Below are 72,089 nucleotides of genomic sequence, written 5' to 3'. Positions count from 1 at the left end.
GAATCTCTAGATCAAGTTAAGAAGAACTAACATCTTGAGAATATTGTCTTCCTATCCATTAATCTCAAATGTCCCTCTATTTATTTAGTTCTTGTATTTCATTCACAAAAATTCTATAGTTTTCCTCATATAGATCCTATACTTACTTTGTTAGATTTATTCCTAAGCATTTCATTTTTGGGGGGTGCTAATATAAATAAAATGTGTTTAAAATTTCAAATTTCACTTTTTCATTGCTGGTATATAGGAAAGCAGTAGACTTTTGTATATTAACCTTGTATCCTGAAGTTTTTCTATAATCACTTTTTACTTCCAGGAGATTTTTGTCAATTCTTTTGGGTTTTCTATATAGACAATCACCTGATCTGTGCATAAAGATAGTTTTATTTCCTCCTTCCCAATCTGTATACTTTTTATTTTATTTTCTTGTCCTGTTGCATAAGCTAGGACTTCCTCTCTGATGTTGAAGAGTAGTGGTGAGAGGGGACATTCTTGCCTTGTTCTCGATATTCATGGGAAAGCTTCCAGTTTCTCACCATTAAGCATAATGTTAGCTATAGGTTTGTCACGGATATTCTTTATCAAGTTAGGAAGTCTTCCTCTATTCCTCTCACTAGTAACTCTCTTATTGAGAGTTTTTATCATGAATGCATGTTTGATTTTGTCAAATGCTTTTTCTGCATCCATTGATATGATCATGTGAGTTTTCATTTTTAGCCTGTTGATGTGATGGATTACATTAATTCATTTTTGAATGATGAGCCAATCTTGCACACCTGGGATAAATCCTGCTTGGCTGTGGCTTATAAGTCTTTTTATACATTTTTGAATTCTATTTGCTAGCATTTTGTTGAGGATTTTTGCATCTACTAACATGTTCATGAGTGATAGTGACCTGTAGTTTTCTTTTCTTGTAATGTCTTTGTCTTTGTCTGGTTTGGAATGCTGCCTTCATAGAATGAGTTAGGAAGTATTCCCTCGGCTTTTATCCTCTAAAAGAGATTATAAAGAATTGATATAATTTCTTCCTTAAATATTTGGCTTAATTGTCCAGTGGACTTATCTGGGCCTGGTGCTTTCTGTTTTGGAAGGTTATTAATTACTGATTCAATTTCTTTAATAGATGTCGACCTATTCATATTTTCTATTTTTTCTTATATGAGCCAACCCTTTTTTAAATTTACAAATATCTCTTTCTAGGTTATAATTTTTGAGGTGACATGTTCTCTGATAAACATCACTTATTTATGCATATTTAGTGCTGCTTCCCACCCGAGAATTGGACACATCCATTTTTGAAGTCAGGTGTGGCCACGTGACTTACTTTGGCCAATGAAATTGGTGTCGGTGACAAGAGTCACCTCTGAGCAGAAACTTTAAGATCTAGCACATAGTCCTCCATGTTTTCTCATCCCTCTGCCTGATATGCAGGAATGTACTATGAAGAGTCTGCTCCATTAGCCTAGGCCCTAGGGAAAAGAGCATATAACAGAATAATGGACATGTAATTTGAGTAAGAAATAAACCCTTGTTGCTTCTGAGATTTGGCTTCTGAGATTTTAAGTTGTTTGTTACTGCAGCATAACCTAGCCTGTCTTCACTGATACGCCTTTCTTCACTCAATTCTAAAAAACAAGATCGACTCTCAATTAACCCTTTTTTATTATAAACATTTCCCTTTGGACTATACATTGTCTTTAAAGGTGTCAACTGCCACTATATGTACTACTGGGCACGCCCATAAAAGAAGGACAAATCTGTTTTCTGTAGCTCTAGAAAAATTCATGAAGTTCACCATGATTGAACCTGTTTAGAAAACACATGGCCATACTTAAACTAGTTCCTATGGCTGGAGTAATGTAACATCCTAGTTAGCCTGAGCCTGGGTTATGACTGATTCTTGAGTCAATTGCTGTGGATAAAGGAATAAGATACACTGAGAGCTTAAATCAACCAAAGGACCATCCCTGAATCTAGGGCTGGGTGAGGTCCATATAAATCTTAGGGTTTTATGCCCAGTTGTACCAGGCAGCCCACATGCCTGGTACCAGCACCAGAGGGAGCAGAGTAGACCCCATTCACACTGAGTGTTCATGATTTGTTTCGAGCTCTCTAGTAGCTCCTGGAAGAACAACCAAAGGGCTTGCCTTCATCTTTCCTAATTCAGAACTCTCCCAGTGCTAAAGCGGCCACTGGCATTTGTGGTTACTGCATGAGGGAACTTTTGAGCATGATGTGGAAGTTCACTTTCTTGATTGTGGTCATGGTTTCACAGGTTTCTGCATATGGTAAAATTTATCAAATTGTACATTTCAAGTATGTACAATTCAAGTTTATTTTATGTTAATTATACTTCAAAAGAGCTGTTTTTTAAAGAAAGGATGTTGGGCAGTTCACCACTGGGAGGCTCAGGCCTACACAATTAAGAGCAATCCCCGAATGAAGCCTCAGAACAGGTCCTGATAGGACACTATGCCTGTTAGTACTGCCTACATGGCTACCTCTGAGCACTGGACACAAGCAGTACCTCTCTGCCATGGCTGTTCCAGGAACTCAATCTGGCTGCTGCCGCCATCGTAAACAGAGAAAGCACTGCATTACCCTCCTTGCTCTGCAACACCAGCTCCCCTTTCAGTCTAGGTGAATGGGTCTGATAGTGTAGCTTAGGACATGGGTTCATGCCCTTGCTTTGGCAAGTGAGGCTTGGGAAAGCAACTGTTCGACATTTTTCTGCTACTATCATGTGAAGTACGCTCTGCCTCTAGAGCACTTGTGGGTATGTGGTGGGAAATGGGTATTCAGATGCTGAAAATGACAACTGAAAGGCATGCATGATAAGAGTTTTCAGACAGGAATAGAGTTGCTCGGGGTGCATATGGAGAAGACAGGGAGGAGGAGCCTTGAAGGATAGTGGGATGTAAGTATGGAAGGCAAGCAGTTCCGATGGTGCTGGGGAAGAGCTGTGCGTCTAAGAAGGGGGTTGAGAAAGGTAATAAAGTTTCTAGCCTGTGTGAGTGGAGGTCTGGCTGGACTCAGGAGTCATGGTGGGAAGCTAAGTTGGACCAGTAGTCCGGCCAGGTATGAAGGATCTTGGAAGCCAAACAGGAGCTTGAACTTAGGTGGCACAGGCAATGTGGAGACTCAGTCAGACCTTCTTGAGCAGCAATGTATCTCTAGTGTTTGAGTGATTCAGTCATTTATTCATCAAATCTTGAGTGTGTAAGGTAGTGGGAATAGAATAATGAATAAGGGAAGTACAGTCTCTGTCTCAAGCAATTCCAGTTTAGTGGAAAAACAAACAGCAGACAAGCAAATACAATATAGTGTGGAGATAGAATAAGAAAGCCCTAGGGACTTTAGGAGCTGCAGGGATGGGGACATTCAACATCCACTATGGGTGATAGGGAAGGCTTCCTCAGGGAAGTGAGATTTCAGTTGAGACCTGAAACATTCCAGTGAAAGGAAACAAACTGCTTGGATTCCCACCCTCAAAACTCACCCCAAGGTTTCATAAATGGGATATAGATTATTAGTTTTGTGTTTAAGAGCATGGGCCTTGGAGTGGCACTGTTGGGCCCCAAGCCCTACTCTGTCATTCATGAGCTATGTGAACTTGGACATTTGACTTCATTCGAGCTGTAATTTCTGCAGATACAGAAGCAGAATGATAACAGGCCTGGCCTCATAGGATGTAGCATCTCTGGCACTTTATATCAAACGTCACACACAGTAAGTTCTTTCATCAGCCAGGGCCCCACCAGGAAAACAGAAACCAAGAATTGCAAAGGCATGGAATTTAATGCAGGGATGTGGTTACCTACGTGATGGAAGAGCTGAAAGCCAAACAGGAGATGGTGAAGCAATCAGAGATTAGCAACAGAGAGCTGCTGCCACCCCACGCTGGAGGAACAAAGGGAAAAAAAGGTTTTCTGGAGCCCAGGGTCCAGGACTGCCTGCTGCAGTTAGAATTAGGGCAGGACCACCTGGGAAGAACTGGAGCCAATCTTCTGCTCCGAGGGCCTGTTTCCACCGCCCTGGGAAAAGGGATGGGAGTCTATTGTCAATCTGGCTGAGCTGGACAACTTGACATTGCAGAAAATTGACATTTGTTAGGTTATCTCATGGAGAAAGACAGCACTTGACATCTCCCCTGCTCCTTTTAAAAGCAAACAATTTTCTGATGAGTTATCCAGAGTCCTGGGGGTAAAATGGACACAAGACGAAACTGAGGAAAATAACCTGTCAGTCTTTGCCTGCTCCAAACTCTCATTTTGGAGAGACTTTCCTCCTGCAGAGCAGAGACCACCTCCCTCCCTCAAACCAGCATCTACTCCCCTGACTTCTCCGGTGTGGGGGACGTCCAGCGGCCACTGACAATGCCGCGGCTGGGCAGGCTTCCCAGGGAGGAGTGCCCGGTTCATCTGGTTCGTGCTGGTGTCTTCCTCCCCTCTTCCCTGACAAAAGCGACTGTCAGCTCACAGCCTCTTTCTCTGACCAGAAAGCCCTGAGGAAATGGAAAGGGGAGCCTTCTCTGAGTCCTCCGACGCTGTGGCCTCCTTTTAAAGATCTACGGTATAAGGAGCCTAGACACTGTAACTTGGCCTTGGCCATGGGTTGCCCCGGGGGCGCCTTGCAGCCTCCTTACCAGCGACTGCTCAGCCAGGCAGGGCAGCTAACACCACTGCCCTGATTCCTCCACTCTCCACTCCCGCCAGCTCAATGTAGACCCTCCGCTCCCTCCGCCCCTTCCAGATTATTGGCAGAGTACAATTTCGTTCGCAGGTAAAGCCAGTTAAGGGTAGTTCTCTTCGGAATATCCAGCCTTCATATCCGCTTCCACCAAAGACAGAGATAGACATCCCAGGAGCAGTGGGAAAATTATGACTAAGAATAAAAGCCGCATGTTTCTGTTAGGGGAAAGGCTACATTGAAAATGAAATAGTTAAATTGTTTATAAATAGGCAGGGAAGTTAGCAAACACTTGAGTGAAGAAATAGCTGGTCCTGTAGACAAAATAAAAGACGAGCAGTAGTCACATAGTGATTTCTAACATGAACACCGAATTAGAACCTGTTCATCCATTCATGACACAAGCGTTCATTCAACACCTACTGTGTGCCAGGCACCATGCTAGGCTCTGGGGATACAAAATGGAGAAGCTCGTGACCCAGTAACTAACCCTTATAGCAGTAGTGGACCAAGTGGTGTGAGAAAGGCTTGATAAGGTCCTATGGGAGCCCAGAGGAAGGGGCCAACAGGAACCGTTCAGTTTGGATTCCATATACTATGCCACGGCTGTCCAAGTCATCTCAAGTAGGAGGTCATATGAAAAAATCTCAGAGAGTTGTAAGAAGACTCCTGGATCCCACAGAATGTGGTTAGCTGCAGTAACAGAACACCTGACTGACACTGTTTTGAACAGCGGTGCTCCTCACCACTAGGGAGGTCTGGCAGTGGGTGGTCCTGAGCTCAGTCCAGCAGTTTATTGATGTGATTGAGGGCTCAGGCTGTCTGGACCTTTTTGGCTTTCACATTTTCAGGCTGTAGGGACTGTCTTCCTTCTGGCACCAAGACGGCTGCTACTACCCTGGTGGGCAAGTCATCTACATTTTTTTGGATGTCCATCTCCTATAAAATGAGGGATGTGATTAAATCATGAGTAAGTGCCAGGTACGGTGGCTCATGCCTGTAATCCCAGCACTTGGGGAGGCCAAAGCGGGCAGATCACTTGAGGCCAGGGGTTTGAGATCAGCCTGGCCAACATGGTGAAACCCCATCTCTGCTAAAAATACAAAAATTAGCAGGGCGTGCTGGCATACACCTGTAATCCCATCTACTCAGGAGGCCAAGGCAGGAGAATGGCTTGAACTTGGGTTAAAAGGTTGCAAAACACAGCAGACACAATTATTTTCCTCATACTTAATAACAGCCTCAATACTTTACATTTTAATTTTCTGTAAATCTGTCACTGGGCTGGGCACAGTGACTCACGCCTATAATCCCAGCATTTTGGGAGGCTGAGGTGGGTGGATCACCTGAGGTCAGAAGTTCGAGACCAGCCTGACCAATGTGGTGAAACCCCGTCTCTACTAAAAATACAAAAATTAGCTGGGCATGGTGGCAGGTGCCTGTAATCCCAACTACTTTGGAGCCTGAGGCAGGAGAATTGCTTGAACCCGGGACTGAGGTTGCAGTGAGCCAAGATCGTGCCATTGCACTCTAGCCTGGGCGACAGAGTGAGACTCTGTCTCAAAAAATAATAATAAATAATAGATACATCCATCATTAACTTTTTCCAGATGCTTCAACAAATTTGTCAAACAACTGGTGAATTAATTTCTCCACATTTTGAAACATCACATTAGTGTTTTGATACAGAGCCCTCCCTCCTGGAGCCTCCATCCTCCTCTGGCTCCACCTGGAACTGGGAGCAGCTCTCTGCCACACAGGTATCCTCCTGATGGTGTCTTTTTTTGCCTTGTAGTGAGCCCTCTTTTTCCAGAATCCCATGTCTATGTGTTTTTTATTCTTTCTGGAATTCTGTTACACAGATATTAGACCTTCTGGACTGATCTTCTGTATATGTGCTGTCCAACATGGTAGCCCCTTGCCACTTGTGGGTATTGAACATTTGAAACACATATTATCCAACTTGAGGTATGTTGTAAGACACAGTTTGACAAAAAGATTGTAAATATTTCGTTAATAATTTTATGTTGATTACATGTCAAAATGATATGGTCTTGGGTTTATTGGGTTAAATAGAATATATTATAAAAATTAATCCTGACTGTTTATTCTTACCTTTTTAATGTGGCTAATAGAAAAATTAAATTACAAATGCAGCTTGTAGTGTATTCCTATTGCATAGCACTGCAATACATATTTGATTGTATTATCTTTTCTATTTTTCCATCTCTTTGTTTATTCTGTTTTCTGGGAAATTTCACTAATTTCACCTTCCAAGCCTTCTACTAAACTTTTTATTTCATCTCAGTGATCATCTTTTTAATTTCCAAGAGTATTTTTGTTGATCTCTCATCCTTCCTTTTATGTATCATTTTACACTTAGTTTATGAATGCAGTATTTTCTCATCTCTCGGATTTTGTAATTCTAGTTCTCTTGACATTTTATTCTGCAATCTGCACTATTCTAGTATGTTACAGCCTGCTTCATTCTCTTGATTTGGTCTCTATCTTTCACCTTGGAGGCTTTCCTCAACCATTTAAAGCTTCTTGTTCATATTCATGAAGCACCAAAAAGCTTCCTGGAATGCTGTGTGCACTGGCTTGTTCTCTGGTGGTCTTTATTATGGGTTGCTGAGGTGGAAAACTAAACTTTCTTTGAGAGACACCACCACCACTCCCCAAGTGTCAGTTATGGAGTCTTTTTCTCTGGCTGTGTACTTTTTTGTTTCTCTAGAGAAGAATCCTCCAGGCTGCTGTCTTGGTAAGTAGTTGGGGAAGGAGACTGGCATTTTAGGAATGGGAAAGACAGATTGGGAGCTAAGTGTCCATTTTTCACTTAATTCCACTATTTTTCAGTGCCTACTCATCCCTGGCCTCTCTGATAGTTTCCAAATTCAGATTGCCTCTGGTTCAAGTTATCTAGAGAATAAACTTTCTACTTCTTGGCAAGGTTGAGGTAGTCACCTGAGTGGGTGCCAGCATTGAAAAGGGGATGTGTCTTATTCCAGCTGTGAGGTCCTCTATCATGCTGTAGGACGAAGGGTTTCACTTCTCCTTTTTGGCACTAAGAAGTACTTACCCCTGTAAATACTTGGGTTGTAACTTTCTCTATTCTGCTAAGTCAGTTACCACTGCTCTTTCTGTTTTATCATTGTTAAAAAACCGTGTTTCAGTCTTTCATCTACTGTTGCCTCTTGTCCTGTTGTTGTCCTTGTGAGTCATTTAAAATTATTTAGTATTTTCTTAGTAGGCTTTTAGTAAAGAGAGGAGATCAATGCATGTGGTCAATTTCCTTATCTGTACCTAGAAGCCCTGTTTCTATCCTGAGCTCTAGTTATTCACGTTTTTATTTTCTCCTCTAGGATATAGCAGCTTCCTTGGGGGCAGGATCAAGGACTGCTTTATCTTGGAGTCCACCCACCACTTCCTTCCTAGCATCTACCTTTAAGTTTGTACATACTAACTGCTCAACATTGAAGGAAATCATTCATGCAAATTATCTCTACTTTTGAATCTTATTAGTTCCCTGTGTACCTTGGGATAAGTCACTTCTCCTTCCCGGGTCCCAAGAGGAGAAACAGAGTCTGTTCTCAGGATGATTCCTAAGGCCCCATTCAGTTTTAACATTCTAAGAATCCATGTGCCCAGTTTCTTTATTACTTTTGCCTGTTTGCTAGTGTAAATTATATCATCACTAGGCATCCTACATTGTAGAGACTTGAGATTTTTTGCAAAAGACAAAATTTTAATTCATCAAGAGAAGCAATAATTATTCCCAGTTAAGGGGCATATAATCCTTGCTCAACAGCGGTGACCAAGTGCAGTACCGAGGATAGAACAAGAATAGCAAGTGCAAAAAAAGCAGTAGCTCTTCCTGGCCTAGCTGCATGGGTCTTAACATGTGGAATGACAGTATGAGAGAGGTAGGTTGGGTAAAGCCGTTGGAAGTGGTCTTAAAATTTTTGTTTCATTTAGGTTTGGGAATGCCTACAGATCAGGAGGCTATTGGCATTGAAAAGATGGTTTGTTACTTACAGTTCCCAAGAGGGTCATGCCAAACCAGGCGGGACCATGTGGAAAAGCACCAGGGTTGGTCAAGAGGAAGAAGGATCAAGAGGACAGAGTAGGCAAAATCCTTTACTGTGGTTCCATGATGAGGCAGGGTGAGCAGTTGAGCAGGGTTAGGACTGGATACTTTGAAGGATTTTGGCAGGCTCTGGGACAGAGGGGTGGTTGCTGAGTTGTCCAGTATCTGAGCCCAGGATGATTCAAAGAATATTGCCTCCTGGAATATAAAAGCTACGTAGAGAAGGTGGTTTAGACTAAAGGCTCTGGACTGGTTAGTTCACATATGAAAGGCACACTTCCCAGAGGGTTGCTTGCTGTCTCTAAGAAATGGCTAGCCCTAGGAGAGGCAGTCTTTCCCCATTCAGTGAGGCCGCAAATGCCAGAGCATCAAGAAGTCAGAAAATGAGAAAACATAGTTAATATAAAAGTGGTCGAAGCCTAAGATAGAGAGGTAGAGAGTCATGAAGAAACAGGCAATGAGGCAGGAGTGAGGTGGCCCTTGGAAGAAAGAGTGAAGTCAGAGCTTATAAAAGCAAAGGCCAGGAATGCCCATGTTTGGGGAAACACCCATCATTGTGCCATCATGAATGGCATGTAGTCAAGGTAGAGTATCTTAGTAGGAGGTTTGTCTTTCTCATATAACCAGAAGTCTGGAGGTGCAGTGTAGGGCTGACGCCTCCACTCAAGGAAGTCAACAAGGATGCAGACTCCATATCACTTCCCACTCACTGGGTTTTAGTCCATGTTGTAGCAAGAAGGCCAATTCACCTGCCAGCAGGCAGTGCATCCTAATACCAGGCAGGAATTAAGAGAAGGTGAAAAGTCAATTTCTAGCTAAGATTTCCCCTTTTTTAATCCAGGAAACAATAGCTTTCTTACAAATCCTACCCAGTAGACTTCTGCTTACATCTCATTAGCCAGAACTGAGCCCATTGGTTTACCCCGAGAAGCAAGGAAGGGTATCTGGGGGAGGTAATTGTTCCTAACATTTACATTGCTACCCCAAACAAAATTGAGGTTCTATTAATAAGGATGAAGGTGCAAATGGATTATATTTAGTAGTGTTTGCCACAGAGGGAAAAAGGAAATATGAGCTTGTCTCCTTCAATTAAATGAGACAAACCATCTGAAGCATTTAGCACAATGTCTAGCTTATAGTGTGTGCTCAGAAAAAAAAAAAAAATGTTTACTACTGCTGCTGCTACCACAAGTACTAGTACTGTTAATAAAATATATTATTGGCGGCCAGGCGCGGTAGCTCATGCCTGTAATCCCAGCACTTTGGGAGGCCCAGGCGGGCGGATCACGAGGTCAGGAGTTCGAGACCAGCCTGGCCAATATAGGGAAACCCCGTCTCTACTGAAAATACAAAAATTAGCTGAGCATGGTGGCAGGCACCTGTAGTCCCAGCTACTCAGGAGGCTGAGGCAGGAGAATCGCTTGAACCTGGGAGGTGGAGGTTGCGGGGAGCCGAGATGGCACCATTGCACTTCAGCCTGGGCAACAAGAGTGAAACTCCATCTCAAAAATAAATAAATAAAATAAAATATATTATTGGCCAGGCGCAGTTGCTCACACCTGTAATCCCAAAACTTTGGGAGGCCAAGGAGGGCTGATTACTTGAGATCGGGAGTTTGAGACCAGCCTGGCCCACATAGTGAAACCCCATCTCTACTAAAAATACAAAAATGAGCTGGGTGTGGTGGTGCACACCTATAGTTCCAGCTACTTGGGAGGCTGAGGCACAAGAATTGCTTGAACCTGGGAGGCAGAGGTTGCAGTGAGCTGAGATCATGCCAGTGTACTCCAGCCTGGACAACAGAGTGAGACTGTCTCAAAATAAATAAATAAATAAATAAATAAATAAATAAATAAATAAATAAATAAATATTTAAAAATAAATAAAATAGGTTGGGTGCAGTGGCTCATGCCTGTAATCCCAGCACTTTGGGAGGCCGAGGTGGATCACCTGAGTTCAGGAATTCGAGACCAGCCTGACCAACATGGTGAAACCCCATCTCTATTAAGTACAAAAAATTAGCCTAGTTCGTGGCACATGCCTGTAATCCCAGCTACTTGGGAGGCTGAGGCAGGAGAATCGCTTGAACCAGGGAGGCAGAGGTTGCAGTGAGCCGAGATCATGTTACTGCACTCCAGCCTGGGCAACAAGAGCGAAACTCCGTCTCAAAATAAATAAATAAATAGATAAAATGTATTACTGATTTTTCACAGTCTCATTAATTCAACCAATATTATGCACTTTTACAATATTCAGTATTTAGGTGTTGGGGATCAATGAAATCCTTGCCAGATCAATGAAATCCTTTCTGATCCTTGCCTTCTAAGAGTTTACCATCTACGTAGACAAATACTCAATGAATTGAATGTGGTAAAAGCTTTGGCAGAGCAGCCGTGTACATTATTAGAAGTGGAAGGAACTTGAGAGAGCATGAGAAATGAATCCCTCATTTCACAGATGAGGAAAGAAGGAGCCACCAGGGAAGAGAAAGGACTGGCAGAGTTACCCAGCTCTTTGCAGACAGAACCAGGCCTCAAGCCAAAATCTCTTGATGCCCAAGTGGGTGCATTTCTGACTACACTGTCCTGTTTGGTACAACTTGAAAAGATGAAGCTAGAGGAAGAGACTGGAATAATACACCCCTACTCTTTGGGCAGGTCATCTTGCAGAAGCATAACCCTTGGCCCCAGAGGAAATGCCACCCACGATAGATTCCCTGAACTCCCAGGATTGTGGTGATGTGCGTGTGCCAGCATAAAAATGAGAGCATCTGAGCGACAGACAGGAGAATTCCTCTGGGTCAAGACTTTTATTCACTCTGTGATTTATAATTAGCAATTTTGATTTTTCCAAGGATTGCATTAAATCAGCAAATGCTTCTTGCATAACTCCCCACCCACTGATTCACTGTTGGATGACATGGGTCACTAAAATGTGGAAAAAGAATGAAAATTTGGAATCCTGGTGCATGACGCAAGATCAGAGGAGGAAAAGAGCTATAAAATGTCATTCAGAAATATTTTAGAGATATTAAATGTAGTCTGTTCACTACAGTGACCACTATATTTTTTAAGTTAAAGAACACTGTATTCTGCTTGGCATCAAGCATAGCACAAGCTTTTTTGAAAAAATGATGAAGTTAATGAAAATCAGACTGTCTGGCTGGCAGAAAAAAATAAAGTCACATCTGGAAACAGCTGCACTAGCAATTAAATGGCATTTAATGTGACTAATATCAAAAGGGTGGGTTGTTTTCCCCCTAGCATTAAGGATGCAAAATTTCAGCTTCCAAGCTACTCTATTATTTTTTGAGTCAGTGGGTGTTTAGAAGTCATTCTGATATTTATCAAGAAAAACCCCCAGTGAGTCATAGAAGGGGATTTGAGTCAGAGAAAAAAAAAAAATGAACAAGAGCTGCACAGTTTGAATTTTGAGAAACGGCATAAATTTTACAGTTTTTTCCCCCTAAGCATTAACTGTTCAGTGTTTCAGTTCAATGAAATAAAGGCCTCTTGTTTCCCATACCAATCAAGTGACCTCCTGCCTCACCGTAATTAGTGGCAAACTTCAATATGCAAGCTAAAAGACCACCTAATTAAAAAGCGTAATTAATTTACATAGATCATTCAAAATGGCTAGATTAGATAGCTTATGGAGATAATGTAAAACTCTTTGAGCTGCTTTTATTGGCTTCTTTCCCTGCTGTTCCTCAGGTTCTGAATATTTTCATGGGAATGATTTTATCAAAGTGGGAAGGGCTTGGAGGGTGATGGTTTTAGCTAATGACTGCTAAACATTTAAAGCTTTGCAATTATTTTTATCAATTACCCAAGTATAAAACAACAAAAAATGGCCTTATCTTCCTGCTTGGTGCTGAGTGGCCTAATGTTATTAGTGAATATTTATTAAGTGCCTGTTGAGTGCAAGATGCCACTCAAAACACACAGTTATTTTTTAGTTTGCTGGTTAGAAATGACTCCTCTGGGCTAGACAGCAATTTGATTCTTCTGATCACAATGAGATGGCTGCAGAGCCCAAGAAAGATAGTGACCAAAGTTTTTTTTTTCCCCTTTATTCATCACACTGCCAAGAAATGTCCTATGTTATGTACTCTGCCTTCAGCATAAACAGGATTTGACTCTGGAGTTTGGCCAAGCTCCTGTGTGACAACCAAGTGAACTTTCCAATGGTGAGGGAGGAGACACACAAAGACTGAAAATAAAGGGATGGAAAAAGATATTCCAGGCAAATGGAAGCCAAAAAAGAACAGAAGTAGCTATACATATATCAGACCAAATAGATTTCAAGATAAAAACTATAAAAAGAGACAATGAAGGTAATTATATGATAAAGAGGTCAATTCAGCAAGATATAACAATTGTAAATATATATGCACTCAACACAGGAGAGCCCAGATCTACAAAGTAAATATTAGAGTTAAAGAAAGAGATAGACCTCAATACAATAATAGCTGAAGATTTCAACACCCCACTTTCAGCATTGAACAGACCATCCAGACAGAAAATGAGCAAAGAAACATCACACTTAACTTACACTATAGACCAAATGGACCTTAATGTATTTACAGAAAATTTAACCCAACGGCTGCAGAATACACAGTCTTTTCTCCTCAGCACATAGATGATTCTCAAGGATAGACCATATGTTAGGCCACAAAACAAGTCTTAAAACATTTAAAAAAATTGAAATTATATCAAATATCTTCTCTGACCACAATGGAAAAAACTAAAAGTCCTTAACAAGAGGAATTTTGGAAATTATACAAACACATAGAAATTAAATAATATGCACCTTAATGACCAGTAGATCAATAAGGAAATTAAGGGGGAAATTTTTAAATTTCTTAAAACCTACGGGATAAAGTAAAAGCAGTACTAAGAGGAAAGTTTATAGCTATAAGCACTTTCATCAAAAAAGTAGAAAGACTCCAAATAAACAACCTAACGATGCATTGAAAGAACTAGAAAAGCAGGAGCAAACCAAAAATTAGTAGAGGAAAAGAAATAAAAATCAGAACAGAAATAAATGAAATTGAAATGAAGAAAACAATACAAAAGCTCAAATGAAACAAAATGTTGGTTTTTTAAAAAGATAAACAAAATCAACAAACTTTTAGCCAGACCAACTAAGGAAAACAGAAGACCTAAATAACTAAAACCAGAGATGAAGAAGGAAACATTACAACTGATACTGCAGAAATTCAAATGATCACTAGAGGCTACTATGAGCAACTATCTGCCAATACATTGAAAAATGTAGAAGAAATGAATAAATTATTGGTCACATACAACCTACCAAGATTGAAGCATGGAGAAATCCAAAATCTGTACAGACCAATAACAAGTATCCAGATCAAAGCCATGATTTTAAAAAGTCTGGCAAAGGAAAGCCTGGGATCTGATGGCTTCACTGCTGAATTTTACCAAACATTTAAAGAAGAGGTAAATACCAATCCTACTCAAAGTATTGTGAAAAATAGAGGAGGGAATACTTACAAACTCATACTATGAGGCCGGTATTGCCTTGATACCAAAACCAGACAAAGATACATCCAAAAAAGAAAACTCTAGGCTAATATGCCTGATGAACATTGATGCAAAAATCCTCAGTAAAATACTAGCAAACCAAATTCAACAACACATTAAAAAGATCATTCACCAGGAGTGGTGGCTCATGCCTATAATCCCAGCACTCTGAGAACCCGAGGCAGGCAGATCACTTGAGGCCAGGAGTTTGAAACCAGCCTGGCCAGCATGGTGAAACCCTGTTTCTACTAAAAATAAAACTAAAAAATTGGCTGGGCATGGTGGTGTGCACCTGGATTCCCAGCTACTCAGGAGGCTTAAACCTGAGAATTGCTTAAACCCAGGAGGCAGAGGTTGCAGTGAGCTGAGATTGCACCACTGCACCCCAGCCTGGGTGACACAGTGAGACTCTGTCTCAAAATAAATAAATTAAATAAATTAGTAAATAAATAGAAAAGATAATTAATCACAACCAAATGGGATTTATCCTAGGTATGCAAGGATGGTTCAACATATGCAAATCAATCAGTGGGATACATCATATCAACATTATGAAGAACAAAAACCATATACTCATTTTAATTGATGCTGAAAAAGTATTTGATAAAATTCAACATCCCTTCATGATAAACACCTTCAAAAAACTGGGTATAGAAGGAACATACCTTAACACAGTAAAAGCCACATACAACAGACCCACAGCTAATATCATACTGAAAGAGGAAAACTGAAAGCCTTTCTTGTAAGATCTGGAACATGCCAAGGATGCCTACTTTTACAACTGTTATTCGACATAGCACTGGAAGTCCTAGGTGGAACAATCAGACAAGACAAAGAAATAAGAGCATCTGAACTGGAAAGGAAGAAGTCAGATAATATGATTTTATATTTGGAGAAGCCGAAAGACTCCACCAAAAACTTTTAGAACTGATAAACAAATTCAGTAAAGTTGCAGATACAAAATCAACATACAAAAATCAGCAGCATTTCTATATTTCTGCAGTGAACAATCTAATAATGAAACCAAGAAAGTAATTCCATTTACAATAGGTACAAAAGAAGTGAAAGATCTCTACAGTGAAAATTATAAAACATTGATGAAAGAAATTAAAGTGAACCTAATCCATGTTCATGGATTGGAAGAATTAATATTGTTTAAATGTCCATACTACCCAAGCAATCTACAAATTCAATGCAATCCCTTTCAAATTACCAATAACATTCTTCACAGATACAGAAAAAACAATCCTAAAATGTATATGGGACCACAAAAGACCAAGAATAGCCAAAGCTATCCTGAGCCAAAGGAACAAAACTGGAAGAATCACATCACCTGACTTCAAATTATACTAGAGAGTTATATTAACCAAAACAGTATGGTACTGGCATAAAAACAGGCACACAGACCAATGTATCAGAATAGAGAACTCAGAAACAAATCCACACACCTATGGTGAACTCATTTTCAAGAAAGGTGCCAAGAGCATACACTGGGGAAAGAATAGTCTCTTCAATAAATGGATATCCATTCGCAGAAAAATTAAACTAGACCCCTATGTCTCACCACATACAAAAATGAAATAAAAATGGATTAAAGACTTAAATCTGGCCAGGCGCTGTGGCTCATGCTTGTAATCCCAGTACTTTGGGAGGCTGAGGTGGGCGGATCACCTGAGGTCAGGAGTTCGAGATCAGCCTGACCAACATGGAGAAACCCCGTCTCTACTAAAAATACAAAATTAGCCAAGTGTGGTGGCGCATGCCTGTAATCCTAGCTACTCGGGAGGCTGAGGCAGGAGAATTGCTTGAACCCGGGAGGCGGAGGTTGTGGTTAGCGAGATTGAACCATTGCACTCCAGCCTGGGCAACGAGAGCAAAACTCTGTCTCAAAACAAACAAACAAACAAAGACTTAAATCTAAGACCTCAAACTATGAAACTACTACAAGAAAACACTGGGGAAAACCTCCAGGACATGGCACAGAGCAAAGATTTCTTGAGTAATATACCACAAGCACCGGCAACTAAAGCAAAAATGGACAAATGAGATCATATCAAGTTAAAAAGCTTCTGCACAGCAAAGGATACAACCAACAAAGGCAGGGGACAGCCCATAGAATGGGAGAAAACATTTGGAAACTACCCATCTGACAAGGGATTAATAAGCAGAACATGTGGAACTCAAACAACTCTATAGGGAAAAGTCTAATAATCTGATTTTAAAAATGGGCAAAAGATTCAAATAGACATTTCTCAAAAGAAGACAAACAAATGACAAACAGGCATATGAAAAGCTGATCGACATTACTGATCATCAGAGAGATGCAAATCAAAACCGTAATGAAGTATCATCTCACCCTAGTTAATATGGCTTTTATCCAAAAGACAGGCAATAACAAATGCTGGCTAGGATGTGGAGAAATAGGAATCCTTGTATGTTGGTGGCAATGTAAATTAGTGTGGGGAACAGTTTGGAGGTTCCTCAAAAAACTAAAAATAGAACTATGATATGATCCAGCAATCCCACTGCTAGGTATATATCCCAAAGAAAGAAAATCAGTATTATCGAAGAGATATCTGCATGCCCATGTTTATTGCAGCACCGTTTACAATAGCCAAGATTTGGAAGCCACCTAAGTGTGCGTCAACAGATGAATGAATAAAGAAAATATGATACACGTACACAATAGAGTATTATTCAGTCACACACACACAAAAAAGGGATCCTGTTATTTGCAACAACATGGATGGAAAATGGAGGTCATTATGTTAAGTCAAATAAGCTAGGCACAGAAAGACAAATTTTGCATGTTTTCATTTATTTGTGGGAGCTAACAAAACCACTGAACTCAAGGAGAGTAGAAGACTGGTTACCAGAGGCTGGGAAGTATAGTGGGGGATGGGGGCAAGTGGGGATGTTAATAGTACAAAAATATAGTTAGATAGAATGAATAAGATCTAGTATTTTATAGCACCATAGGCTGACTACAGTCAATAATAATTTATTGTATACTTAAAAATAACTAAAAGAGTATAATTGGATTGTTTGTAACACAAAGAAAGGATAAATGCTTGTGGTGATGGGATACCCCATTTATCCTGATATGATTATTATGTTTTGTTGGCCTGTATCAAAATATCTCACGTACCCCATAAATGTATACACCTACCATGTACTCACAATTTTTTTTTTAATAATCATAAAGTAAAAGAGCTGTGGAAACAAATGATTTCATAGCAATGTGAGATGAAGAAAAACAAAGTTGGATTCATACCCCATATTTAGGATAACTTCCAAATCGATTAAAGGTTTCAATTTTAAAAATGAGGAAACCGGCCGGGCGCGGTGGCTCAAGCCTGTAATCCCAGCACTTTGGGAGGCCGAGACAGGCGGATCACGAGGTCAGGAGATCGAGACCATCCTGGCTAACCCGGTGAAACCCCGTCTCTACTAAAAAATACAAAAAACTAGCCGGGCGTGGTGGCGGGCGCCTATAGTCCCAGCTACTCGGGAGGCTGAGGCAGGAGAATGGTGTAAACCCGGGAGGCGGAGCTTGCAGTGAGCCGAGATCCAGCCACTGCACTCCAGGCTGGGCGACAGAGCGAGACTCCGTCTCAAAAAAAAAAAAAAAAAAGAGGAAACCGGCCAGGTGCGGTGGCTCACGCCTGTAATCCCAGCCCTTTGGGAGGCCGAGGCAGGCGGATGACAGACCATCCTGGCTAACACGGTGAAACCCCATCTGTACTAAAAATACAAAAAATTAGCCGGGCGTGGTGTCGGGCACCTGTAGTCCCAGCTACTAGGGAGGCTGAGGCAGGAGAATGGCGTGAACCCGGGAGGCCGAGTTTGCAGTGAGCCGAGATCGCGCCACTGCACCTCCAGCCTGGGCGGGGCAGAGCGAGACTCCATCTCAAAAAAAAAAAAAAAAAAAAAAAATGAGGAAACCACAGACGATCTGGAAGAAACTATTGATAAACCATGCTACATAATACCATAAGAAAAATCAAAAGAAAGATCAAACTGAGGGAAAAAATATTTGTAACTCATTTGTACTTTTTCTATGGTTTATGGATTTCAGCAAATCAATAAGGATAAGATCAAGCACCAAGTAGAAAAATGATCAGGTAGTTTACAAAAAAGGAAATACTAGTGGTTCTTAAATGCCAGTGAGAAATTTAGTCTGGGAGGTGGCCAGAGGTTTGGTTGTGTGGGCCTTGTACATGGAGGTGAGGGGTTAGAGATGATCAAGTGTGATGGGAAGACAGGAGAAGTTTTGCCCAGGGGAGTGACGTAATTGGACTTCCATTCCAACTGCTGTGCTGGGAGTAGCATGGAGAGGCACAAGGACAGAGGTGGGGACAAGAGGAGGAGGCTATTCAGCTGTTGCAGTAATCCAGGTACCCAATATAGTGGCTTGAACCTGTGACCGTGAAGGTAGGGAGATCTCGGGATATATTTTGAAAATAAAGCCAAGAAGGTTTGCGTTGAATTGTATGTCTGGGTGGTAACAAGGGATGATTTGAGGGTGACTTTAATCCTTTTGAGTGGAGCAGCTGGGTTTACGCTTGAGAATCTATTGTATTCTGAGCAGAAAACAGATATGGTCCTTCCCTTAGAGAAATCATTATGAAATGGGAGAGACAAACATAAGCAAACAGACACTTAACTCAATAATAACCCTGGGAGAGGGCTGTGGGGGTAATAGCGGGGTCCTGGGATGGAAGGGAACCCCAGAGAGGAAAGGGCCTGGTGGGAGAAAGATGAGAAAGGCCTTGCCTGGAAGGCGAGATTTAAACTGAGGTCTGAAAGCCCAGAAGAAGCCTGCTATGTGAAGAATAGGGGAAGAGTGTTGACGGGAAAGGGAACAGCATGTGTAAGGGCCTTGAATCAGAGGAAAAATTATTTTATGAATTTTCAGGAGGCTAAGGTGGCTGATGTATATCCTACCAATCAGAAGTAGAGGTAGAGAGTTAAACAGGGGTCAGGTGATGCCAGTGCTTGTGAGCTTTGAGTAGTATTTGTGTGTCTGTGTGTGTGTGTGCATGCGCACACACATGTTTATTTTCTAACAGCAATAAGATTTAAAGCTTTATGGTGCTATGTCACCTGGCCTTGAAATTCTGGAAGCAAAGAGGGCAGGCATAGTATTCTGCCAAGATGTGGCCTGAACAGATTTGATGCTGCCTACTTCTTTATTCCACCACTACCCCCTTTTTCTTTTTCTAAAGTTGAGTCCTCGATCTTTTCCTGAGATGAACACACTTCCCTTTCTCCAGATCCTGTGGCTCCACAGAAAGACAGAGAACTTGGATTTCTTTGACAGTCCCGATCTACAAGTGTTGGCGGGACGCCCTTTCCCAGCAGCTTATGCCTGTTTCTCAGACTTGAAGGTCTGCCCCGTTTGCACCATCCTCTCATGTGAGGAGGTGATGTTTGATGGCTGTGGATAGATGAGAATGAATGACAACAAAAATATTATGGTGTGGTAACCTGGAAGTGGCTTGAGAGCCTGTGTGCAGTCGCTATGTGGGACAGCCATTCCTCCCTTTACCACAGCCATGCACCAAATTTCAGAAGGGGGAAAAAGAACATCTTAATTGTGAGCTGATGAGCTGATCAATATTCTCAATTTATCTCTTTAGTTCCAGGCCCCAAATTGAAAACGGCCTCCCAGGTTCGTTCTCACAGTCGAGAATCTCAAAGGGCTGCAGCCGTGGCACGTCCCTGCCCCGCAAGGAGCAGTCGCTTCGTGCCAAGTGGCACCTCCCAGGTTTCCGGGCACCTGCCCAGGATAGTAGGGTGCTTGTGCTGCTTGGCCACTTACAGACTTGTGAGAGCTGCTTGTAGGGCCATTGGCATCAGGCCTGGTTGGAACTTTACGCTCTGTGGACCTCCCCATATGTCTATTCTGGTTTAGAACAGGGTTCCAGGGGCCAATCCTCTTGTTTCCATAAGAACTGTAGTCAAATACAAATTGTCAGCAAGGATATGGGAAATGTGTCCATGAATGGGTGGGAATGGGAAGGGTTAGTAAGACACACAGCAGCAGCTCTCATTGACACAGCACTGCAAGTGCTCCACAGGAAGACTCACCTCAACCTCAGGAGGCAGGTACTATGATTATCCCCATTTCACCGATCATTTAGGGAAGCTCTGCAAGTAGGGATTCTTCTAATAAGTGTCACTGCATTTAGTGTTTGATAGAAATTTCATACTAATCCTGGCAGTTTTTATGACACTAATCAGGTTAATCCAGGAGAGTGAAAACAGATCTGGGGGTTGGGAGACCCAAGCCCCAGTTTTGATTTCTTTTAGTTGTTGTGCCACCTTAGTCCCTCGGGACCTCTGTGTCTCATCTTTAAAGATGCAAATGTTAGGCAATAATTCCCAAGGACTCTTCTGGCACGGATGGTATAAGACCCTTCACTTCAGCATCCTCTGTTTTATCTGCATCGGATTTCAGCCCAGTCCCCTGTCCAAAAATGGAGTCCCTCACCACCAATGACTAACAAGGCAGTCTCTGCATTGGGCTCACTTTCCAGGGCTTAGCCTTGAGCACAGAGCTGGAGAGAGAGAACCCACATTCATCTGCAAAAGCCACACTGGGCTCTTTACAGGGCCGTTTTAACATTGCACTTTCAGGCAGAGAATTGTCCACTCTCATTCTGGACTGCTCTACACACATGGAATTGGCCAGGTTGACCCCATCCTGAATGGGTGGCATAAATTTCAATAATAATAAACTCTTCTTGATAGTTCAGATTGCTTACTAAGATTAGTTTGAATTGGGAAAATTGATTCCCAACTGCTACTGAACAACTAGACCATTCATTCATTCTTCCTTTTATTCATTCATTCAACAAAACTTTTTTTTGCACATTATTATGCATCAGAAACTGTACAAAGCTCTAGGGGTACTAAGATATGAAGACAAAGGTTCAGCCATTATGGGGCTTGCATTCTGCTCAGGGAAAGAGGTAATAAACAAGCACATAGCTCACTTTTCAGATAGTGATGAGTGCTGTGCTGAAAAAATAAAGCAAGATAAAGGATGACGAATTATGGATCTTCTTGACTATTTGGGGGGACTCTTTTAAGTTTGGAGAGGAGATGTCAGGAAGGTCATCTCTACAAAGATAAAATTTCACAGAGACCTGAATAAAGACAGAGCTCTAACCATGTGGAAGTCCAGAGATGTGTACTTTAGGAAGAAGGAACAAACCAGAAGGTACCATGGCCAGAGGTTGGAATGAGAATGGCAAGTCCGAGAAAAAGCAAAAGGCTAGTGTGTGTGTATACTGGTAGCAGCCTTCTATCTGAGCAGGGAGGGCCTTCCTTCATAATCTGACTTGGCTGCACGTTGGAAATTAGAAGTGTAGGATGCAGAAGAGGAATCTCACATGCTGTAACTTTTAAAGATAACAACATATGTGGCAAAACAGCCCACGCCTACCCTAACATTTGCAGGACCTGGAGCAAGAGTACAAACAGAGGCCCACATACTGTATGTCCAAATATTTAAAAATTATAAATTAAGCTAACAAACTGTTCCATGAAATATATCCTGTCTTCTTACCTTAACAATTATATCTTCATAACAACCTAGAAGTTCAAGTTCAAATTTATAATGTTTGGAGTCCCAGCTCCCAGCTCCAGGTTTGCACCTTCTCTTCCTGCCCACCAGCTGCATCCAGGGCAGTAAGAGGCCTCCCACATGCACAAGTGGTCAGCCCAGCCCAGTTGTCCGAGCTCCACCCACATCTCATTACAAGCAGTTGCCTCTCGGGCCTGGGAGTGTGCACATGGCAGATGGGCAGATGCGGGAGAGACCCACAGAAGCTCTGGAAGCAGAAGCAGGACTGTTGGGCAAGGAATTCTAGGGCCCCAGATAGTCTAGAGGGGGAAGAGCAGGCTCTTGATGGGTTGCAGCTAGAGATGGTCCAAATGGGGCTGTTTAAAGCCAAGGTCCAGGGCAGGCAGCTCCTTCTCATCCTGTATAAGGGCGATACCTCACCTGAACTACTACTGCAGGTTGTTCCTGGAAGGTGAATATCATGAATATTAAAGCAATCATCCTCCATGCAGAGACAAGCTAAGACCCAGGGAATGAAGGCTGAGGTCAAGGTGCTGGAGAAGTTGAGCTTCACCTTCCAGGCAAGAGTAAGGAAGAGCTGATAGAGATCTTGGACTTTGTAAGCTGAGAAGGTTACATGTTTCTTGTCTTTTCTATGTTTATGCTCTTCTTTGTCTTCTCTACATCTATCTATATTAAACTCTTTGAAAACTCCATGCAGTCTTGGCTAAGGGAAACCCAGGAAAAGGTTTTGATCTTTACTTCAGCCAAAATATTTAAGGGGGCAGCAGCACCTGGGTGCCAGCAGCAACTTACGTGAAATAACCCAAAGAAGGAGGTGAAGCCTGTGATTCAGGAGTGTCTGCCAACCCTTGTACCTCCCCATACACACTCCTGAAAATTTTCTTTCAAGCACTAACCTTGGAAGTTCTGAGTGAGAAAAAGAACCCCTTAATCCACAAAGACTGCTAGAGACTCTAGTGTCTGTTCTCTCTTTCTGTCTCTCAATAATATAACTCTCTGTTATCACATGGAATACCACTATCTAGTATAAATATATGATTTCCCAGCCTTCCCTGTAGCTGGGTGTGGTTATTTGACCAAGTTCTTGACAACGAGATTGAGAAGTGATGTGTGCATCTTTAGGGTTGTGCTTTTAAAGTAAGAAGGATACACTTGTCTTCCTCTTTTCCCTTCCTGCTGGCTAAAATATGACATGGTGGTGAGCCATCCTAGATAACATGGACAAGGGGGACATCCTAGCAGATAGGAACAAGATAGAAGGGGCTGAGTCTCTGACACCATTGACCAACCATGACAGTCCTGGAGTTCTTACCTTTAGACTATTAAGGGAGAGAGAAACCTCTATCTTGTTTAAGCCACTGTTGGTTTTTGTTACTGCTGCTGTTGTTTCTTTTATAGCCACTAAACTCTTATCCCAACAAATATAGTAATTTTACCACCCCTTGGAGGGAATGCATTCCACACGTTTAATTTCCCCTGTATAAAGGACTTTTTAAATGCTTTCAACAAAGGTTGTAGGTTGTCTCCTAATCTATATTTACACTCTCGTCACCATACCGAATTGTATAGATTTTTGTTGCCTTCCTGAATTGTATAGATTTTGATCATGTCACACCATAGCACATCTTCCTATGTTGAAATCCTTTGAGTTTTAGCCTGATCTCATAGAGAACAACTCTGCCAACTGTTCCTAAAATTCAATGATTTCAATTCTATTATCTGCTCTCAGTTAAATGGTACCATGGACTATTGTCTTTGGGCTGGGAACCTGGCCCAGAACCTACAAATGTTGATTGAATTTAATTAACTTGAATTGAACTTCAAAAAGCATTTTCTCTTCAGAGAGATAGCATGAACTAAGCATAAACTAAGTCCAGGGTTTCATTCTATCCCAAGTAGACAACATGAAGGCATGGAGGGAAGTAGGGCTTAAAGTGAATTCCTCTACAGGAACATGCTTCCCCTTATGGCCCCAGCTCACCTCAATTTCCCGACCACTCCCTATGCACCCTTCACGTCTCAGCTTAGACATCACTTCCCAAACTCCTAGACTAGGTTTATTTCCTCTGAGTTATTATCTCAAAGCCTCTGGGACTTGCTTTTTATTACGTACATCATACTTGTGTTTACTTCTCTGCTGGCTATTTTTGTAAACTATAAAAGCATGACTATACCTATTGTACCCATAGGCCCTAGCTCAGTGCTTGGCTCACAGCCAGTGCTCAGTAACAATTTAGAGCCAGGTGTGGTGGTGAGTAACTGTAGTCCTTGCTACTCAGGACGCTGAGGTGGGAGGATCCCATGTACTCAGGAACTCAAGGCTAGCCTGGACAACATAGCGAGACCCCTGTCTCTAGAAAAACAGTCAATGGATGAATAGATAATCAATGAATGGCATTATCCTTGGCTCTTCAATCTCATACCCCACATTTAGAAGCACATCCTAGGCTTCCTAAGAAATACTAGATTCCAACCACTTATCACCTCCTCCACTGCTCTCATTCTGGTCCAAGCAGTCATCATTTTCCCCTTGGATTATTGCATTAGGCTACCACCTGGCCCCTCTGCCTCCACTTTCCACCTTCCATCCCTCTTCTGGCAAACACACTCCATCTTTTTCCAGAACAAGTATTGGAGAAAAGTAAAGATGGGGCCAAGTCATAAATGAGGGCCATATTGAAGATAGCATTTTTGTCCCCTCCCAGATCAGGAAAACCATGGAGCCTTCTCTCTCATGTTTTAACTAGCTCAAGTAAAAATTATAGCACTCAATTTTTATTTAGGTAGATATGGCCATGTGACTAAATTCTGTTCCATGCATTGTGAGAGGAAGTAATAGAAGCATTTTTGAGCCATGCCCTTAAAAGAAAGGAATGAGCCTTCCTCTTCATCTCCGTTTCCAGTTACCCAAAATGTAGAGGTGATGGCAGGAGCTGGAGCAGCCATCTTAGGCTACTAGATGGAAAAATGTGTTAAGGAAGACAGAAAACAATAAAGAAGTCTGGGCTGGGCATGGTGGCCAAGCCTATATTCCCAGCTACCAGAGAGACTGAGGCAGGAGGATCACCTCAGCTCAAGGCTGCAGTACACTATGATCATGCCTGTGAATAGCCACTGTCAATACACACACACACACACACACACACACACACGGAAGAAGAAGGCTAACTTCCCAGTCTTTTAGAGCTGCCTGCCATATTGGCCTTGGCATGTTTTTCATGGGCTGTTATGTGAGAGATAAGTAAAATTCTATGTGTTCTAAGCCACTCTAATCTGGGGTCTCTGTTACAGCAGCCTGTGTATCCTAACTAATACATATTCCCTTCCCTACCATAGCTGCTTCCTAGAGTGTGAAAAAAAAATTGTGCTAGGAAAATGTATATGTAAAAGTCCATCTCCTTTTTAATGGGTGACTTGGAGACCTCTCAAAAATTAAGGGGGAGTAGAGTAAATCCTTGTTCTAAAGCAGTTGGGAAAGAGCTATCTCCTACACGGAAAAGGCTCTGTGGTTCCATATGTCAGCAACTTAGGAAAGCACAGGAGGGTGAAGAAGGCAGCCCCGCTACTGGCTTTCAGGCCCTAATGTGTGAAATGCCTTTGGGGAGTGAATGAGAGAATTAGTTTAAGGTCTGGATTTGGGGGCTTTAGTAGGCTTAAGACAGACTTTAATCACCCTTCACTCTCTGTGGTCCCAGCGACTGAATTTTAATCACATTCACTTGCACCTCCACCCAGGGTTAGGTCTGTTTATTTATGACCCACCACTGTATGAGGCTGATCTCTTCAGCCAGAGTGCTGACTGCCCGGGGCCTGCCTCTAGGAGCAAGAGCTGCCCATCAACAAAGCAGGTTTCCTGACAATTCTCTGCAACATGAAAACATGTAATATAGATTTGGATTAATATCAATCTATATTTTGGTCAGATGGAAGATATGAAATTGTTATAAATTTGTTAGACTGCATGCATCTTCTAGCCAGTTGTTTTCTTGGAACTTACTGGTTTGACAATTTCTTTTTGATTCTTCACCCAACTGTTCCCTAGATTCAGACTTATTGGTAGAGCTCCTCTGGAGATTTGCATTATTTCTTCTCTGAAGATGATAATCATATATTGTCACCCAAATATCACTTTTTTATAACCTGGGGCCCATCAACAGCTCAAGAGGGGTTTGAACCCCCCAAAGTTTTTGGTAAATAAATGCATTTTAATGGGAGGTGGGCCATAGCTTTCACACCCCCAAAAAAACGTTTCTTAAAAATATGCAAGAGTTTCCATCAGCACTGGTGAGGCTGATTAGAGAACCAGTATTTGGATAACACTAACCCCCAAATCCTTCTGTCTCAAGTCTCCCACCAGCACTAGGCAGATATGGAAAAGTCACTTATCTAGGCAATGTGCCTCTCCTTGCTGTCCTTTTACAAAAATGGGAACATTCCATGAAGGATATTGCATTAACTCGTAACACCTAAGAAAGTTCATTCAAGTTACTTTCTTCCTTGAGATCTCAGGTTTCTGGGTGAGAAGAAAATACACACTGAGAAGGTAAGAGAGGGTGAGAGCCCACCAAAACAAACCGAGCTTCCTCCTGGGTTATCCTTGCCTCCTACAGATACAAATCCTGATGGCCACAGTCTACTGTAGTGGAAAAAAATTCAATGCAGGCCATTATGAGCTCTACCAGGCCAAGCGTCTGTCCCTCTGTTTGTCTCTCACCCCCTCAGTGCCCAACATGTAGTAGATGCTCAGCAAATGTTGGTTGGATGATCAAAGGAAAGTGTGTCAACTGCCTCATTGGTCACCTTGTGTAAATAATGTAAATTTCCTTGTTCCATTGAGAATGGGTCTAAATGATGAAACTGAGTCAAGAAGAGGGCTAACAACTTAATTAGAAATAAATACTGAGGTATCACCACCTCTGGACATTGGGAGCACGCACATGGATACACCGTGATGCAGAGAAGGAATTCATAGGTCGTCCTGGGCCTAATAAACCAGAAAGGACACAGGTATCCGTTTAAGAACCTTTGTAATAATTTATTTTAGACTTAAAAAAAAAATGTAAAAACAGAGCTGTTGCCTTTTCAGCCCTTTAATAAAGTTTGGAAAGACACTTGGAGAGAATGAGAACCCCCGAGGCCCTTCCATGCCAGGACTCCCAGACGCAGTGTCCGCGCGAGCTGACCTGGGGTTTTGGGGTGCCGTGGTGGCACCCCTTCCTCTGAGCACCTGTTTTTGTGACACCCTTTTCCCGATTGAGCTCGCATCTACCCGGGAGGACTTCCACCTGCTCCAGAAGTTTCCTGGACTGCCCCTTGGCACCAGGGGCCCCTCCCTCGGGCCGGCTTCTCCCGAGTCCAGGGGCCTAGCAGTTGCTTGTGCCAACCCGGCGACCCAGCCGAGGCGGAGCGGGCCGGGCTGGCGGGGCCCCCTCGCAGCCGCGGCCGCCTGTGTCCCCTGCCAGGTCCGACGGCGCGGGAGGCGCCGGGAGGAGGCCACGCTGCAGGCGGTGCGCCCTCTGGGGGCCGGGCGGGGCGGGCCCGAGTGCCCTCTGGGACCGCGGCACCTCCGGACGGCTAGAAGGCGACGCGGCGGCCACTTCGGGCGGGTGGGCCCGGCCTGCAGAGGAGTTGGGCTATTTTGTAACTGCACCATCCACCCAAGCCTCATTACCACCTCTTAATGAGACCCCTTTACTCCGTGACGTGCAACCGCTCCATCTCATTAAGGAAATCGCTCTTCAATGCTGATTATTTTATTTGCAGCCATAATTATATTTCTTTCGGCTAAATCACGGTTTAATCGAGCCCACATGGAGGGCAGCAGCACTAATTACGGCGGGGGATGCGGCGGCGGCGGCGGCGGCGCGGGCCGGCTGGGGGGTGCGGTAGGGGGTGCCCGGGCGGCGGGCGCGGCCGAGGGGCCCGCGGGCGGGGAGGGGCGCGGGCGGGGGGTGGGGGCCGGGCTCAAACACAACAACTTATTACTTCTAATTCCCCAACTGTCACCAAATCACCTGCACGAAACAAGAATCTAATTTGTTAAGCTGGCATGTCTGCAGATGGAAGATCGATCTTCTCTGTAGATTTCTCTAATTGAGTGAATATAGACGCCCGGAATTAGCCGCACTCGGGCTGCGGGGAGGAGACTAGGGTCTGGGAAGGGGGGGAGAAAAAGAGGGGGGAGGAAGGGAGAAGACATAAGAGAGGGAGGGAAGGAGAAAAAGGAGAGAGAGAGAGAAAGGAGAGAAAAGGGGAACGAGAGACGGGCGGGAGGACGGATGGAAAAGAGAATGAGAGGAAGGAGTGGAGGACGAAAAGGGAGAAAAGGGAGAGAAAGGAGGAAGGAGGAAAAGGAGCAAAGAGAGAAAAGGAAGAGAGAAGAGAAGGGGAAAAGGGAGAGAAAGGGAAGAGGGAAAGGGAAGAGTAAGGGCAGGAGATGCAAGGAGGAAAAGATAGGGAGATGAAATCCTATTTGAGGAAGGCTTTTCACCCATAGACTCAACCTCCCTCCCTCACACCACCCCCCGAAGCGTAGAGTCGCTGGAGCGGCCGAGCTCCGGCGTCTGTGGCAAACCTGGCACTAACTGCGTGCGAAAAGAAAAAGGTTGGGACGTAGGAGCCGGGCGGGGAGCGAGCGGGGAGTGGGAGAGCGCTGGCAGCTCGAAGAAATGGCTTACAGAATTACATTTGTTTTTCTTGTGATTTTATTAAAAGTCACTCCTCATCTCCAGAATGCGTGAAAATATCTACTTTCCACTCAGATACACCGCATTAACTTGTTGGAGGCGAATTTGTTTGTTTGTCTATTTTATTTATTTGCTAGATAAGATTGATGCAGTCTTATTAGCGCTATATCTAGTTATAGAAAGAGATAAGGATGAGATGTTTTTCTTTTTATTCCAATTACTAGCCTTGTCACCTAACTGAATAACTGATATATGATTATTTATCCTGAGTAAATAGAAATCAGAAAAGCAACGAACTTAACACATGCAAACAAAATCTCCGTGTCACTTATTATATTCCGTGTGGCTAATTGGGGCCATTAAAATTACGGAGCGAAAGGCAAAAAAAAAAAAAAAAAAAAAAGAGAGAGAGAGAGAGAGAGAAGCAAGATGCGCAGTCAGGGGGCGGATACTAATCCGTCATTGTTTTGTGTTGAGCTTTCTGCGTGGAGGGCCGTGGGAGCCAGTAGTAAAAAGGGAAAGATGAGAGAAAAAACAAGCAAGGGATCGGCCCTTGCGCCCACGAAAAGTCAGGCGGCTGGACTGTCTAGTTGAAGTTTGCAAACTCGAATGTGTGGGAAACTGTTTACTGCAGAAAAGAAGAAAAATGTATATGTCGAGCTCGTGTATTGCCAAAGGCTTCTGGGTGGGATAGGAAATGAGACTCTTTGGGGCAGGTTTCTGCCCCTCCGCAGCGCCTGGCACGCCCCCTCCGTGTCAGTGAACAAGCAATGAACACGCACTGCTCGCACAAGCACACACAAGTACACGTGTCATGCACACGCAGCCTGCTCCCGGCGCTTAAAAGAAAGACCCGAGTGTGGATCCGGAACACTGCTTGGCATTTGGCTCCGAGGCTGGGGATCCTGGGTCTTGTAGGCAGAATTGTTGCAGCCACAAGACCCCCTCAGCGACATCAATCGGACAACTGGCAGAGAGTCTCCTGGAGTCCGTGTGCCCCCAGCCCTGGGAGGCCAGGAAGATGCACATTTGGGCCGGCCCCAGGCCTGTTTGAGAGGGATTAAAGACGCTTCACTTTGCCCTCCAGAGCCCTCTCCCAAAGGCGAGGGGAGGACCCTTTCGCAGTGGCCGGGCAGGGGCACTCAGACAAGAATCCTCTTCGGCTTTGGTCTCTATTGCTGGGAACCTCAGGAGAGTTCTTTTATGCAGAGAAGCATGAAATGCCTTTTACCCCTTCACAGAGACTTGGCCGCCGTCCCAGATCTCCTTCCTACTCGTCATCCCACCCTCGAAATGACTCCCCCAAAATAAGCCATACACCAAGCAGTCTCAAACTCCAGAGTGGCCAGATGCAGACCACCAACCCCAGTCTGGGACAGGGTCAGGTGGGGAGAATGGAGGCTGGGGGGAGTGTAGGTTCTGGTACCCAGGGCAGGATGTGGGGGAAAAGTGGTCACCATTGTTCTGAGCACAGTGGACTTGAGAGAGTTCTTATTTTCCTCTAGTATGGGTTCCCACCCTTTATTCTTTTCCATTTCTGAGGTAGGCCTGAGGAACATCTGATTTGCCACTGCGTTTGGATTGTTACATATCTGGAAAAGTAAACAGGAGTGTGCAAGTCACTTGATTTGTTTTCTGTAAGCAAATAATACCCAAAAGCATGGCTGTAATTTACCACGAATTAAAATTGATTCTTTTCATCAGGCAAGAAAATAGGAAAATGTGAGATCGTTAATTATTGAGGGAGGAGCTCCTCATTAAAGGGAACAATGTTACAATTAAGCATTTAATAGCAGGAATGTGAATAATAACGCGCCATATTTCAGCCCACTGTCTGCAAAGAAAAGAGAGCAGTTTACAAACAACTCAAGCAGCCGAAAGTTACATTTAATAAACCTCCGAGGTTTTTGTAAGTGGAAAAGCAATTAGGGCTCTGGGCATACTACCCAATTCTTCCAACAACACCCGGCATATATTTTTATTCTGTCTGTTTCTGTGTCTACAAAGGATTCACAATGAATGCAGAAATACGATTAGAGAGAAAATCAGAATTACAAATCTAATCAACACAAATTCCTCTGGAAGGCACTAGCTGCCCGCGTCTCCCATCCCACCCCACTTGCCAGTCTAGACATACATTTCTAAGTCTTGATCTGGAACTGGACGACAAAGCAGGAGTAAAGACACTGATTTGATAGTTGCTGTGCTTATAATTTACGTTATCAGTCATCAAGCTTTTTTTTTTTCTTAAATCTCCCAGCAAGCCGACTTTACTTTCCTCGCAGCTACGGAGTTCTCTGGCTCGGTCTGGGCGCGCAGGGCGGCTGGAGTCAGGAGCCGATTGCCTGACCTATGAACGCTCTTTGTGCTTCGTTAGAAAAGAAGGGGGGAAAAGGAGAAAGAAAAAAATGATTTCCCTGTGCATCGTCCCTTGGCAGGATCTTGTACAAAATTCAATCTCTATTTTTTATGAGAAGTAAACTGTCTAAATAAATTTTATTAAGGGCAACCAATATATTTTCTGGTAGTTCCCTTTGTTCCACTTCTACGTGTGTGTAACAATCTAAAACCTATTTATTGAGGAAAAATCACTGGATCCGTCATAGAAAATCCTTTTACTTTGCTTTGAAGTGATTTCTGAAGACATTCTTGTCATTCCGAAGATTTGGGGGCCATTGCGCTAAAGCCTCGCCTTGTTAGGGACTTCAGTTCCCATGATCATGTGGGAAATGCCTTAAATTATCAACAGCAATGGGCCTGACCGGCACTTTCCCGGCTGCCCCAGGAACGTGGGAAGATGACGGGGAATAAAACTCTGGTAAATACATCTCAGGCGCTACCCAGGTGGATTCAGACATTGGCCAAAACGAGCTGCCGAGAGGGAACCGGGTGCAGGAGCGAGCTTTTTACATCCAAACCATTGTGGTTTTCCTCGCCCTGCCTGCTGTCCACCGGCACCCGGCTCCAACTCCAGCCTGCGCCCTCCCGGCTTCGACGCCCCACACTGCCCCCCTCCCACTCTCAAATTTCCCTTTCTTTTTTTTTTTTTTTTTTTTCTCCCCTTTCCTTTTTCCTTCCCCCCCCTCGAGATGCTTATGCTCTGAAGTCTTGGAAGAAATGATTTAGTTTGTTTATATTGCTATAAAAATCAAGACCAATAGAAAAGTCATAAAATGAAGCGGGCTATCAATCACGTCGCAACATTGTTATTCAGCGGTTACTAACAGAGATGGATAATCCTTTGATTTCGTCCCGTTGTTATTACTCTGATGTGTCTTCACATTAACTATTACGCATTTATTTATCGACCTGAAAGATACAACAAAACAGAATATACGAGCGAGTGCGTGTGGGAGGACGCTGCACAGCCGGCGCCGTTCCGGGGGCGACTGTGGGATGGGGACACTAGTGCTTGTGTTCACGCACGTGGATACGCACGGCCCCGCGCCCTTATCCTTGTCTTCCCAGGTCGCGGCCTCTTCTCCCTCCCTCCAGACAGGGTGTGGAGCCAGGTCGTGCGGACCAGGCCAACCTGCCTATTTATGTGAGCAGGGTTCTGGGGCCAGGCCTCCCTGTCTCTTCCTTAGCCACTTTCCCCCCACTTCTGCCCCCTGCGTTCCGGTGTGGACACCCTGCAATCCCCACCCAGGTGGACAGAAACCTCCTGCGAGTCCCTGGACGTGGACAGGCCGGTGCGTACTCCTGAGCACCGTTCTGAGCGCACGCCGCCCAGCCCTCGGCTGCTGTCCGGCCTCCTTTTGCTGTGCGCGCCCAGCGCTCTAGCTTCTAGATTTGAGGTTTTGTGAGGTGGCAAAGGAAGCTTTTATTGGGGAGACTTTGTTTGCTTTAGGTCTCAGAATTCTCCTCCCAGGCAAAGCGTTTCTCAAAAAGGGCTTCGACCGCTTGCCAAAAACCAACCCTAGCGGCTCCCAGACACGCCACGAGCCTGAGTCCACCGCTCCGGCACCCAGCCCCACATAGGCCGCGTTGGTAGCAGCTGCAGCGGCCGCTGAAGCCCAGTAGGGCTCAGAGCTTCCGGGGAAGCGGTCTCCGCAGCTCAGAAGAAACTGGTGTGGCCAATACCCTGCATTCACACGTGTGTGCATATGTGCGCGCGCGCACGTGTGTGTGCACGGGAGGAGGCGAACGGGCTGCAGGAGGGAAGGAGGAAACAAAACTGCCCCAGAGTGCGCTTTGCCGCCTCCTTTGTCTCCTTGCTCGGTCTCTGTCACACATACAGCTGAGGACACACACACACACACGCACACACACAATTCCTCTCGCATCTGCTCTCAGCCAGCGTTTTCAATGTTTTGTGTAAGTCAATTGGACGACGAACAAAAAAAGCCATTTGCTCAGTATTGTTTAAAACAGACTTCATAGGGCCACCCTTTTGTGGAAGGTTTATTTGCACTAAATGAATAATCTTAATTGCATCACTCTCGAATTAAAAATCAATGTTAATCAAGTTGGGAGTAGTAAATATCAGTTTTCATTGTGACTGGGTAGAGGGCATTTTTCTTGTGTTGCAAATAAAAATACAAGTCAAATAACTTTAAAAGGGCATTATGTTCTGCTACAAATACAATTGAAACGGATTGTTTAGGAGCAGATCAGAAACGGTACAGAATTTTGCACTTAATTTCCTCAGTTATCATTTACAATAAGAACCTCTAGGCTTGACAGCCAAGTCTAAACAGTAGTAAATTAGTACAAATTTATACTGATTTTACTCTAATAATCGTAATAAAAGCTTATAGATTTGGCACTAATTACATAAATGCCTAATGATCTTGAAAATTACTCTGGTTAGAAATATATTACTAATCTAAACTTTGTTGTTGGCTGGCTCTGAAAAATCAGAACATTAGAAATGGTTCGCTTCACTTGTGCAAAGCACTTTAAATTGTTCAAGTAGTTTAACATATTCAAGAGGAAAATAAAGAGCATTTAACTTTATTTACAGCCTTAAGTGGAGTTGGGAGCCGAGCTGAACTTAGAAACTTTGACCAAAAGAGCGAGTTAGGGGCGAGGATACGGGCGTGGGCCAAGCGGAAGAGCGGCATCAGGGAAGAAGCCGGGTGAGAAGGGTGCAGGGCGCTCGAACCCACACTCCGCGAGGGTCCCCGAAGCCGACAGCAGGCGCTGGCAGTGCCAGGGAAGCCGACTCCTCTTTGCCCTCTAGGCCCACAGTGGGGTTGGGGTTCTTATAGGCCCCTGGGCACAGCCAGGGCGCGTGGACCCTAGGCGCAGGCCTGCTGAGACACGGCGAGGTCCAGGCGCTGTCTGAAGGCCGCGGTGTGCCCTCGTCGCGTCCTGGGCTGGAGGGCTAGTATGAGCGGCAGGCCCAGAGCGCGCAGGTCGGGGCGACTCTCAGGTCACGCCAGGGTCACGGCCTGCTCTGGCCCCTGCTCTGCCCTTGCCCTAGGAAGATGCTAGCTCAGAGGCACAGAGCTACGCCTTTGAAGCGCGCGGGGCAGGCCAAAGGGAAGGAAAGGGGAGCCTGGAGAAAATCGCAGGGAAGAACTAGAGGGAGCCGGGCCCAGAAGCTCAGGGCGAGGCAGAGGCGGCTGATGCTGCTTTAGCTCCTGCTCCGGGCTGGAGCTGCCAGGGCTGCCGCCGCCGCCTCCTTCAGGCGGGCGCAGGCGGGCGGGCGGGCGGAGTGGGGGACTCTCCGGGCGCTGACATTTGCAGGCTGCCCTCCTGATTGGTCCCCTCGCCGAGCTGCTCACGGGTTCATTCAACTGTTAAGCACCTCCCCGTCTCTCTAAAGGACATTATAATGCAAGAAGCCCCCTTTTTAACCACAAACCGAATTTTCTTTCATTTAGGTGATCTATATATATCTATATCGTATAGCTTATAGCTTATATCTATTTTAAATAACTTAAAGCCGCTAAAATTTGGGGGGGAACAGCTTTCGCCCTGGAGCGGTGCGCGATGCTGTCTCACGCCGACCTCCTGGACGCCAGGCTAGGTGAGTGCGCGCCTCTCGCCCGGGCAGCCAGGAGAAGCCAGGGCAGGAAATTGTCAATTTGTTCCTTATTTTACCTTAATGCGACCTAAATGGACTAATTTCTTTAAAAGTAATTGTGCTGCATTAAAGTTTAATTTGATTTAACATCGCCTTAAAAAAAAAATCTATGGAATATGTAGATCCAAGAAAGGAGTTGGGGAATGTTGTTACTTTTTGTTTTTCTTATTTTTCTCTTCACCCCTCCTCCACCTTTTTTTTTTTTTTTTTTTTTGAAAGGCGATATACCCCGTGATAATTTGTTAGGAGGTGTTTCTCTCTTTTTTTCTCTCCTGTTTGTTTTTGATTTGGGATTTCTTTCTCCTTCCGCCGCCCCCGTTTCTCTCTCCCCACTACCCTCTTCTCTCCTCCTTTTCTAAGTGTGGTGTAATTTGTAAAAAATCTGGCATAAAGGAGAAGCTGCTGCCATCAAGGCGGATTTGCTAAGTGTGCTGGTTGAGAAGGAGAGACGCTAAATTCAATCTCACAGTCATCCCCCCACCCCCAGCTTCTGCAAGGGATTCGGCGTTGCCAATGGCTGTGAGGAATGCGACTTTTATTTCTTTGGAAAGAAAAGTTGAAATCTCTAAAGTTTGATTCACGGTTGTCCATAGAGTTCACTCGAGCTTCCTTAATGCTATCTGGGTTGCTGGGCTCTGGGTTTCCGGACTGGGAATCTTTGGTGATGGATGTGATTCCATTTTCCAAACACTTTCTCTGATTTGAGGGGGAGGCGGAGCTGATTTGGGTTGATTTCGGGGGGTGGAAAGCTTGAAGGCTTATTCATCTTCCGAAAGTAAGAGGGAATCGGCTGAGGGCCGGAGGTAGAGTTCGTCAGGCTGCCGAAGCGCAGGTGCCGAAGCAACCGAGGAATTAATTTTCTTTCTGTGCCGCGCACCCCTGTGTTCAAACATTTGCTCTCGATTTCCTGGGGCGCCGGGGGTACGGTTTATGGAAGGGATTCAGAGGCATGTTTCATTGCCCGGACTGGGAGTGTTTTATTGTGGGACAGACGAAAGCTTGCGCTGTTTACTCCGGGAGCCGGCTGCGGAAAGGGCAAGGGGCCGGGATATGTTATTCCAACCCGGCTGTCCAAATTCTGGGGAACCCAGCGGAGTACCCTGGGAATTTCTTCCTTAGGGCAAGCGTGGGTGCAGAGGGGGCAGAGGACGGGTTGAAGGAAGGCTGCGCGGGGAAAACAGCCCCTCCTGGCATCTCCAAGAAAGTAGTGACCGCGATCCCCTTGCCTCCTCAGGTATGAAAGATGCCGCCGAGCTTCTGGGCCACCGGGAGGCGGTGAAGTGTAGGCTGGGCGTGGGGGGCTCCGACCCCGGGGGCCATCCGGGGGACCTGGCGCCCAACTCTGACCCAGTGGAGGGAGCCACTCTGCTGCCCGGGGAGGACATCACCACAGTGGGCTCTACTCCGGCCTCGCTGGCGGTGAGCGCCAAAGACCCGGACAAGCAGCCCGGGCCCCAGGGCGGCCCGAACCCCAGCCAAGCCGGCCAGCAGCAGGGACAACAGAAGCAGAAGCGCCACCGGACGCGCTTCACCCCCGCACAGCTCAACGAGTTGGAGAGGAGCTTCGCCAAGACTCACTACCCCGACATCTTTATGCGTGAGGAGCTGGCACTGCGTATCGGGCTGACCGAGTCCCGAGTACAGGTACGCGGGGCTTGGGCTCTGGGACAGAAGGCAAGGACGGGGCGGGAGGATTTGGGCAAAGGGAGCAGGGTCTTCCCTTCCCCTGTCGAGATCCTGGGCTGCGTTCAGGCTGCCTGTGCGTTCCTGTGTCGAGTTATCTCCTTCTCTACCCGGAAACTGGTCCCCATCGCCATCCCCCAATGGACACTCAAGGCCCCTGTCTCCGGCCGGTATAGCGACATCCCGGAAGAAGCTCCTCAAAATCGAAGCCCCGCGTTGTGTCGGGCTACAGGGTTCGCCTCCTCCGCCTGAGAAGGCAACCTCAGCGCCCCCTGGGCGGCCCAGCCGAGCGAGCCCCTCAACTCCTGCTCGCGTTATTGACAAGTATTACCCCCTAATGAGTTTGCGTTAAGCGTTTGGATGAAAGGAGGAATGCAACAATTATACAGAGAACAAGAGAAAAGAGCAAATAAGGCGAATGGGCGCCTTTTAAAAAAGTGCTATACCCAGGTTTCACGGCGTGGCTTTATTAAGTATCACCCTCCCTCTGCACTCAGGCGAAATATTCCTAGCTTTGATGTTTGCAAGGGGTTTGAACTTTCGTAGTCTACCAGTGCGCTGGGTGAGCCACACAGCCGGTGAGCCCTGTTTTGTTTTGGAGTCCTCTAAGGAAGCTGGGGTGGGGGAGGGGGAATGAAGGCTTTCTGTTGTGGATATCCTGTCTGAAGAAGGGGCATTCAAAACGGGAAAGGTTGACAGGTAGTAGAGGAAATCGTTGCTGACCCCTTATTCTCCTCCAACCGCTCTCCAAGCTGTACATTATATATAACCTAGAAAATCACACCTATAACTTTTCTGAAAACTGGGGAATAAAAGTATAAGCCTAGTGAAACCCAGATTTTTTTTTCTCTCTTTTTGAAAGAATGAAAACAACATATCAAATATTTTATGGACAGGTGCCTGGAGGTGAAATTCCAAGCGCCGGTACTTACCCTTGAGCTATCCAGGGTGCTGAAAAATCTTCCTTTGCCGTCTTGGACGGTGGTATTTTCTGTACGATATCCTGGGTGTCATCAACCTGGTCAATTTGTTAAACCAGTGCTACCTACTTTTATAAAATTAACTTTAAGATCTTAGTTACTTTACATATGATCTAAGAAGTAAGCGATGAGAACGTCCGCAATCACAGCGTTGAATATTTCTGTCTCAATTCGGCATTTTAAAGACAGTCTAAACGGAAAAAATAGCGCATGCTTCTGCTCTAATAGCAAATGAATATCATTGGGGATTTAAAATGGTCAAATTAATAAAGTAATATTGATTAACATAATAATTAGCATTTTTATTCAATATAAGTCTGGGTGGTTTTTGCTAGTGAAAGGCCTAGACCATGGTCTTTTAAAATTACACACTGAAAGAGTACTAATTGCGCAACTGTAAACATGTATTAGTAATGCTCTTCAAAATTTTTATTTTTCACCTTTTAGAAAATATCTGAAGTTGAGTTTGAACCTTTACATAAATATACAATTTCAATACTTCCATCAACACTGATGACAGTGCTTGCTTGTAGGTTCAATCTCGCAAGTTAGAAATTCATAAATTTGGGGGTTTTGTCTCTTAAGAGAAATACTATCTATTAATTCTTGTTTTAAAGGGGAAAATGCTGTGTCTTAACCTAGACATACTGGCAATTAGTTTAAATTAAAATAGAACTTAGAATCACAAATAAAATATAATTGAACAACTGATTTTATGAAAAAAGAAAACGAGGTCTATTAAACTTTATTAGGTCTTCCAAAGGTTAATGACAGTTCTTCTTTTAACAGAAAAAGTTGTAAATGAAATAAAATATAAGCTATGTAACAGAAATAGTTATTTTCAAAAAGTACACAAAAGAATGTGCAAGAAGAAAGAGACAAAGTACTCTAATTGTTCCAGCATAATGTTCAAGCAAAGATAATAGCTTGAGCCTGCTGATAAACACAATTTAATAGAATGGCAATTTCAATATTTTTAAAAATAATGTTCCATAGTTTAAAAAGTAATCAGATCAACATAACCTTCTTAATTAACTTTTCAAAATGATTAACATTATGTAATGTAATGCAAAAATAATTTATGGAAAATGTATTTACTTCACTATTCACTGTACCATTGCTCCTTGACCAAATTCAAATTAAATAGTAATTGGTTTATGTTCTTATATGATCAGTACTTCATAGTTTTCTTTATAGTTAACAGATTGCCACACATTCTTTTCAGTATGTAGGCCACTGCGCTGATTAAAAATTATCTAAACATTTAATTCATTGCAATTGTATATTTTTAAAGATGCTTTTTGATTCTAGACTAAATTATCCAATATACTTATTTTTATCTTTATTTGGTATATGTCACACTTTTAAGTATTTATTAAAGCATCTCTACTCACATGGAGGCCAATTCCATGTCTGATATCGCTCCTCTTTTCTGGCTAGTGTAATAAAACCATTCCTTTTATAGCATGCCATTATTAGAAACCAATTTCAGAATTATTTATAACCTGGAATGGCTTATTAAGCAGCAATGTGAGAATCATGCAAATTATGTGATCAAATGCAATATAATAAGCATAATCATTAGTCTCTAGCATGGATTAATTAACTTTCAATATTTTATTTACATAAAAACCAAATCAGTGAAATAACTTCTGCACAGTCAGGCTTGCCTTTCAATATTTTATACGAACAAAAATAATGTGCTGTAATTCCATTGACCGTGTCCCCCAGAATGGCCCTGTCACCTGCCACATCTTAATAGGGGGACAAGCTGAGAGTATTTTCTAGTTTTCTAATGGAATGAGAAATTGCATTTTCTTCCTCTCCCAGCACTATTAAAGTGTAATGAATTCGGCCCAGAGTTCACGGCTGGCTGATCGAAATGAACCTGAGATCTAGGCTTTAATACAGCTCCCCAGATTTCCTCCAAAATCTTCACATTAATCATTTGCTGGATTCCAATGAGATCTTCATAAAGCATTTGCTTCAAGGGGGGGAAAAAGTAATATTCTCTTTCTCTCCCTCTTTTTTCTATTTCTCAGTCATTTATAGTTGGGGAATTAAACGGGCTATATATTTTAAAATACATTTACAGTATGTCTATATTACTGTAACAGCAGATATCATGAAAGTGGATTTTTAGATTCCAACCTCCATTAGATTCTCACTGTTGTATTAAGCATTTTCCAAGAAGAACTGCATTTCAAACTGAGTACAAAGTTGGCCCGTGGCTGTGGTTAATATATTTCCTGGAGTTGTCATCTGTGCATTCTAAAAATCTCCCTTAGGTTTTGCCTGCATTTTAATCCGTCATGCTCTAGTTTTCAAGTGGAAACATTCACATTTAAAAAACATATGCATCGTAGCTTGGAACGGAGGTGCTCAGACCCCATGCAGATTTTTTTCCCAGTCCCAGTAAGCCATGAAACATAAAAAAATTTGTAGCCATCATTTGACTACTAACCCTCAAACATAATTGAGCACGATTTTTCGATTATTTCTATAATATTTAGTTCTTTAACAGCTGTTCTTTTCCGCCTGTGCCTGAGCAGATCCTAGATTCAGAAACCATTCTGGTAGTCGCATTTTCTATTGAAATTCTACTGGGCTATCCCTCCCCCTCTTTCTTTTTTCTGCTCCTTCCCTTCACACTTCCTCCCCTCAAACAAACATTTTGGAATTCACTGGCACTTGCAGGTTGTTAGGAACGGGTCTTGATTTTTATAACACACCTTTCAAAACATAATCCGGGTGCTGCGTGTAAGGTATAGGAACTGTTTAGTCACAGACACTGTCCCCGAGTCCAGCCTTGGGTGGGTGCTGCACAGCGACTTGCGGCCTTAGGTCTTCTTGCTGTGCCTTCCTTTCCTCCTGAGAGTTGCTCTCCGCCTAAGACCGCTAACAGCTCAATTGGGTCTCATTGATCCCGTTCACCATCTAGAGCCCTGCTGCCTCATTAATCCGTTGTGCCACCAGCTCAGGGGCTGCAACTGGGAAGAGACGAGACCTGTTTACCCATCGCCGACACTGGGATACGCAGCAATCTGCAAAATGGGGTAGAAACCACAGGAAGAAAGTGGTAGGCGACGGCGCAGGCACGGTAGAAAGGCGAGGGCCGGCCCCAAGTTGGGGGAGTATTCTAGATGGCAACACGGTTCACACTGGTAAGCGTAGAGTACGTCTACGCTTGCCTGGGCATGAACACACCGCTGAACATTACTGGCTCACCGAGACTGAGGGCAGGTATGTCCATACCCCTGATACTTTAGCTTGCAGAGTAAACACTAAATAGGTTAGATTAACGGATGCACAACGTTTTTTGCCACGGATATGGTGGTCAAATTGCGTTGGCCAAATTCTAAGAGGAAACTCAGTACCTGAGTCGTGTCCCACATCATTTATATTTAGGCAGAGTAAACTCCAGATGACTGGATTTTAAACTGCAAGTCTTCCAAGCAGGCTTGCTGGCAAGTAATAATAATTATTATTATCGTTATTGTCATTTAAAAAGATCACATTCAAATAGGGGGAGATGGGAGTTATCTTGGATTGGCAGCTTATGTGGTATCTTTCAGGCAGAACTCTTCTTCTGTGATAGAGGGCTTGACAAGCCTAGGCAAATTAGCCTGGCAGGGTCTGTAACTCCTGGGCTACTGTTTAAAAAAAAAAAAAAAAAAAAAAGAATAGGAAGGCCGTTTTCATTTGGAGTATATTTTATCAAACTCATTTCCCTGAAAAAGGACGTTTGGGCTTGTCTGAGCAAAATTAAATTTGATTCATACATCTCGTGGTGAAATGTGACATCCTTTAATTCGTATTGGTCCGAAAATTTGTTTTTAGTTTATAGATGAAATGGGGGCGACTTGAGGGAATTGGAGGCCTTATTACTTGGGACCCTTAGTAAGTTCGTGAAAGGAATAGACTTGGCTGGGCGTGGTGGCTCACGCCTGTAATCCTAGCACTTTGGGACGTCGAGGTGGGTGGATCACGAGGTCAGGAGTTCAAGACCAGCCTGGCCAACATGGTGAAACCCCGTCTTCACTAAAAGTACAAAAATTATCTGGGCATGGTGGCGCGTTCCTGTAATCCTAGCTACTCGGGAGGCCGAGGCAGGGGAATTGCTTGAGCCGGGACCCGGGAAGCGGAGGTTGCAGTGAGCTGAGATCGCGCCACTGCACTCCAGCCTGGGCTACAGAGCGAGACTCCGTCTCAAAAAAACAGAAAAACAAACAAACAAACAAACAAACACACAAAAAAACAGGCTTGAAGGCTCCAGGGGCTCAGTGAGCTGCGGTAACTTGTTCCAGCACACTCGTACAGCCCAGAAAAGGGTGTCCATATACTGGTTTGGGAATGAGGCACGGAGAGTTGTGGCAGTAGCACCAAGCAGTATGGGAGGAATCGGAAGTCATGGTGGCGACCCAAACAACACTGTAGCTCAGTGGCGCGCACTTTCCCACGCAGATCACTGTATTAACCTCTCCGCTCTGTCAACCGTGGCTTTAGGGGTTTTCCTTTGTCTTTCGATTTTGAAACTGACTATGTCATCCACGGCCCGTCATCAATTTCCAAATTTCCAGCGTTTCTGAAAATTCTATAGCCCATCAGTGTTATAAGGCATGCTATTAAGCCACATGGGTACACATGTTTATCTTCATTTGTACACCTGTGGGTCGAGCTTTGACACATGCCTGATTGCAGACCTGTGAATCTGTGCAATGCACAGAAAGTGCAGGGGCGTGGTGAAGACTGCACACGTTTGGTGTGTTTGCACAGTGCGTAAACGCTCCAGGGCACGAGCTCTCAGGCGCGCGGGACTCCGCGCTTGGTGGGTGCAGGGGGCGCCAGCTGGCAGGAGTTGGTGGGGAGCCACAGTCTCCGACTGGGTATGGGGGCTTGTCGGGCCGGTGGCACTTGTTCCTCCCGGGGCAGAGCGGCTGTATCCGAGGCGGGTTTCTGGGGCTTAAGCCCCAACTCCCCAGCCGCCGGGCCGGTTAATAGCGCCCTGTCTGTCTCCCGCCCCGCCCGCTCCAGGTCTGGTTCCAGAACCGGCGCGCCAAGTGGAAGAAGCGCAAGAAGACGACCAACGTGTTCCGCGCGCCCGGCACACTGCTCCCCACGCCAGGCCTGCCTCAGTTCCCGTCGGCTGCCGCCGCCGCTGCCGCCGCCATGGGCGACAGCCTGTGCTCTTTCCACGCCAACGACACCCGCTGGGCGGCGGCCGCCATGCCGGGCGTGTCACAGCTGCCTCTGCCGCCGGCGCTGGGCAGGCAGCAGGCCATGGCACAGTCGCTGTCCCAGTGCAGCCTGGCAGCCGGGCCGCCGCCCAACTCCATGGGCCTGTCCAACAGTCTGGCGGGTTCCAACGGCGCGGGGCTGCAGTCGCACCTCTACCAGCCCGCCTTCCCCGGCATGGTGCCCGCCTCCCTCCCCGGCCCCAGCAACGTCTCCGGTTCGCCCCAGCTCTGCAGCTCCCCGGACAGCAGCGACGTGTGGCGGGGCACGAGCATCGCCTCCCTCCGCCGCAAGGCGCTAGAGCACACAGTCTCTATGAGCTTCACTTAATGCAGCCGCGCCCCGGCCCGCTCCGCCCCCAGCACCGCCCCCGGGGCCGCCCCGAGGCCCATCCGGCGCGCGCCCGGACCCCGGCGCCCTGCCCCGTCCAGCCCCGGCCTCCACCCCGTCTCGTTTTGTCCTCGCCTCTCTCCTCCATTCGCTCGGGCTCAACCCAAGCCCCAGCCCCCGAGGCCTCCCCTCCACCTGATTTCGCTCGCCCGCGGTCCCCCGTCTCCCGGCCGCCCCTCTTCCCTTCCCACCCAGCTGCGCCCCCGGCCCAGTCTCCAGCGCCTCAGCCCACCCTTCCCGCCACCCCGGCCTCCCCTCTCGCGCTAGCCGTGCTCGCGCCCTCCTCCCGGCCTTCTGACTGGCGGCGTTCCCACCCACACCTTCGACGCGACGCCTACGACCCCCCTCGCCCGCCGCCTCCCCTCTGGTCCAGTCTTTCCCCACACTTCGCGCCCCTCCTCCCGCGCCCGGCAAAAACCATCCTTCCCGCCATTTTACGTACCAGGGAGTCGACTCAGGATCTGAAATCAGACACCAATGGACTGGTTTGTGGGCAGAAACACACACACTCGTACTCTCGCTCACGCTCAGACGCTACACGCGCGCGCGCATAGACACGGTGCACCTAGGTCACACACGGACGTGTTCAAGGGACAGCACAATGTTAGGGATTTTTGTCTTAAAGGAGGACAAGCATCTGCTACCAACCGCCTCATCTGAGGGCCCAACTGATATAATTTGATTTATCCTTGTACTTTCCGAGATCCTGTCTTTCTTTCCTCTCCCACTACCCTACCCTTGCCCAGTCCACCCAGTCATATCCGTGCAGCCCTCTCTTGGCTTGCAAGAGAACGCTTTTATTTTTATTTTATCTTATTTTTATTTCCTTAAGCACAACTGTGTGAGGGTGTAGAAGGGAAGGCTTCTCAGGAGTAACGTGACAGTGGATTGGGTGGCTGGAGTAGACTAAAGCAGTCATGTGATGAGGAAGAAGTGATCTGACCCATTTTGATAAGTCTTTATAAGGAAGAATAAAATAAACGTGTAAGCAAAATTTTCTTTTGTAAAAGCAAAAGCCACATCTCTTTTCTGGATCCTTTAGGACTGGGGTTTGTTTGCTTCCTTTTCCGTTTCTCTCTTCTCGCTGCTCTGTGCCCTTGGTTGTTTTGTGGTGGTCCTGTCGTCCCTCGTGCCCCTCGGCCACCTGCTGGCCGCCGATGGGGGCACTCGGACATCTACAACCCTGCAACTTTGTACAGAGAAACACAATCAGCTCTTTCTGCATGTGCTGGTCAAATCCAAACCCAGAGAACAGAAGCGCTTTCTAAGAATGAACAAACATGTGAAATAGGATGTTTTGTGTAGATAAAGCATTCTTGTTACATACTGGTCAATTTGTGATATGTTTTAACTTAATGTCTGTGCTTATTTATGGAATTCGGTTTTCTTAATAAATGTTTGAGCTAATATAAAGCATATTATTTGACTTTTCCGGACAAGTTTATATCAAGTTAAATGTAAATGGATAAAATAAAATCATTTTCAGTATGTGATACAGAGAATCATGGGTTTTGGTGTGACCTTGAACGGCGGAAGGGTTCTCCTGGGGGGAGGGGAGGGGCCAGTCTTGGGAATGGTTATATTCGCTGCAGTTGGCTGGGTCCCGGCGTCCGGGACGCGTGGGCCCTTCGCCCGGCACTGGGCTTAGGTTCGGTTTCTGGGCTGCACGGTGAGGTCTCCGCGACGGGGCGGCATGCTGGCGACGTGTTGGGGCGCCGCTAGCGCCCCACGCGAGCTCTGAGCCTCCCGAGTCTTCCGGGCCAACCCAGGTTTCCGAGGCCCAGGTGGGGCTCCGAGCGTCGCTGCCGGCGCGAAACGCAGGGCGCGAGAGTTTCTTGGATGAACGGTGTCCCTGGGGCAGTGGCGCGGAGGGCGCCCCTCACGGGCTGCGTGCGCGTGATGGGGAGGCGGTGGGTGCGAGGGGACCACAATTGGCACCCTCGGCTTTCCGAGCCTGGAGCTCTGCTCTCCGGCGCCGCCCCAGCCGCGTCCGGCCCCAGGTACGCAGTGGAAGCGAGGCCGCGGCTCTTGCCTCCCCCGCGGCCTAGGCCTCCTTGGGGCTTTCCCTAAGGCAACGGCGCCCCTTCACGTCCCCAGACCCGGGCTCCGCTTCAGATACCCGGGGCCTCACAAGTAAGGGGCAAACGCGCTTCTCCCGAAGAGGCGTGTCCAGGACGACCCGCGCCTACCAGGGCTCCCCCAACCCCAGGGCTGCTCTGGTTTCCTCAGGGTCCCTGCTGGCTGCCAACTAACCTCGACTTCAGCCACGTGCTCAGGGGACAGCCCCAAAGGAGTAGGAAAAAAATGCTGTTTCTTCGGTCGGGTCGGCCGAGGGGAAGGTTGCAATGTGTTTTAAACTTGGAGGCAAATCGATATCACAGGCTTCCTTGGGAAGGCTAACCGAAATCAATCTTGTGGTTTGAAATTTAATGGTCGTTATAGGCATTGAGAGGACACCCCTTTTCCCACGGGAAGACTTCTCATTTGGTTGCCTCAGAGCGTAAACCCTAAAAAACACCCTCGTGCTGAAATACAATACAGCTGGGCTACATGTGAATTTGAGGAGCTGTTGTAATCGTTACTCAACTAAGAACACAATGGAGTCTCCTCAGAGATGAGAACAAAAAGCTCTGATTTTTAATGATAAAGTAAATCTGTTCATGTTACCTTAGGAATTTTAATTAGAGGTAAATTGGTGGGTGGGTTCACAGAATATTACACTTTCCTAAAGTTACACACTTTCCTAAAGACTATTTTTAGTACAACATTAAAATATTAAAGAAGAGAAAACATGCTTATTTTGAATTTCATACAAGAATGGAACATTTCTGTATTTGAGAACTCTTCCAAGAATTTAGCAGTACACAACCACCAACTTTCTAAAATATGAGTTGATGAAAAATACATTTCCTTGTTTTTACATTTCATCATATGCTCGCTTGTTTTATGTTAGTGCTCTTTTTTAAAAAAAATTGAAATCGTGGTTACTGTAATCTCAAGTTACATTTAAGAGATCAGCACAAATTACAGATTGCTTCGCCAGTGCTCATGGAACGTTGTTTACAAGGATGCTAATTTTACAGCTTTTTATGCTGCTATAAAGCATAACTTTATGATGTAGGAATGCAATAAAGGATGCTAAATGGAATCTTTAAAAATTGTATTTCTCAAAGGCAAGGGAAATGGGATCTTTCATTGGAAAAAAATGGGCCAACTCAGAACACTGATGAAAAGTTGCAAATCAACTCAAGTGATAGATGCTTTCAAAGATACTTATATTTCATAATGTAGTGGTTATTTATCAATATTATAATAAAAGTGTAGAGTTTTTCACTTGACCTGACTCTGGGCTAATATTTGTTTCTATAGCAATAGATTTTTGTATTAAGAATCCTGAACATTTTAAAGTTATATATGCCATTAGGTTAAGGGAAGGCAAGCTGGCCTAAATTGTTAAGGTTGACAGTTTAGCAAAGATAAAAAGAGGAGAATAAGAACCTCAGTCACAAGCCTGAAAGATTTCTGCTTTTTGAGGGAGAAAAATCTAACAACAGAATAATGCTTCATATTATATTTTTACTCATCATTAACAGTAATTCTGACTCAAAATTGTTAAAGATCTAATAATAATTAAGTAAATTTAATAAGAGAATAAAGACAATAATGTTGAATAGTATCAGAACACAAAGGAGGTAAGTACAACATGCTCGATGTCCTGCCTCTAATAATTGTACTTTTTACTGAGTAGCCTATTTGGTATTGAATACTGTCACTACATGCTAGCTGGAAACAATCCATTATGGTGTAACCATATGATTGATTTATTTTAATATACAAGTTCATCCTTGTATCTTTATTTTTTCCTCAGTATTGGTACTAAATATCATGCATGCCATACAAGTGATGGTATAGTAATGATGTGGCACTGAGCTTACCTTTTGTTGATGGTGGAAAAAATATGATAAGGGAATGCAACCTGCTGAAGATGAGGTTAGATCCTGAATACAGAACAGCATGCAGAGCAATTTGGGTAAATCAAGGTAGATGTGCATATAGACATGCAGAGGAAATACAGAGGAAATTCTAACTTTGGGACAATTTATGTTTGGTGCCCCCAATGACAGCTTTTCCCAAAAATGAAAATGTGTTTTTTATTTATATTGTGGACCTTACATTTAAATTTGTAGGATAAAGAAAAAACTTAACCCACAAATATGTGTATTCTAGTAATGGCAGTAGTTAACCTGTCAGTTGAAATAATGTAACCTTCCTTTTCTCCTTTTCATGACATAAAGATAATCTCATCTGAGGGCATTTATGTGAAGAAATAACAGCATGGCATGGTGAAACCACTGGCTCATTAATCCTGGCATCTACTTCCTACAGGGTTCCTTGATTAGTTAGATTCATTCACTGGGCATTTCGGAGTTTTTGATTTGTCACCATTGGCTAGGTTCACTGAGTTCAGGCTAAATTGAGCCAGAAGCAATGTTTATTAGTAATTTTGTAGTACAGGCTACCCTAATAATTCAGCCCAAATATCTCATCTGAAAAATATCCATTCACCCTCACTTCTAGTGTGGGTTGCAGCTGTGTTCATAGGGAATTGAAAGAACATAAGTGGGCATGTATTTTCTAAATTATTAATATGATGGCTAATAGCTGTAAACCCATCTTCGTATCCAATGCAGAAATTATGACTTATTTTAAAAATGAAAGCTGCAACAAAGGGGGGCACCCCCTGCCTGGCTTTCTGCTAAGTCTCCTCAGTGCAGAGCTTTTGGTATAGGAACCATGGTCGATTTAGCATGTGGCCATTACAGAGAGACACAGAACAATGCCTTTGGCTTTTTCTGATGTGTACACTATCAAAACAAGGCATGGATTTAGAAGACTTACTATAACGTGCTATTAAGGAGTTTTGGGTATGAGCTACACATAGGGCCATCTTTTGATTTTGATGATGGCATACATGCCATACAAGTGATGGCATGGAGACCGCAGTTCACACCCTCAGCCTTCCGCGTCCCATGCTCATGAGTTGTTTGTCTTTAAGCAGGCATAATTAGTTGTTATTACTGTTAAGCTGCATCTTCCATCCACGTGATCAAATATCCAATATATCTCAGTTTCCATCTTCAGACCCATTTGATTGGAGATAGACTTGTTGCAGTTGCTCACGCTGCCACAATCCCTCTCAGTTCTGTGTTGAAGTAATTCACAATTACCAGGAAATATATAATTAACCCACATGATATATATAGTATATGTTCTTTGCATCTTTCACTGAACTGTCCTAAGGCTTTATATACTTTTGTTCCTAGTCTTTATTGAATCTATTAAAGATAAACTCAAAGTCAGATTAAGAACTATAGATGCTCTTTAACACGGAAAAGATTATATGTGATTTTTATGAAATTAAAAATAAAAATGTTAAATTATAAAACAAAACAGATATACTGAAATTAAAATAAGTTCTTTTTAGATTTGCTGATTGTGCAATTCTGAATGAGTTAAGTGAAGCTGAACCGGTCTCTCTTTTTGCTACTCGTGCTTTATTAATTATCTTAGTCTATTCTCTTAATGCTTAGGTACTCCAACATTGATTTCAAAAATAACATTTTTAGAGGGTGTTATTTCATTACTTTACCTCCAGTACCTTACGTTTGAACTCCATTTTTTAGTTGACACAGCTCATTATCTCATTTAAATCATGGCACCATTATGAAGTAGATATTTTAACCCTTGTTGTATAGAGGAAGAAATTGAGAGTCACAAAGGCTAAGTAACTTGCCAAAGGTCACATCCCTAGTAAGTGGCAGAGATCACTCTTTAAGTTATGTTTTCGGGTCATTAAGCATTACCATTGTGTATGTAACATATAGACATTTCCCTTACTGTTAAAATATTTTCAGGGAATAAAACTAAATATCTTTACTTAGAAATTTAACACTCCACCCTTGTAATTTAAACAAGGGATACTTTGATAGGACATGATAACTGCATCAAAATAACACATGGTTTCAAGAGTATAGAAACACTCTCGTCCTACGGAACCTCACCCTCTTTCCAGAAGTTAATTCAAGATAGTTCAGCCACCGAGAAGGCTCTTAATCCTGTGAGAAATCTTTATCAATGAAGTCATCTCCTTGTGACACAAGCTCTGAGCTGAGATGGCAAGAAACTTGTGAAATAGCCCTAGGAGTACTTTGAAAGGGGTGTCATTGTAGATGGACAGGAGAGGATCCTTGGGTCTTTTGGTGCTTTTCTTTTCTGACCCTGCAAGATTTTATAGGGAGATACTTTGATGTTGCTTCTGTATATTATTAAAAGAATTACAAGTCAGCATAAACTGCATGTCCTTTTTCTGGCCTCCACATATTAAGAATCCATTGCCAAACATAGATCATAAAATCTTAGAATTTGAAGGGACCTTGAAGTCATCTCATTCAAATTTCTTGACTACAGTTGTCCCTGTTTTATTTCTCACCAAGCAGACTTGCAGGCTCTGTTTGAATGCAAGGTAGATGTCTTTTATTGGCCTGCCAGCCTCCTTCCTTTCATTGAGCCTAGTCTGTCTTTTGTCTCTTAGTTCTTTCTTCTATAGTCTTACCTCAGGAAGCACTTTCTGTCACAGCTCTTACTACTGAAATGATTTTTCCTTTTAGTCTTCTTTTATTAATATCAGTCAGTGTAATACCCCTAGGCTATGCTATGGTACCAGATAAAATTCATCTCTCTGGCTTAACACAACCAGGAATTTTTTTTTTTTTCTTGCTCACACAAATGTCACTGTGAGTAAAGCAAATCTCTAGGAGAGCTGTTCTTCATGCGGTGACCCAGTGATCCAAGCAGGTTTCATGTTGTGACTTAATCACCCCATTATGGAGTTTCCGTGGTCTTTGTGGGAGGAAGAACAAACTAGAAGTTTAAACTGGTTCTTTATGCTTTGGTCCAGAAACTTCTACTCATGGTCCAGTATCTGAGAAATTATTACAAGGCTTCCCCTAATTGCAAGAGGACTGGCAAATGTGTAAAACATGAATAGCCAGTGAATGGAACATATCTCTGCCATAATCTTATTTTCTCGGTAATAAACACTCTTAGTTTCCTCATTTAACATGTTTTTCCTACTTACATATAAGTCAACAATTTTTTTTTTTTTTGTGATTGTTGGCAAAGCATGTAGGTAAGGGTACCAGAGAAATATATAACATCCAGGCTTTTCAAGGAGCTTATCATATAATTGGAGAGATAGGACAAATATATTTTAAAAAGAAAATAATATGAGTCAATTTATAATGGATTGATCAAGTGCTAAGTACTCTGATCTATATCTCACATGCAATGGAAACTCAGAGAAGCAGGAGATCGCTGTGGGTAGAATTCCTGGCCAGGCTTCCTGGAGGAACTGGGTCTTACAGGATAAGAAGGTCACCCTTTAGGATTTTATTCTCCACTTTTGTTTTATTCTGTTGGAATCATTTTGATCTTCCCTTGTGGCTCTTATTTTCAGATCTATAAAGCATGTTCCTTGTGTTTATATATATCCTTACTAAATTCTCCACTAGCTTCTTAAATGTGGAGCCATTAACCAGATTCAAATCTCTAATGACCAAGGCAAAACATGGTGGACCACTTGCCAGACTCACTTTAATAGCTATTCATGATCTGGTAGAGTTTTAGTATCACTGATATTATATCCCAAATGGATACATTTGAGCAATGTAATTCCCCAATATCTAGCATAGACTCTGACACATATTAGGTGCTCAATAGATGCTTATAAAGTTGAATTTAGGTCAGATGTGTTGGTGTTAAAGCTCCCAGCCTACTGCACTTGCTCTGATCTATTATCATAGTGGGGTAGTTACCAATTAAAAATACATATCGTAAAGGGCTTACATCATTATTAAGGTAAAAAATAAATCACTCCCGACAAGCAAGATAATGTTTTTATTCCCACAAAAAGAGATCATCCTTGTCCTCTGATGAACACAGTGCTCACTTGGAGTAAACTAGTCACCCATGGGAAGCTAATTACCTTTTCCAAAGAACTGGGGTACCATGTAATGTCTTCGAAAAGGCAATTTAGTGAATGATGCCCTGTTATCTTGGAAGAGTTAATATGCCACTTTTAGAAACTCCAGTGACTGGATTGTCTCCCACAATGGAGGGAGGAGCACACACTTGCCAGGAAACCGGCTATCTTAGATTTCCCTGTTGGAAGACTTAAGAGCTTCATTTTCATTTTAAACCTAGTGGTTTCTTTGAGAACTGGTTGTATGTCATAAGCCATTTTAGATTTGAAGAGTGATGATGAGAATTTTCTCCTTAGGCAGAAGAACTCCAGAGGAAGACCTTGAGCTTCTGATAGGGGTTGTTTTGGGTTCAGGTTAGGAGAGTGTTGCTTCTCAGGGAGCTAGATTGTTTGTTTTTTAGTTATAGAAAACAATCCTTGTCCAGTCATGACTCTGCTATATTTGGGGACCCAGAAGAAATGCATGGTTTGGAAAACATATAGTCCTTGGTTGGCCATTACCTGTGTTTTTAGTTCAGTCACTTAGCAGTTGTGCACTTCCATTTCCTCATCTAATATCTGAAGTTATTTCCTATTGCTGACCATTTCTAGTAATGATTAACTCAACATTGTTGACTAATGTGGGGTAACTCAGTTTAAACCTAATCAAATGCCTGGACTGGTCATTGTCTAATTTGTTTCTTTTTAAGGCATTGTCCCTTTTTTTTTTTTTTTTTTTTAAACCTGGAGACAGGGGCTCTGATTCTGAGTCAAGTCAGCATTGTGTTAAGGTGGTGAAAAGGTAAGCTCATAACATCAATGCTCTGCTGAAGAGTTGCTGCCACTGACAACATCATTAGCCTCCTTGTGATAGGACCCGGGGAAGGGATTGGGACTGTGTAGGAATTGTTTTCCAGTGTAGGAAAGAAAGAGTGGAACATGCAAGGATATAACTTCTTATAGACAAATGTGGCTGTGCAAAAGAATCTTCATTCCTATCCTTAAACAATTAGTGCCATGGGGTTTGTATACCATCTAACTGAAAGGGAGAAATTAGAAAATAGACAACCTAGACATATATTCATACAGGAAGCACTCAGTAAATTTTGGTTGGATTAATTTGGTTCAGATAGTACCAGTTTCTTGTGTAAACTTAGTGGAACAAATGGCCAACGACTTAGAAGCCTGAGGGGGCAGTTCCAGCATATTTATTTCGTTGCCAGGGCAATGCCAGGTGTTTGTGACCACATGTGAGAATGAAAAGAATGGGCAGCCTAGTGGCTGCTCAGGTGAGCGCAGGTACACCGACCAGGAAGTATCTCTGCTCCCAACCTCTCTTTATGTACGCATGAAAGCTAATTGTTCAAGTCCAGGGGAAACTGGAGAGGTATGTGACGTTTTTGTTGAGCCTTCAGCTTTCTCCATCCCCCAATATTTTCAGGGTCATAGGACCTTATCTTTCAAATTCTTTTCCCCTATTAAAACAGGAAATTAGCTGGGATCATTTACATTTTGACTAAATAGACTTACAGCAATATGCTAACTTTCTATTTTAAAGTCTTTAATTTTAGTATAGAAAGAATGTTTTTATCTTAATTCATTAAAAGAACTTTTAAGCAGTAGGAGGCAAGTAAGGGTGATGTTGTGCTTAGAGTTTGCACAGGGGCATTCTGCAGTTTAAGGAAATTACACCACACCTGAGAGGAATCTACTTCAATTGTTTGGGAATGCTCAAGGAGCTGGAGCAAAAGGGGTGAAGAAAATATTCTTTCTTTGGGAGATGGGAACACAGGTGTTTGTTTTCTTATTCTTTACACTGTATATTATATATGCTTATTTCTTGGACATATTTCACAATAAGATAAGAAAAAAAGTACCAGTAGTCATTTCCTCTTTCCCCTGGGGTCCCCTCTTTAAACATCATCTTTACTAGAGTGATAGCCTACAGGTTCCCCGAGGGATTGATTGCCTCACAGCTGCTGAGTATACAGAGGCACCTTTTGGCATTGCTGACTTCTATGCCAAGCCCTGGGCTCGAGTCACCTCTGTTTCCTGGCAGTAGGACTTCCTAACCCTTGTTAAAAACAAAACAAAACAAAACACCCCTTTTCCTTTCCTAGCTCTAGTCCTCTGCTTTAAACTTCCCAGAGTTCATTCTTACTGTGTAATATCCTGCCCTGAGTTTTCTTCTTCCTTCCCTATGGTAATCCTGTTGTTCCCTCTAGACAGGTAGTCCTCATCCTCCTGGCCCCCAATCTCCACTGCATCAGAGACACTTGGACTTGGGGTCTGGTCTGGGGAGAAGCAGCAGCTGGACATGTTGCTCAAGCACCTCTCAGATAATGGAGGTGAGGGTAAGAGGGAAAATTGGGGGGTTTCCAGGGGTGTAATACGGGAAAGTCTGCCCTGGAACACAGGGATGGGTTGAGAAAATGAAACCTGAGTATGGGGAGAATCAGATTCAGGACTTTTGTTTCTTAATTTGTGTGTATTGATGAGGACTTTAGCTATTTTTCTGGCCTGAATGCATGGTACCTGATGCTTATTAGATGGCAAAAATTATTTGTTGAATAAATGATCCTGGAATGGTGTGAGGGAAATGCAATATCGACTTTAACTTTAGGTACCAGAAAAGTGAGAGAGAGGAATCAAATGATTTTCCATGTAAAAGTAAAAATCATATTGATATGAGCTGCTTATATAATCACCAAGAAGCAATTACCATGAAGCAGTTATATGTAAAATAAAATACTTCCAAATGAACTTTGAGTTCTATTTTGTAACAGTAGTAAATTCTACTAGTGTCAGGTAGGCTGTATCAAGGTGTAGAAAGGGAGGTTACTGGTCACGTAATCTTACTGTTGCTGGTTAAATTCTTCACGCAAATTATAGACCAAATTGTCATTTATCATAGCTTACGGACTGGATGCCCACCACCTTCTATGGGATCCCATTTCTTCTAAAACGTCCTTATATCACACTGAAATCATCCCCCTTCTGGCTTATCCTTGACGTCCCACAAAGCAAGTCTTCAACCTTTATTGCTTGACAGGTCCTCACATGTTTAAAGACAGCTTTTCCGGTCCCCCTTCTTTATTAAATTCTGTGAAACAATAAGGGGCTATGGTCATAGGCACTAAAGTTCCCCCAAGTCATCAAAAAACTTGTTTAGGCTGGGTGTGGTGGCTCAAGCCTGTAATCCCATCACTTCAGGAGGCCGAGGCAGGTGGATCACTTGAGATCAGGAGCTCAAGACCAGCCTGGCCAACATGGTGAAACCCCAGCTCTACTAAAAATACAAAAATCAGCCAGGCATGGTGGTGTGTACCTGTAATCACAGCTGCTTGGGAGGCTGAGGCAGGAGAATCACTTGAACTCAGGAGGCGTAGGTTGCAATGAGCTGAGATCGCACCACTGCACTCCAGTCTGGGCAACAAAGAGAGACTCCATCTCAAAAAAAAAAAACAAAAACAAAACCAAAAAAACTTGTTTAGTCATCTTTATTAAATAGAAGACAGATTTTATCCATAAAGAGCATCAGAGTGTTCATACCCTTTTTCCTATACCAGAATTTAGAGCAAGTTATTCTTTTAAATCAGTATTTCTCAGGGTCTGGGAATGGGGCTTAGGAATCTCATTTTATAGTTTGAGAACCATTGTTTCAATTGCTTCACCTGTCCAGGGACATTAAATATGATTGATGCTAACCTCAGGAATGGGTCACATCTGGAAAGCAATGTTGAGCCTTTCTGGCCACTCAGTCAATGGCCTTGGAACAACGTTAAGTCTTTTACTGACTGAATATTAACATTATTTCTCATTAGCTCTCTTATGCTCACTTACAAGCTTTCTTTTCCCCTTTTCTTTCTTAAGTCATCGATTTCTCAGTTCTCGTTACATCTCCCTCTGCAGCCCACGACTGGAATTCTTTCAGCCTCCATATCCTCAGCCCTCGAGTTGCCACTCGTATGGGTAGTTATTTGCTTCCAACATTCAAGTTTTATGAGACTATTCCTACACTCAGTCCTTTAAATTGCATTGCCTTTCAACCTTTGTTTATTTTTTCTGAAACTTTGCTTATATACGAATGTTCAAAATCCATTTATAACCTGTTGCTCCATCTGGTAATTTTCATGGGTTATGTTCCCTTTCTATCCTTTGACACATACCTACCTAATTTTTTAGTACTTATGACCAAAAACATAGATGGCATTTTGTATTTGGTTTTGTATTTTGCTTCTGTTTATTTTCTATATCGGTATATATCTTTAAATGCATAGTTTTAATGACTATGATATTTGTTTATAACTTTCTCTGATTTTTAAATACTACTTGTTTATTTTAAAAATTGTTAAATATAAGCATATTTATTCACTCAAAATGTATTTGAATGTCTGATTCTATAGATGCTCTACTAGAGTTGAGCACCATTAAGATTTAATGCATCTCTGTGTGTGTGTGTGTGTGTGTGTGTGTAGATGACAGAGACAGAAAATTATTTTAAAGAATGTTTTGTATATAACAAGTCTTCTAAGTGAAAACACAACAAATAAAAGTCTCTCACTTACTACAATGTTGTCGAATATGGTAGCCACCAGCACCATGTGGCTATTTAAATTTAAGTTAGATAAAATCAATAGTTCTCTTCCTTGAGTCACAATAGCCACATTTTAAGTGCTCAAAACTCACATGTGGCTTGTGGCTATTATATTGGATATCATTGCAAAAAACTTTATTGGACAGTGCTGACTCACAGCATTCTAGGCTAAAAAGATATAGAATAAAGTTGCCCTGCTTCTTGCTGAGTTTCATGGGACCCCATTCTGTGCTTTAGCTGTGGAATAGAACAATGAAAGTGGACAATGAGTGTCCCTGAAGACCTTTGAAGAAATGCACGTAAGTAGGAACTTGGCCTAGTCCTGAGATTTCTATCTAGATTTTAATGTAAAAACATTTTTAATGGGACAGGATGGGGAAGAAGAAGAAAGTCTTAACTACCAAGGGAATGGAATAAGAGGGGTGTGTAGTTTAGGTCTAATATTTCTGTGCTTGCTCTACACCACTACTAGAATCCATGCTTCAGTGATTTTCCATCAGTGGTAGCCAAAGAAGGCTTTTTACTTAGGTTTTAATATATCTGTATGTAAATGTTTGGGCTGTGGCTTGGTCATTTAGAGTGGGTATATGAGGGATGTGGTAAGGAGTGCAAGAGGAGAGAAACTACGACTTCAAGTAAATGGATGTGTATGCAACACACAGACATACATGCACACTAAGATTTTCCTCCAGCGATGTCATAGCTGTTTCAGAAGAACAAGTGTCTTACCACTTAGAGCTTGTCCAGTGCCTGATCTGAAATTAGCCTCACTTTCTCCCCAGGGCATCCTTAGTTCCCTGCAGATCTCAAAACCGGTTATACATCAACACTCTGTGGACCTGGTCGGATGTGCTGCTACATTAATTATAATGCAGATCATGGTTGTGGATTCTGTATGCAGATGTGCATGGAAAGCCTGCAGATGTGCACAAAGAAAAAGCTGTGGAAAGGGCTTAAATACATTGCATTGGTGCCAGGCATATTTATCACAGGCTAGTTACTGAGAATGCTGATGGATTTATTTCATGACCTGTGTGGTGTAAAGTATGCAATGAAGAGAGACTAAATTGAGTTGGTAGAAAAAAATATATACATATACCTCCTATCCCACCCCAACTTCCCCCAGCAAAAAAAAAAAAAGAAAAAAGACAGAGTGGGTTTATATAACGTTTTGAAGTTTCAAATGATGACTTAAAGGTAAGCAATTAAATTTTGCTTTGGGGACTTGCAGTTAGTTTATTTTTTTATTTTTATTTTTTCTTTGAGACAGAGTCTAACTCTGTCTCCCAGACTGGAGTGCCTGGTGCAATCTTACCTCACTGCAACCTTGACCTCCTGGGTTCAAGCGATTCTCCTGCCTCAACCTCCCAAGTATCTGGGATTATAGGCACGTGCCACCACCCCAGCTAATTTTTGAATTTTTTGTAGAGCCAGGGTTTCACTATGTTGGCCAGGATGGTCTCGAACTCCTGACCTCAAGTGATCCACCCGCCTCAGCCTCCCAAAGTGCTGGCATTATAGGAGGCGTGAGCCACCGCACCCAGTCTTTTTTTTTTGACTTGCAGCAATTTTAAAAACTGAGACTTAGAACGATAACCTGGTGTCTTAGTTGCTGGCAATACTGGAAAATCACACAAACTCATTATTACCTTGGTTTATGGTATTGACCATGAGAGGGTATTATAGTAACCATCAATTTTTTTAAATTATAAAATACTTCAAACATATTCAAATGTAGAAAAAAATAGTACAATGAACTACCATATATCTATCACCTAGATTCAATAATTGTCAAGAGTTTATCCTATTTAGTTCATTCATTCTTTTTCCCATTTAAAAAAATCTGTTGTAGTATATTAAAGCATATCTCAGACATTCTAAACATTTTAATAAACATCTCTAAAAATATGGACAAATATGCCATTTTCACCCAATAAAATAAATGATATATTTTTAGTATTTAATCCATAACCAAATTTATTTGACTATCTCAAAAAAGTCTTTAGAGTTAGGTTGAGTCAGGTCCAAACAAGGTCCATACAACAGAGTTGTTTTACGACTTTTTTTCTTTTTTAGACAATCAGTAACATTAATAAACTTGTAGAGTTGGGCAACTATCATCATAATCCAGTTTTAGAACATTACCATTACCCTTCAAAATTTCCTCCAGTCCATTTGCAGTCAATCCCTGCTCCTACTTTCACCCTCAGGCAGCCACTGATTTTCTTTCTGTTTGAATAAATTTTACTGTCTGGACATTTCATAGATTAAGTCTTTTAAAATCTAGCATAGTTTCCTCCTCTCTCCCCTTTTCCTCCTGCCGTGTACTTATTGTTCTGTAGAATGCCCTGTTTTCTGAACTTTTCTGTTCACTTCTTTCTGGTGTCATTTAACTTGTTCCTTTATCCCCTTCTCCTCCACGTTTCTTTTAAATGGAATTAGGTACAGAAGAGCACCATCCAATAAAACTTTTGCAATGATGGAAATGTTCTGTATATGCACTATCTAATGACTACATGTGGCTTTTGAGTACTTGAAATGTGGTTATTGTGATGAAGAAGCTTGTTTTTTTATTTTACTTTTTAAATTTAAACATCTACATGGGCCATAGTAACTGTGTTAGATACTGAAGCCTCTACAGGCTTAATCAGAATTAGGCCCAATATTTTTGGGCATGAATACTTCATAGATTCACATCAGGCGGCATGTAATGTTTGCTTTTCGTACTTCCAGGGATCCAATGATTGATCACTAGGTTGAAATGGTAACAGCTTGATCTCCATTATAACAATTCCTTAACAACATTTTACAGTGGAATATTATTTGGCCTTAAAAAGAAGGAAATTATGGCACATGCTACAACATAGATGAACCTTGAGGACATTTTGCTATATGAAATAGGTAATCTCAAAAGGACAAATACTGTATGATTCCACTTCCATGAAGTAACTGCAGCAGTCAAATTTATAGAGACAGAAAGTAGAATAGTGATTGCCAGGGTTGGTAGGGGGAGAATAGGGAGTTATTTTTTAATGGGTGAGTTTCAATTTTGCAAGAGAAAAGAGTTCGTAGATGGCTGCCATTGAACTGTATGCTTAAAAATAGATAAGGTGGTAAGTTTTATTTTATGCATATTTTACCACATAAAAAAAGTAGTTTCATAAAGTTTCATGTGGGCAAAAGCCTGATTGGAGTACATTTAAGTGAGAATGGAAGGAGTAGAATTGGAGAATCTAAATATAGGCAATTATTTGAAAATTTAAAATATATACAAACTCAACAAAAAGTATTTTAAAATCCACTTATATGCTAAAGATAAGCATATACTTTGAAGTTATTTTATATATCTTCCACATGTATGTATATATTAAAGAAATGTACATCGTTTAAAAAAATCCATAGGGAATATTTCCCCCTCTTCACTATCCTGAGATACCTTAACGGTGTTTAAACCACACTTATCTTGGAATGCCATATCTGGAAGAATCATACAGAGGACCTAGTTTAATCTCATTTTTTTAGAGGAGAACACAGGGTCCAGAGGTTGTGTTTACTCAAGGTAAGTAGTGGTAGAGCTGGCAAAACGCCTATCCAATTTGATGTCCTTATCACTGCACCCAGCTGCTTCTAGTAACCCTCTTGAAAACTCCTTCTACCTCTTGCTTTCCCTGTATCTCTCAGTGTTTTCATTATTCGTCTAGATACCAGGCTTAAAATATGGAAATAGTCATTAATTTCCTTTCCTTTTTTTTTTTTTTTTTTTTTTTGAGACGGAGTCTCGCTCTGTCGCCCAGGCTGGAGTGCAGTGGCGCAGTCTCGGCTCACTGCAAGCTCCGCCTCCCGGGTTCACGCCATTCTCCTGCCTCAGCCTCCTGAGTAGCTGGACTACAGGCACCAGCCACCGCGCCTGGCTAATTTTTTGTATTTTTAGTGGAGACGGGGTTTCACCGTGGTTTCGATCTCCTGACCTTGTGATCTAACCGCCTGGGCCTCCCAAAGTGCTGGGATTAGAGGCGTGAGCCACGATGCCCGGCCCATTAATTTCTATTCTCCATTCTTCTTCTGTCTCACATCTAATAACTTAAGTCCTGTGGAAGTTTTCTTTGTAGCGTCTATCACACCTTCCTCTATTTCCTCATTTTAGTGATGCTACAATTGATCAGTGGGTTCAAGTGTTGATAGCCTTACCTTCATTGTTTAATTCCATATCAACTTTTTATCTAATAATAGTTTCACTCATTGATAATATTACTCTTATCCTAATTCAGAGCCTTATTCTTTCTTGCTCATCCTCCTGAGCTCTTTGCTTTTCTCTCCATGTGTACTACTGCTTGGTTTGTCTTCTTAATCTATCCTTCTAATCCTGTTTGTGTCTTACTCAAAAAGTTCTCCATGGCCTTCCTACAGAAGTCACAGTTCGGTAGTATGTGACCTGCAAATTTATTTTTAGTTACTGGCAAAGTGCTTTTTTTTTTTTTTCTTTTTAATTGAATGCTTTAGGGCAAGGCTGCATGACATCCTATTGTTTTTTTAAAACTTTCTTTTCTTTTTCTTTTCTTTTCTTTATGACAGGGTCTCACTCTACCATGTAGGCTGGAATGCAGTGGCACAGTCATGGCTCGGTGTAGCCTCAAACTCCTGGTCTCAAGTGATCCTCCCTCTTCAGCCTCCTGAGTAGCTGGGACTAGTGGTGTGTGCTACCACACCTGGATACTTTTTTCATTGTTTGTAGGGACGGTCTCGCTGTGTTGCTCAGGCTGGTCTTGAACTCCTGGCCTCAAGTGATCCTCCCTCCTTGGCCTCCAAAAGTGCTGGGATTGCAGCCACCACACCCAGCCTCTATCACATTTATCTAGCTCAGTCACTCCAGTCATTTACACTTCCTGTTTGTTCCTGTATCCATTTGAGTTGGCCATCTTTCCTGATATTTAGCATGGTGTTCAATGCACTAAATAATGTCTGCACCCTATTTTCCCAACTTTGTTTCCTCCCCTGTAGGAAGCCTTTTTTCTTTTCTTACCCTACCTCTCCTTTTCTCACCTCTTACCCTTATCCCAATACCTTGCAATCAGCTTATCAGACACCTTATGACCAGTTTCTGGCTCCATGTGTGAAATGAATGGATGGATGAGTTTTTCTGGCACTAGTTAGGCTCGTATAATCTCTGTCTTCGAGGAACTCATAGACTATGCAAAAGATTGGTATGTAAACAGCTAATTTTGATAGCAGATAAAAAAGGGTAATTGTAAAGAGGATTGAATTCTGCTTGGGAGGTATGAAAGGCAAATTCTGCTTGGGAGGGCCACAGCTTTCTCTAACTGCTCCAAATCATTGACTTCTTTCTTTGTCCTTTGACCATACCATTTCTTAACACATACACACACTTCTTTTCATTCTTTATATTTCCAGAATTAGGTGGCCGTCTTCTTGAGAACAGTAATCATATTTGTATTTTATTTACCTATATCCTTCTCTGTTATGATAGGTTCTCAAGTTTTTGTTTAAAGTCTATCGGTCAAAGTTTTTTTTTTACCTATCGTATTGTTTTAAGCACAAAAGGTTTATTGGATAGATAATGGAGACTCACTCACAGAAATGACAGGAGGCTCGAGGAATAGGCTTAGAAAATGGACAGGAACCACGAGGGCCCCAGAGGCTAGGCAGCCTTAGCAATCTGGCCAGCCAGCTGCTGTGTCTGTGGATACTGCCATCCTCAGTGCATTCCTCCATCAACCAGTCCTATCTGAGCCTCTGTCTTTGGGTCATTCTCCCAAACTCTAGAGTTCTAAGCAGCTCTGCCTTTCAGGGAGTACAGAAACAAAGGATCTGTCCCTTTTGGTCCCGTAGAGCAAAGCCTCTCACAAGACCATACACAAAATGGAAGAGGATTTGATATTGGGCAACTTCCACCACACGCCACCCCCGGAGGGAAACAACAACAACAAAATACCCACTACTAATGAAGAAAGAGTATATGTAACCCCTGCTTTGGGAACTCTGGCAGAGAAGTGACTTACGGCGAGGATCCTTGGGCGTGTGGCGTGGTAGGGAGAAGAAGGTCAGTGGTGAAGGCTTTGAGAATTTAGGGCAGACAACAGTAAGGAGCAGACAGAATGTATGCTAACACAGCAGAAGCAGAAAACCGTCCAGGTCAGATGAGGAGCCCAAGGACAATCTTCATCATTTTATTTAGGGCTGGTTCAATCAGTAGCATTTTTGGCAGCTCATTAGGAGGTAAAAGTTGACTCATCAAGTTGGAGAGGGTAGAATGGTTAATAGTTAAAATATAAAAGAGTCTATAGTAGAAAGCCTTCGTCCCACCTCTGCCCCCATACCAAAATTCTCCTTCTTAACAGGTAGTCATTATTATGTTTCCTGTGTATCCTAGAGATTTTTTAAAAATGCATTAAGAACCAATTTGATTATATGTTCTTTCTCCTTTTAGTGCACAAATGGTAACATTCTGTTTCCCTGTTCTGTACATTACTTTTTTCATATAGTGTACATTGGAGAGATTTCTACCTCAGTACATAAAGAGCTTTCTCTTTTTTTTTACAGTTATGTAGTATTTCATTGTATGGATGCAATATAATTACTTGAGTCCCCTATTGGTGATCATTTAGGTTGCTTTTCGTCTTTTCCTATTATAATTATGCTGTAGTGAATAATGAACATTTATCATTTCATGTGCCTGAATACATTCATTGGATAATTTCTAGAAGTAGAGTTGCTAAGACTTTTCCATTTTTAATTTCATAGATGATGTCAAAACATCCTCCACAAGGGCTTAACAAGTCCCAATAGCAATTTATGAGAATGCCAGTTTGCTTAAGACTGAGGATGACTTTTAAAGATTCAGCCTTGAAAGACTATATTTTCAGAGATCATTTCTTAGTTCATTACTAGAGAAGTTTCTCTGAGCATGTAAAGCACCAGAACTAGCTGAGAAAGAAATCAAGAAGGCAATTCCATTTACAATAGCTAAAAACAACACAAAAGCAGGAATAAATTTAACCAAGAAGGTGAAAGACCTCTACAGGGAATACTTCAAAACACTGATGAAAGAAATGGATGAGGATACAAACAAATGGAAAGACATCCCATGGTTATGGATTGAAAGAATTAATATCATTAAAATAACCATACTGCCTAAAGAAATCGTCAGATTCAATGCAATCTGTATCAAAATAGCAATGTCATTTTTCACAGAAATAGAAAAAAAAAATCCTAAAATTTATATGGAACCAGAAAAGAGCCTGAATAGCCAAAGCAATCCTGAGGAAAAAAGAACAAAGCTGGAGCCATCACACTACCTGACTCAAAAATATATTGCAAAGCTCTATTAAGCAAAACAGCATGGTATTGGTATAGAAACAGACATACACGCCAATGTAACAGAATAGAGAATCCAGAAATAAATTCACATATTTATAACCAACTAAGTTTTGACAAGGGTGCCAGGAACATACATTGGGGAAAGGACACCCTCTTCAATAAATGGTACCGGGAAAATTGGATATCCACATGCAGAAGAATGAAACTGGACCCCTGTTTCTTATTATATACAAAAGTAGGCCTAAAACTATAAAACTATGGGAAGAAAACACAGAGCAAACACCTCAGGACATTGGTCTAGGCAAAGATTTTATAGCTATGACTTCAAAAGCACAGACAACTAAAACATAGACAAATAGAACTGTATTAAACTATTATGAAAAGCTTCTGCATAGCAACAGAAACAACAGTGAAGAGACAACCTGTTGGATGGGATAAAATATTTGCAAACTATGCATCTGAGAAAAGACTAATGTCCAGAACATGCAAGGAACTCAAACAACTCAGTAGTAAAAAGCAAAACCCATATAATCCCCATTGAAACGTGGGCAAAGGACATGAATAGACATTTCTGAAAAGAAGTCGTACAAATGTCCAACAGGTACATGAAAAAATGCTCAACATCATTAATCATCAGGGAAATGCAAATCAAAACCACAATGAGATATCATCTTACCCAGTTAGAACGGCTATTATTAAAAAGACAAGGGCTGGGCGCGGTGGCTCATGCTTATAATCCCAGCACTTTGAGAGGCTGAGACGGACAGATCACGAGGTCAGGAGATGGAGACCATCCTGGCTAACTTGGTGGAACCCTGTCTCTACTAAAAATACAAAAATTAGCTGGGCTTGATGGCGGGCGCCTGTAGTCCCAGCTGCTTGGAAAGCTGAGGCAGGAGAATGGCGTGAATCCAGGAGGCGGAGCTTGTTGTGAGCCGAGATTGCACCACTGCACTCCAGCCTGGGCCGCGGAGTGAGACGCTGTCTCAAAAAAAAAAAAAAAAAAAAAAAAAAAGACAAAAAACTAACAGATGCTGCTGAGGATGCAGAGAAAAGGGAACTCTTATATACTGTTGGTGGGGATATAAGTTAGTACAACCACTATGGAAAACAGTATGGAGATTTCACAAAAACAAACAAACAAAAAGTAGAACTACCATACAATCCAGAAATTCTACTACTGGGCATTTATCCAAAGGAAATGAAATCACTATATCAAAGGGATACCTGCACTTGCGTGTTTATTGCTGCACTTTTTATAATAGCAAAGATAAGGAATCAAACCTAAATGTCCATCAAAGGATGAATAGACAAAGAAAATGTGCTATATGTACACAATGGAATACTATTTGATCATAGAAAAAAATAAAATCATGTCATTTGCAGCAACATGGTTGGATCTAGAGGTCATGATGTTAAGTGAAATAAGCCAGATACTGAAAGACAAGTATCACACATTCTCACTCGTATGTGGGAGCAAAAAAAACTGATTTCATGGACATAAAGAGTAGAATAGGCCAGGTACGGTGGCTCATGCCTGTAATCTGAGCCCTTTGGGAGGCCAAGGCAGGCGGATCACCTGAGGTCGGGAGTTTGAAACCAGTCTGACCAACATAGAGAAACCCTGTCTCTACTAAAAATACAAAATTAGCCAGGCATGGTGGTGCACGCCTGTAGTCCCAGCTACTTGGGAGGCTGATGCAGGAGAATCGCTTGAACCCGGGAGGTGGAGTTTGCAGTGAGCTGAGATCATGCCATTGCACTCCAGTCTGGGCAACAAGAGCGAAACTCCGTCAAGAAAAAAAAAAAGGGGGTAGAAAGGTAGATACCAGAGGATGGGAAGGGTGGAGATGAAGAGAGGTTGGTTAATGAGTAGAAATGTACAGTTAGATAGAATAAGTTGTAATGTTTGATAGCAGAGGTAGGGTGACTGTAATTAACAACGATGTTTTGTATATTTCAAAATAGCTATGAAGAGGACTTGAAATATTCCCACAACATAGAAATGATAAATACTTGAGGTAATGGATTCAAATACCCTGACTTGATCATTACACATTCTATGCATGTGACAAAATATCCCATGTGCTACATAAATATGTACAAATATTATGTATCAATAAAAAAAACTAAAAAGTTTTTAAAATAGATTAAGCCTTGAAGTTTATGAATAGGAAAAGGAGCTGGGGAGGAATTACTTTTCACTTTATTTCCATTCTGTGTCTCTGAGGGAGGCATCAGGTAAGAAGAGATGAGCCACTGGGTGGTGAACTTGAAATGAGGGTGTAGCTACATTTGGAAAAGTAGCTTCATATTGAAGCAGCAGAGACTTTCCCTCCCTCATCCTTAAGTGCCAAAACCTTAGTCAAATTGTAGTGAAGGTTTTCTACAATGCATCTTCAGGCTAGTTTCCTCATTCTCTTAACCTCCTTGCAGTCTAAGTACTTCATTTATAAATAATACATTTAAAATTAATATTATTTATAGTTTCTCTGCTTTACTGACATCCTTGCAGCTCTTTCTAATAAAGATTTTGAGAAAATACTATGCTATTATCCCTCTAGAAAGTCAGAAGGAAAGCAAGGGACTGATTCCCAGTAGCTGAAATAAAATGATTTTCATCTTTCAGGCCCATTTTAGTTTGGGGTTCATCTCAGCTAGGTATATCTTGACAAAATAAAAATTTAATAAAGGGTCAGGTTTTTACTCTAAAATTTTTCTTCTGATAATTAAAAAAAACTATTTTAGGCAATAGTACTGTTCCCACCAATAGTACTGTTCCCACCAATAGTACCATTCCCCAAACTTTATTATTTTATTGGTTTCATGCTTCAGTTTCAGCCTTCACTTATAATTCCTTTGGTTTCAAGAGAAACATTTCCCATAGTCATCTTTATGAACTTCCAGAACTCTAGTGTTTGAATTTTTCTTGAACACCTTTTCTTACTATGCTCTTCTTGAACTTACTCTGACTTAGATGATGACTAGATACACACTGTTTATGGCCTTACACACACACACACACACACACACACACACAGACACATACAGAGTTAGATAATATATCGACAGAGAAAATTTTAACTATGTAACTTTTTTTTTTTTTTTTTTTTTTGAGACAGTGTCTCATTTTGCCATCCAGGCTGGAGTACAGTCGCTTGTTCTCGGCTCTTTGCAACCTCTGCCCCACCGAGTTCAAGCGATTCTCCTGCCTCAGCCTCCCGAGTAGTTGGGATTACAGGCGCCTGCCACTGCGCCCAGCTAATTTTTGTATTTTTAGTAGAGATGGGGTTTCACCATCTTGGCCAGGCTGGTCTTGAACTCCTGACCTCGTGATCCACCCGCCTCCGCCTCCCAAAGTGCTGGGATTATAGGCATGAGCCACTGCGACCGGCCTTAACTATGTAAAATGTTTACACAGTAAAAAATTTTTTAGATATACAGCTCTGAGTTTTGACAAATGTACATAGCCATATAACTACCACCACAATCAATATATAGGATATTTTTTATCACCTCCAAAAATCCCCTTATGCCTTTTTGTAGTCAATCCCTTCTCCCTGCTTTAAACCCCTGGTCTATTTATTGTTTCTAAATGTTTCATCTTTTCCAGAATAACAAATAAGTGAGATCATTCAATACATGGTCTTTCAGTTTAGCTTCTTTCACTTAGCATGAAGATTTTGAGATCCATCCACGTTGTGGCACGTGTCGGTTTTTTCTTGCTCAGTGGTATTCCATTGTATGAATCTACCAAAGGTGTTGTTATTTAGTGTGTGATTCTGAAGAGTGATTTGAGTGTATTGGTAAGGTTTGAGTACACAGATCAGTAATTTCAATTAATCCATGGTCAAACTCAGGTTTGACCTATGAAAGTTTACTAGTACATTCTGGCACAGGGGTTTTAAATTTTCTTTAGGAATAGCCCATGTAGAAGACATCACTTCAGTTATATCTGAAGGCATGAGGAAGGAGAATGCCATGATCCACAAGAGAATGTTACAGAACAATGTGTGACCATAACCACAAAACTCAGAGTTTCTCGATAAACTTGTCTTGCTCTTTTCTATATTGTCTTTCCTCTCCAGTGCCATTGTGGACCCTTGACAGTTATTTGTTGAGTAAGCAGAATCATCCCAAAATGCTATCGGATTGTGGCTTTAATATATCTTGCCCCTAAAGCATAGGGCTTTTAAAATCACTGTGTACTTTATTGAATTGTGTGTTCTCCATGCCACCTTCCCCCCACCACCAACAAATAGCTGTAAAGAAAGAGGGCTAGCCTCTTACATTAGCATTTTCTTCTTTTCATCACCAAATGCTGAAGACTCTTTTTATTTATTCACCTCTCTTCCCACCATGGGACCCTGTGTATTGGAATATTTTACCTATCATATAGCATTTATTAACTAAATAATCTCCTCATTTGGAAAATCAATCAAGGATATCTTGCTAGCTAGCTGTCTATGTAGCTATCTATGTATCTGATATTAAGAGCTTCTGGGCAGGGCGTGGTGACTCATGCCTGTAATCCCAGCACTTTGGGAGGCCGAGGCAGGCAGATCACCTGAGATCAAGAGTTCAATACCAGCCTGGCCAAAATGGTGAAACCCCATCTCTACTAAAAATACAAAATTAGCCAGGCTTGATGGTGGGCGCCTGTAATCCCAGCTACTCAGGAGGCTGAGGCAGGAGAACCACTTGAACCCCGGAGGCAGAGGTTGCAGTGAGCCGAGATCGTGCCACTGTATTCCAGCCTGGGCAAGAAAGAGAGACTCCATCTCAAAAAAAAAAAAAAAAAAAAAAAAAGAAGAGCTTCCGATTAGCAAGAGATAACCATTGTAGATGCATGGAGTAGACATCATTCTATCAATAGAAAAAAATATATATATGTTTTAGTTAACCTCATTAAAGGAACATATGCAACTGGTTTTAGGCTTTTTAGAAACATTAGTAATAGCTTGAAGTGCCTCAAGCTATTACTAATATTTCTAATATTAGTAATTGCATGTCCCTAAAGGTCTAAAGACTTCAAGTTTGAAATTACTGTATTTTCTTTTGTCCGGAATGCCTGATCTAAATATTAACCAAATGCGAAGAGAATCTTGACTTGTGGCTTCCTTGACTTTGGCTTCCTTGACTTGTGGTTTCCTTAAGGCCACAGGAATTTAAAATACTTCAGGACAGACTTTGGCTTTATGTTTCCGCTCTCAGCAGCAGCATTAACATTGAACCATAATTGTCTGTGCAAATCTAGGTTGAGTCTATGAACAAGCGAAAAATACTGTATCAGACTGTACTTTTCTATTGTTAATGTCAGACAACTCAACTGAAGCTAAGTTACAAAAAAAAAAAAAAGGAAACTTACTGATTCATGTAACTTCAAAAACCAGCTTGGCTTCAGGCATTACTTGGTTGGGGCTCAAGTGTTGTTCACTGAGCCTAGTTCTTCCTTTGTTATCTCTCACCTCTGACTTCTGCTGTTCGTGTTCTGTTCTCAAGCAGGGTCTTCTCTGTGATTCTAGGATGGCTGAAGCAGCTCCCGTCTGCATCTTTTCAGGTTTAAGTCTAGTGGAAAAGAGAGAGGCTCTTTCCCAAGATTCCCAACAAGAATTTCATTGACTCTTATTGGTTCTGACTGAGATTTGTGGTCATCTTGCACAGGGGAGTAGTATGTCCAGGGAAATGATGCACTGATTGTTTAGACTCAGGTCACTAAACCTAGATCTGAAGCTCAATGCAAAGCATATGGACTGATAACTGGGGAGGGACAACTTGTGATATTGTTATCAAAGGAAGATGGAATCGAAGGATGATAGCCCAATTCCAACTGTCTAGACACTAGCATTTAACCCATGCTTGTTATTTTCTATTTGCTAGGCAGTGTGCTAGATACAATCACAAATGTATTTTCCTTTAATTTTATTCTTACAATGTCTCTATGAGATAGTTTGTTCTCCTTCAGTTTTACAATTAAGGAGATTATCTGAGAGGTTAAGTCACTGCCCAATTTCATTTCAGTGGTAATAGCTGGGACCAGGATACTAACTAAAGTCTTTCTGAATCCAAGTGTGGCATATTTCCCATTACCTCCTCTCTGATGTTCAAAAAAACACTCTGAACGATAGTTGCAGCATCACTATAAAATGATTGTAACCTCTCTAAGTTAAATTATTTTGAAACACTCATCTGGATGTGTTCAAAAAATAGTGTTACATTATTTTAAGCTTATTCCTTGCATAGGTTCATATGGTGTACATTAATTCATTCATTCAATAAATATTTGCTGAGTGCCTATATATGAGTCAGGTACCACCCTTGGGACTGAGGATAAAGCAGTGAACAAAACGAATCTATTTCAAGGATCTTACATTCTAGTATAGACAAAATACTTAAAGAGGTATATAATATTGGGTGATCATGAGATTTCCCTTTATTTTAGATTACTGAAGGGGCTCAAGCCCTCATAGGTATTTGCTGCTGTAGTCAGAACTGCGAAATTTCATCCACAGTTTGCCTAATCATGACTCTGATGAAACTACTTATTGAGGGCCAAACTCAGATCAGAGCCAGAAGCAAGGTAGAGAACTAAATGAAGAAACTATCTAAAATCAGTCAAGCTGTAAGGAAAGCTAAATGAATTAAACACTCATTAATATTCAAAGTACCTTTTCCTCAATTTTCGGGATTGTTTTTAAAGAGTTCTTCTCCACTATCCCCCCAGCCATTACCTTCCCTCCCCATACAAAGAATTATAGGCTCATTAGAGCAGTGGTTCTCAAAGAGTGGTCTGCAGACATCCGTGGGTCCCCTTTCAAGAGATCCAGGAGGTTAAAACCATTTTTTTGTCTTTTTTTTTCTTTTTCTTCTTCTTTTTTGGACAGGATCTCTCTCTGTCACCCAGGCTCGATTACAGTGGCACAATCATGGTTCACTGCAGTCTCAACCTCCTAGGCTCAAGCCATCCTTCCACCTTTAGCCTCCCAAGTAGCTGGGACTACAGGCGTGCACTACTATGCCTGGCTAAATTTTCTGTTTTTTTTTTTTTTTTTTTTTTTTTTTTTTTTAGAAATGGGGTTTCGCTGTGTTGCCCAGGCTGGTCTCAAATTCCTGAGCTTAAGCAATCCACCCCCTTGGGCTCCCTCCCAAACTGCTAGGATTATAAGCATGAGTCACTGTACCTGGCTAAAACCATTTTCATAATAAGACAAGAGTTATCTACCTTTTTCACTGTGTTGACATTTGCCGTGATGGTGTAAAAGCAACGGTAGATCAAATTGCTCATGTTTCAGAGTGAATCAATACAGATGGCACAAAACTGTGCTAGTTGTTGTTGTATTTCTGCTCACAGTAGAAAAAGAAACCAGGTGTGGTGGTGCTTGTAACCCCAGCTACTTGCGAGGCTGAGGCAGGAGGATAGCTTGAGCCAAGAATTCAAGACCAGCCTGGGCAGCATAACAAGACTCCATTTCAACTTAGAAAAAGTTTAAGAATATTTTGATGAAGCAGTGAAAACAAGAAGTCTCAAAGTAATAATAATAATTTTTTTTCCCCAAGTTGGGAACTGCTTCTACTTAAAAAAGAATTCAGCCAGGCGCTGTGGCTCACGCCTGTAATCCCAGCACTTTGGGATCACGAGGTCAGGAGATCGAGACCATCCTGGCCAACATGGTGAAACCCTGTCTCTACTAAAAACACAAAAATTAGCTGGGTGTGGTGGCACACGCCTGTAGTCCCAGCTGCTCGGGAGGCTGAGGCAGGAGAGTCACTTGAACCTGGGAGGCGGAGATTGCAATGAGCCAAGATCACACCACTGCACTCTAGCCTGGCGACAGAGCAAGACTGTCTCAAAAAAAAAAAAACTTCTACATTTTATATCAGGATTAAATGTTATATTAGTGTAAAGACAGGAAAAATTAAGGATGGTCTTACAGTGGTCAAATGGAGTCATTTTGTTTTTTATGAGACTGAATGATGGAATTTGACCAATAGGTTATGGCATTAAGCCCACAGCCAGTACTTATAAAACAACAGAGGTAATAATTAAGAAAGTCTGGATTTCCAAATTTTATAAAATAGCATCATATTGCTCAGGACCACTGGCATTTAAAGAAAAAAATAAACATTCCACAAAATTGTCTATTTTCTAGTTAAACTGATGTTCCATAACTGTATCTGAAAAGCTAAGTTGTAATTTTGAGGACACCATGGATGAAAGAGAAAAAAATTACTACCACTAGTAACAGATGTGAAATTACATTAGATAAATATAATCATTAGTTTCAGTCTCACCCTGGTTAATTTGTTTGTGGAAATGTGCAACCCATTATTCATTAGATAATTTTTCACACATTGATTAGAAAGCCATGTCGAATTGTGACCCTGCACATTTGGGCTTACCTATCTTGCGATGAAGCATACCACTTACAATAGTGGAAATGGGGGACAAAATATTTATCTCAAGCTGATTTTGTGCCAATAAATAAAGTAAATCAATAGCCAGTGAAGTGTGAACAACATTTCTCTGCTGTATAATATGGTTTTGGGGGCAATTTGACATGCTACAAGGGGAAACAAGGGTCTTGAACAGAAAGGTAATAAAAGCAAATCATGCTGGTAACTGTTATTGAAGTCCTGTATTTTTCTATACTTGGGCAGCTTTAAGATGTGAAAAATAATGCACATAAAATTATAAAAATATTGAGGCAACTCTCCCCCATATTTATAAACATTCTTTCTTATAGCTGAATTTGATTTTATTGGTCATGCACTCTATACCTGTGACAAATCTTCTCTATTTTCTATTTGATCTAATTTAGTACACAAATTCAAATACCTTTAAAGAATTTATAGCAAATGAAGCACAAAGACCTTAAATTTCAAATAGATTTTGTCAGCACTCAGTAAGATCTCATCTGAATTTTACTTTTCAATATTCAGATAGCTACTTACAGTAATCAGAAACCTCTCAAATTAAAAAAATGTTTTTTCTCCTCTGTAAAAAGCTTTGGGGATAAATCCTTATTTCCTCATCTTTCACCTTTCTTACTATTCCAGACCCTGCAAAACCACAGACGTCTTCTTTATCCAAGTCCATGAATCTGTTTTCTAATACTCTGAAGGAGAATAATGATATAAATGCATTTGTAAAGTGTATCTTCTTGTCAGTTGGAACCTCAGAGGTTGTCTTTTAAATTAAGATGAAAGTAA

The 72,089-nt window shown here is 42.5% G+C and overlaps 1 protein-coding gene across 1 annotated transcript; it reads left to right on the top strand.

Moving 5' to 3' along the window:
- Positions 1-34,411: 34,411 nt before the first annotated feature.
- On the top strand, positions 34,412-44,420 carry OTP (orthopedia homeobox). Its single transcript, XM_005557224.4, has 3 exons — positions 34,412-34,582; positions 35,874-36,283; positions 42,337-44,420. Exons 1-3 carry the CDS (start codon positions 34,546-34,548, stop codon positions 42,865-42,867), a joined length of 978 nt encoding a protein of 325 aa, XP_005557281.3. The 5' UTR covers positions 34,412-34,545; the 3' UTR covers positions 42,868-44,420.
- Positions 44,421-72,089: the final 27,669 nt, after the last annotated feature.

Source organism: Macaca fascicularis, chromosome 6, assembly GCF_037993035.2.
Source record: "Macaca fascicularis isolate 582-1 chromosome 6, T2T-MFA8v1.1".
Classification (NCBI taxonomy): domain Eukaryota; kingdom Metazoa; phylum Chordata; class Mammalia; order Primates; family Cercopithecidae; genus Macaca; species Macaca fascicularis.
The sequence above is the reverse complement of the archived record's forward strand: the minus strand, read 5'-3'. Positions and strand labels throughout refer to the sequence as shown.

Excerpts from the sequence above, each read along its gene's own strand:
- OTP (XM_005557224.4), top strand. The coding sequence starts at position 34,546 with ATGCTGTCTCACGCCGACCTCCTGGACGCCAGGCTAG. Across the intron at positions 34,583-35,873 it reads CCTCCTGGACGCCAGGCTAG|GTATGAAAGATGCCGCCGAG; the intron begins GTGAGTGCGCGC and ends TTGCCTCCTCAG. Across the intron at positions 36,284-42,336 it reads TGACCGAGTCCCGAGTACAG|GTCTGGTTCCAGAACCGGCG; the intron begins GTACGCGGGGCT and ends CGCCCGCTCCAG.